At 39.4% G+C, this 72,089-nt stretch overlaps 1 protein-coding gene across 1 annotated transcript; it reads left to right on the top strand.

Moving 5' to 3' along the window:
• Positions 1-41,063: 41,063 nt before the first annotated feature.
• RCBTB2 (RCC1 and BTB domain containing protein 2) lies at positions 41,064-71,747 on the top strand. Its single transcript, XM_088051565.1, has 13 exons — positions 41,064-41,137; positions 49,300-49,357; positions 51,075-51,233; positions 51,711-51,861; positions 53,411-53,577; positions 54,210-54,368; positions 55,356-55,463; positions 57,564-57,706; positions 59,425-59,615; positions 62,352-62,478; positions 65,436-65,572; positions 66,179-66,309; positions 68,138-71,747. The coding sequence occupies exons 2-13, from the start codon at positions 49,319-49,321 to the stop codon at positions 68,276-68,278; spliced, it is 1,653 nt and encodes a 550-aa protein (XP_087907691.1). The 5' UTR covers positions 41,064-41,137; positions 49,300-49,318; the 3' UTR covers positions 68,279-71,747.
• Positions 71,748-72,089: the final 342 nt, after the last annotated feature.

Here is a 72,089-nt window from a genome sequence, read left to right as displayed (position 1 = left end):
CCTCCAGCACTGCAGTCTCACTGGGCACTTCTCAACTGATTCACACCTCAGCAGAGGTGCTGCGAGCACCTGAAACCCACGTGGCTCTTGCTGGATGCACACAGCCCAACAGAGTCCTGAAAGCTCATCAGCTCGCAGAGCACGAACACCCTTGCACAGAGGCTCCAGCGCCTGGGCTTCCTGCAGGCACAAGAAATGTGTGTGGGAGACACGGCAATCCCCAGCACCAGGAGAGCTGGGTGAGATACCAGGTCTCCCAGGCAACACAGGTGAAGGATCCTGCATATTTTTCCAGTTGCTCAGTCAATGTTTTGCTGTCTGGAGGCACAAACTTCTAGTGGCAGAGTTTCACTTTTTTTCATGCCAGAAGATGTTTGGTAAAAATGGATCTGTCAAAAAACCAGAAGGGATTACCTCCATTGAAGATTTTAGCACTGCATGACTTCAACACGGCAGCTTAGCCTACTAACACATATCTATTTCCAGAGACCAAAATTACAAGCCTACATTCATTTTCTGTGTAATCCAGAAAAAAACAGCATCCAATGTTAGTAGCTCATCTGCTGTCAGCCGTAAGGCTGGATGGATGGGAAGACGAAAGTGACAGCTGCGTGAAGAAGGGGGAAGAAGCAGGGGCAATTTTAAAAAGGAATTATGCAGAAAGGAAAAGCACAGATAGTTTTCAAGCTGTTTCTTTTCCAACATTAGTAATGACATCTTTTTTAATTGCCTGTAGTCCTTTCTTATTTGTTTGCAGTTCCTCATTAAAATACTGTTGCGAGTGGGGGAGCATTAATACACAGCTGAAATTGAAAAAGACATCTAATGCTGTCTTTAATTAAAAGAAACTGTTCTTTTTAAACTATGATGCCCTAAAACTGGTAATGTTTTTGCCAGCTCTTTCAAAGGTGGCTGTGGGCCTTGGGAAAAATTGATTGTGTGCAAAAGCTGATGGCAGCTGGGAGCATTAATGCTCTTCCCAGAGAGTAATTGATCCAACTCCTGATTCTGAAAAGACTGAACTGGGGCAGGACAAAACACCAAACACCTTCTAAGGTCTTCACCAAAACCCATTGAAATCACTGGAAAGAATTATGTCTTTTGGCTTAAAACCTAAGTAAGACAGACTAAGAAACTGTGACTGTAAAAAGAAAAAAAGAAAAAACCCAACTCTTTTTTTCTTTTTCATTCAGATAGCTAAAAACATTTCAGATCTAACATGTACAAGCTTGTCAGCATGTCAGGTATATTCTGTCTTCTCCATGTAATGTACCTCTCAAAACCTTTCTGCAGCCATCTCTCTACCCATCACCATGGTGCTGAAGTTGCTTTCTGCTTGTTTTATTATTTCTGGTTTATGTGTTAGACATTGCAGGATTGCACACTGGTGGGGAAATGAAAGTGCAGAATTTGATGGAATTGGCAATGAATCTAATTACCTCTGTCTTAAGATTTGGTCTGCCAAAGACTTGTTACTTGTATCTGTTGGCACAATTATGCATGCATGCACACAGTGCTGTATTTTGGTCTGCGTTTACCACATATTAAGTGTACTATGGAGCCTCAGCATTCTGCTGAACTCTCCTTCCTTGCAAATATAGAAACTTAAAGCAAAACAAGCTTCCTTTTTTCTATCTTTAGTGACGCTTTCACAATACCCCTGACCCAAGAGCTGGATAAAATCCAACCACAACATTCTAAAATTCAGAATGACCAGATGTAGGTGCTCTGCTTCTTATATCCAATGACTAAACACCACTGCAAGTCCTTCCACATAACCCACTACTACCAAGTCCACTTTCATATCAATGCACTCATTAATGATAGTCAGCAAAAACTTTATGAGAGACTACAATGTGCCTCTCTGCACAATGTGGGACAGACAATAAGTCCACCAGTCTTTTACTCTGAGGCTGATGGGTTCCACCAGGCAGAGGTTCCTCTCCCTGGGGCATGTGGGAAGTTCTTCTTTCAGGCATTGGCTGCTGCCAACACAAAGCAAGTTTAAATTTTTGTCCTCTGTCGGGATTTTAATGATGTTTCTTCAGATAAAACTCAGATGGGATTAGATCTCAGTAGACCCATTTTCTATTCTACTCACTTGGGGAAATGGTTTATTGTGTGCTGTTTGATGTTTTTTAAACTGTATTTTATAATGCCATATGAAGTTATCTATAGATGTGATTTTGAAAGAGATCATAACACGACCTTTTGTCCCTTTTTTTCACTCAGAATTTCAGGACAATATCCATGTGTCTGTGATGGGTCATAAATACATTGAAAAAAAAAAAGGTCATTTATAAATGAAGTTTCTAGCCTTGATAATTGCTAGGATTTCTTTTATAATTAGTTTGCAACTAATGTCCCCCCAGATAAAAATGAGAATTTATTTAAGCTCATCTTTGTCACAGGCTACGTGTTTTTGTGTTGTGATCTCTCACTCCTCATGGTAATGAGTCCACATTTTTTTTATCCTTCTTATCATCCTTTTTTTGAGACAGGGCATCTCCATCTTTCCAGGCTGTAATATCCTCTGTATCTTCTGAGTACTCCAACTTTGAAGAGACATAAATTTAAGATCCCAGATATCCAACCTTTGACTCCTTCAAGCTTTGTTTATTGAAGCTTACCAGGGTAAGTTCAGCAAGCTTCAGGTTTTGGTGATTGAATGATCAAAGTAGCAATAAGAGTCTGTGAAGAAGAAACTTAATTTGTGCTGGCTAAAAGTGGGCACTGCGTATGAATAATAAAACAACTAATTTAAAAGTAGTTGGGAAGGTTAGATAATTTCCAATATCAGCACCACTTTTTGTGGTTGGTTGTCATCAGGTGTCCTTGTTCACCAGCTCAAGTACTGTTGAGGACCAGTCTGGGCAGCTCTGAGCTGCCTGACATGGGCTGGCTACACAACTGGGTGATAGTCAGTCAATCTTGCATAGGGTTTTACAGTGATGACTAAACTACCTCATGTTTTGCTTTCAGAGTCCTCAGTGCGATGTGGAGAAGCTGGGCAGAGGCTGTCTGGACTTTTGCTAGAAGAAAACCCTAAAGAGAAATGCACAATTTTATTCAGTTTTGCTTGGCAGAGATGTTTCTTCCACTTTGTTGCTGTTGCTACAAGACCAGTGCTGTAATTCTCTGGAAAAACAGAGCATGCCACCAGAGAAGAATTAGCACAATGGTTTTAGTTTTACATAACTTTCTCAACAACCAGGGACTGATCATTTAGAAGAGAATAAACAAAATGAAGTAAGCTGATTGTTCAGCATGTTCCAACACCCGTCCATCTGCTTCCTTTTGTACTCCCAGTCCCTCAGCCACAACTTTTCTTATCAGCCACATTCAAAAATATGACTCATTTTTCACATAATAGACTGGGTGGAAAGTAGAGAAGCTTTTATATGTAATAAAGCTTTCTCTTGCTCAGGATCTCCTGCATTAGCTCATGTTCTATTTCTCATTAAAGAGGATGACACAATGTAAATGTATTCCTTTGAGCCCTAGTTAGCTGCAGCAGAACTCACTGTCCATGCCACAATTAGCTCTTCTTGGCTCTCCACAGGACCAGGTACATGAAGCTTTGGTATAGCTAATTCTAGGACGAGGAGGAGCCACAAGGGGACTAAGTGTTTGTACAGTTTATACACAGTCTTCTCCTCTCTACTGAGGCATCTTGTAAACCCAGACTTTCATGGCTGCAGAGCAGAAGCAACTCTGAAGTGTGAACATTGGCCAAAACATCTGCCCGCTCAGCTCCCTCAGGTTTTGAATCTGTGCTGTTACAGCATTAAAGCCCTATCCCCAGGCAGATGAAATGTTTTCATGGGAAAGGTCTGTGTAGTCTGCCCTGCTGGTGACACCTTCAGCTACTGTCCCTTTTCCATGGTGTCATGCTGTACTCTGCTGGCAACAAGGCTGATCCTGGATTCCCAGGTGAAGGCTGTGTTTGCCTGGCACATTTATCCCCGCTCTTGCTTTCCACGTGCTAGACTGCTTTAACAACATCTTGCCTGGCTGAGAGACAAGAGGCAAAACACACAGCAGGCTGTCAGTAGATTTCCAGTTCAGATGAAATGTCATGGCTTTTGTCACACAGATTTCCAGTGAGACCCTCATATGCTCAGACAACCACTGCTGCCGCAGGAATCTCACAAGCTCAACCAATTTCCCTAGGATCAGAGCATCATTTGCCAAGCAGAAAGGGGAGATATCCAGTAAAGCCAGGGGGCCCCTCCCAGAAGGGTGTGTGGCACTGTGCTGGGCTAAGGAAACCTCTTATAAGTGTAAATTACTTCTCTGACTGACAAACTGATGTTTTGCATTTCTCTGTGTTGGGCAATGTAATTTTTCTTGCTACAATCACAAGTACCCATCTGCAGGACAAGAGTGGAACTGAGGCCCATCACATCTGGTTGAGATGCTCAGACTTTGCTATGTTATTTTGTGACACCAAAGTTATTACAGAAAGACAAAGGCTTATGTAAAGAGGAAACAAGATGAAGTTAATATGCTTTGAAACCTAAGAAGCAACTTACCTTTTGTATCTGATAATGACTTGATATAACTACATGATGCAGGCTCTAAAAAACATCAGAGGAAAGCTCCAAAGAACAAGACCTTTACTATGTCTTTTGCACTTCATTTGCTCCTTCTACATTTTAATTTCCTAAGCATTGCCTAAGTGCATTCAGTAAGATAGTAAGTATAATTCCTATGAGCTAGCTAAATTACTTCTAGCAAATTTGTATCAGCACTTATATTGTATTAGCATCATTACATTATAATTTAAACCTTTCATTTCGCCACTAATCAAAGACAACTTTTGCAAATAAACCAAATCTTCTAATTTGCCTACAGTATCACATCTTATTTTCTTTTTTAATAATTAAGCATGGTCACTATAGCCTTTGTAGGTAATAGAGCAGTCTCTACGCATCAGCAACATTGCCTTTTGTCAAGCAAAATTCCTAGGTCTAATATCCTCTGCTTGCATCTCTGCAAAGCAGCATTATGTACAATATCCACCAGATATAACACTGGAAAATTCTGCTTCCCTTTGACAGGCAATACTGAAAACATCTGCTGGTGTAAGCAAATTGGCTGAGGAAACTGCATGCTCCCACTTTAGGAATGTTTTCTGTTCATTTTTCATCTCTCTAGTGCATAGATCCATCACTTGTATTGCTGATACATATTAGAACTGGAATTGTAACACTAAAGTGCTGGAATTATCCAAAAGACGATAGCACAATTTTGCTATGTCAAGAGTTTGCAAATGGGTGATAGAGGCTCTCTTCCATTTGAAATGGCAAACTGTAGTAAACCTAAAACAATTTAAAATATTTCAAAATGAAAAATTCCTTTGCTTCAGGACAAGAAATCTTAGCCACAGCTAGGAGTGTCATCAATAAAGATATCATCCAAATAATGTTTGGCTCTTTCTTGAGATACACTATACAATGTCTGTAGGTCATAGCCAGAGATACATAAATATTTTGCTTCCCTTTATGCAACTGTTCAATGGAAGGAAAAAAGAAATCAAATTAGTCATGAAGAGTTGGTCTATGTGTATGAACTAGCTCCTGGGTGACCATCAGGCCATGCTTGTGCTCACCAGCAGCAAGAGAGACTGTAGCAAGAAAGCAGGGACTGCCTTTGATAGTGCACAATAGTAGCCTTCTTTAAAACATTCAGAATGATGAGCTATACAATAAGAATTAGCCATTTGTGTGTGCCTGGGAAAAAGCTCTTTCTGGTGTCAGCGATGAAAATAAAAGAGAAGATATATCCAACATACTGCTGCCAGCCAGCTGTTAAAAAAACAAGCTTTATCCTGAAGACCAGGTTTTGGAAGATCAAACCTATGGATGTACACACACATTCTTCACATCATTGCAAGAGCAAGTCAAATGTCAAGAAAGACCACACAAAATCAGTCAAGATGCTCTCTTTGCCTGGCACCCTGATTGTAACAGGGACAAATCGAGGATGCCTGTGGAGCAGTTCAATAAAAAACATGTAGTGATGTTTTCCTAGAACACTCTTTCAGCTGTCTACAATTCTTGCTTAAAGATTTGCTGCAGGAGAGAAGTCTGGAGATTTAATAATCCTTGATGGGTTTTCATTCAATGAATGTCAGCCTTTGGCAACACAACATCTTGCACAGAAGAATTCCTTTGAATGAGTACATACCATGGAAAAAATTGCCACAGAATTAGATCATGTACATTAGAGCTACCTGCATGGAAATCACACTCTTTCATCTTTATTGAACCTGCTGACTGTCACCTTTCTTTGAGACTCTTTGCTTCTTCCACTGAGAAAAGAGAGGAAACAATTTTTCCTTCCTACATATGAAGAAAACCTTGTCTGGCTCAGAATGAGGATGTGTACCTAGAGCAGCGTCCAGTCTTCTGGGTGCGTGACAAAGAAGTACAGGAACAAGACAAACTTACATTATTCCCCTTAGTATTCTCCCACCTTGCAATTATTTTTAGCATCAACAATTTTGTTTGTTTATTCTGAACTATTTTTGACCCCTTGAGCCAGTACAGAAAATCATGGTGCATTTGAAAGAAAGCATGCATCTTTCTGGCATTTACATAGGTGAAAGATTTTCTTTGATTTCCAAACTTGCTGTGAGTACAGTCAATTTGTAATCACCCCTCCCAGACCTTTGATACAACTAGGGGTCATTTCTGGCAGGCTGGATGTCCCAACCTACATATTCATTCCATGTATGGAAGCCTGGTTGCTCACCTTTGTCATTTTTAACTGTAAACCTTATTGGAGTTAAAAAACACTGAGCAGGGGTCTTCAATGTTGCACAGAAAGTTAAAAAGTCTGTATTTACCCAGTGGTGCAGTAACTTGAGGTTTTTGTCTTCTCCTGAGCTCCTATGTCTTAATACAATGAGCTTTTGTGTTTGAGAGGCAGCGTGAGCTCAGAGCGCCCCATCTTCGGGATAATGGTAAAACTGACGAACACAGAGGCTCTGACGCTCTGATGCTCATTTTGCATCCGTCTCTGCTAAATTTCATGTGTCATTTAATTGCTCCGTTATTCATACTCACATGGTGCTTTTGCAGTTCTTCAAAGCCAATCCTCATCTTTGTTGTTTTACAGAATAGCAAAGTATTCTGCATATTGTCTTCAAATTTTATCTCCTCACTTTTTACTTTGTTTTCTGGATGGTTTTATTATGTGGAACAGCTAAGTCCCAGCAAAGGCTTCTGGAACACACTGGTAGCAACCTCTTTTTGCCCTAAAAAAAATATTTTCTTCTACCCTCCCTCCTGATTATTAATACAAGAACCTTCCCTTCTATGCACCAGCTGCTCAGTTGTTTGAAAGGTTTTCATTTAGATCCTTCAATATTATTTAGACATCATCAGATATGCTGAATCCAGACCTCCTTCATTTTCATAACTTTTCATTCAGAGGAACCCAATGTGATTTTTGTGACGCAATTTACCACTGTAAAATTTCTTCCTCACTAGAAAAAAGTTCTTCCTCACACTGTCTGTTTTGTGCACCTATCCACTAATTCTCTATGGTTCTTTAACAGCATTACTAGTAATTTGCCCAGTACACATGCCAGGTTTCCGAATTAGTGGCTTAGTTTTTCACATTAACTCTCTTGCATTCCTTTGGTAGTAAGACAGCTCTAAGTGCAACGTTATACATTACAGTGAGAAATGCACCACTTTCTGCCTGGAGCTTCTTGGGTGCACTTCGGACAAAAACCATCAAGTAATGGGGACTCATTAATGTTAATACTGTCTGCTTGTTCAAGACACTTTTAGTTAAAATTGAGATGTCCACTGATAGATTCTCTGTAAGAAGGGCTATCCAGACTCATTTTCAATGGATATGTCTAAAAAGTATGAATACCTTTTTTTTTTTCTGTCTTTGGCTTTTTCTTCCCTGCATGTTTCACGCTCCAATCATTGAGTTACTGAAACAAACCTTTGTCAGGCGTTCTGATGTGGTTTTAGGATTTATTAATTGATTTTAGTAAAGAATTCCCTGGATTTTTTGAATTTGGAAGGGGGATTTAGGAGGAATTTTTTGGCCTGCCTTGCTACAATTTTGCCCTTAATTACAGCAAACAGATCTTCACATTCATCCTATTTGGGCAGAACTTCAGCTGCTCAAAGGAAGTCTTCTTGTCTGTAAGAACATTCATTTCAATGGTGTCTATGTATGCTGCCTTCCTTCTGTGTTTTCTCAAATCTTTTGATCAACAGAAAGCATTTGCTTTTTTTCTCCACTGTGGAACTCTTACCTGGTACTAAAATCGTGTGCAGAGATTCAATGCCTTTGTAAACACCTAATAAGCAACCTCTCCTTCATATAGCTCCCCTTTGCAAAGTTTAAAAGCTGTAAGGCAGTTGTTGCTTCTTTGAGGTACTTGCTTCTTTTGATCCTGAAAATGCTGTAAATTCACCTGCATCAGGGTCACAAATGGCTCTTCCAAAGTAAGTCACTAAATGATTATTCCTTCATGAAGTCCCACGTAATCTACTCCAGCTGAGGCAGAGTGACTGGACTAGACAGTATCCAGAGATGCCTAAAACTGTTCTGTGATATTGTTAAGTAATATTATTTTATAAAAATAATATACCCAAAAATAATGTAATATGGTTCTATGATTTAACCATGATGTTGTTGGCTAAGAACAGCGCAATATATGAAACAAAGTTAAATATAGTACTGGTATAATAACAATTGTAATGAAAAGGGAGATTGCAAAAAATGAGAAAGTAATAAAAAATGTACAATACATTTACTTGCTGCCCAGGCAGTCCCTGTGCAGCCATCGGCCCCTACTATCTCCCCCCAGCTGGAATTGCATCTCTGCCTCTTCTTGGCCTTGCACAATGTGCCAGGAGCTTTTTGGACAGCACAGCCAGAGAGATCCTGATACTCAGCTTCCTGCTGAGCACAGGTCACAAGTACCAACACCTCTCTGGTATTTCCTAGAAGCTGGTTCAGATGCACTTTGAGGTTCACTTGGCAAGCAAGCCACTGCTATGAGCTCAGCTATTTATATGGGTGATGATCAAACTGGCCACTGCTACAGCTTTTCCTCCCTTCCATGAGTATCTCTGCCTCCAGAGGATTAACCTTATGGAAGCAGCTTAATTCTGATATATAAGACTTGGGGGAGGGAAGGGAGTGATGGCAGCTACTTGACTCTGATTAGTAAGGGAAATATAGCAATATCAGGGCACTCCTGGGAAAAATTAATCTTCTTGTGGTTTCCACTGTAAGGTAGAAATATTTCAGTATTAAGTTACTCCTGAAAGAGTTGTTTAAGGACTTAATAAAGGACTTAATTCCTCAAATTAAGGATCAGGGGATTAATTTTAGCCTGAAGAGTCTATGTCTGATGCAGGAGAATCTGTTTTTATAGAAGCCAGTAGGCCAGCTAGTAGGCTACAGTTGGGTCATACTGGAAATGAAATGCCTTCCTAGGTGACATTAAAACTCCATGGCAAAAAAAAAAAAAAAAGGAAAGGTTTTAAGATCGAAGATTTAACTGAAAGGCTGTAAGGGGGCTTCTGGAAACACAGGAAGAGCTAAAAGGAATCAAGGGGAAAGGGTGGGGTTTTGTTTTTTTGGGGTTTTCTTTTTGGGTTTTTTTTTTTTTTGGTTTTTGGGAGTTTTTTCGGTTTAGATTTTTTGTTTTGTTTTTGGGTTTTTTGGGTTTTTTGGGGTTTTTCTCATTTTAACAGCACAAGATTACTAACTCAGACATGTTTAGTACTTGTCAGACCATGACTGGAAGGTCTCGGAAGGTGGGCAGTGATATCTCCATCTCCCCCAGTGGCATCACCAATCAATTGCTAAAGACAGGCTGAAGAGCAAAGCACACAGATCAACACTATGACCTGAACTGACAGGGACAAGGAATTGCACTGTGGGAATTAGTTTGGTCTTAGCAATGGTGCCTGCTTACACTTGGAAAAGTATTAATAAAATGTGGACAGCAATAGAATGAGGTGGATTGTTGCTAACACAGCTATGAAGGAATACTGATATGGCAAATGCTTGCTTCTTTCCCAGGAAGTGGGCTGGTAAAGCTGGGTTTGATGGAATCCTGAATACTATTATTCAAAATAGTGCTGGGAGAGAATGAGGCCTTTGGTGTCCAGATTTATTCATTAGGAATGTGAGTCAGGTCCTCTGAAGATTGTCTTTGGTTTGAGCATCCGATTGCTGCATGGCTAAAATTCAGTCCCCCAGAAGGACAAGACCCAAGGTATGCATTTTGTTGAGAGTGACTTCTTAAATCAAGAAAAAAAGGAAAGAATAGTTTTGTTAACAGATTTCATCCATTTGTAGGAAGGATATCAGAGAAAGTCTGCAACAGATAGACAGGACTGGGTGCACCAGAGCAATACAGCGAGAAAAGAAATATCCTCAGTTTCTGAGGAAGGGGAAGACTGTCAACAGTGTCACCAGGGTACTGCATCCACTGAAAGCTGTCCCTGGGATCTCCTCAAATAGAGGTGAGGAGGTTCTGGCAGCAATTACCAATGACTCTGTGTATCTAAAATTTGAGACTAACAGTAAACACTGGTTGCATTTGCAGTAGAAAAAACGCTAGCCTTAGATTTATTTCTGGAAAACCCCCCACTGGGAAATCTCATAAATAGATATTCCTAAGAAGACCATGAGTCTATGAAACAGCTATTTTAAGACATGCAGGCTACAATTAGATCCGTGAAATGATACATGCCCAGAGATATTCTCAGATGTCAGAAATGTTCCCAGATAGCCTACAGTGCTAAATGGTTAAAACAATCTGGAACTGGAATGCCGGCCTGGGGTCTTCCGATTTCCATGTATGTTTTGAAAGTTACCAGGGTCATTACTATGGGTCATTTGGAAAACAGAGGTCATAAAAACTGAAGCAGTCACAGTTTTGCAATGTGCATGTAGGCCATTCAGTTCAGTGTTAGAGAATGGCTCAGCACACTTATTAGTATAGGCAGAGCCATGGGAATTGCAATAGGTCTGAGAAGTGAGCTGAAAAATAGGAATGACTAAAACCTATCCGAGCAGACTCGTCTGCTAATTCAGAGATTCGGGAAAAGAGCTGAGGCATAATCCAGTCGGGAAAGAGCAGATTTCTGAGTAAATAAAAACTGAGTTTATATGAAAACAGACAGATCTGAATTGAGGGAGAGGATCCTTGGCTGCAAAAACAATTTAGAGTGGCTCCCAAAGCAGGGAAAAGACATTGAAAAATGCACTAGCAATTGCCTACCATGCAAAGGCATCAACACTAATTGCAATGAACTGAGTGTTCCTACTTTTAATATAAATATCTTGTCCATGGAGTAGATTACAAGGAGATTTTACAAAACCACTGCCACTTGGCAGGCATGCATACTGATTCAGCAGTTACAGGGCTTGAAACATTTCCCATTAAAGGCAAAAGAGAGAAAAACCTATGTGCAGATGTCCAGGAGAAGAGAGACTTTGCCAGAGGAGCTGCTTTTTTGGGAGACATTACTAAATTGTTCCTCAAATCCATGATGATGAATGAATTAGCCAGTGAGCCCCTATTCCCCTTTACCTCAGTGCAACAAACCTGCAGAGAACACCAGGACTATGAAATGTTTTGATTCCACTGCAGCAGAGAAAACAATATTAGAATAATGATAGACAATGTTCCAGTTAATTTAAAGGGTGCCTGCTTTTACTTTGTTTCTGGTGGTGCATAAACACTTGTCTATTGGCATAGGGTGCTGCTTGAAGTCTGGGTAAAGAATTATTTGCCTGAGCCATGGCAATCCATAGAGCTGGGGTGAGCAAAGCCTTGCAGAAGTACGAGCAAAAATATGCACAAAGGAGAATGATGACTAGTCTTGCAACCCACCCATCTGTGTCTCTTCTGTCCAAAAGACCAGGTATTCTATTAATGCAACCTTCTTCAACTCCAGAGCAAGTCTCAAAGTAATGCTTTGATGTCTCATCTTTGTGACTGTACCTCTGACAGCTGATGCAGTGATACCTCACTAAGCAGGGTATGTGCACAAAATTTACTAGGTGCAGATGGCTTTCTTATATAAACTATTGTAAAACTCCCAAAATAAGCTGAAGGAGCAGCCTGAGTTATTTTAGAGTGCAGCTGACTGTGGAGCTGGACTACCTATGCTAAACTAAATCTTCGTCTACTGAAATTCACTTGGATATATTTTTGTTTTGAGACTGGTTGTTCTTGGCAACTTATTAGCAAAAGCAACAAAAAGCTTTCAGAAAATGGCTTAAGGACTTTGATCTAAGCAGTCAGCAAACTAAAGCTACACATGTCTAGTGCATGCATGGACAAATAGGAAAGGGTTTTTTTAACAGCAAAATTACTTACGTATGCAGTAAGAAAGTTTCCTTGGAGAGAATCAATATGCATTAATTTCTGATACACATTAAAATCATGGCTTCATCAGTGAGAAAATCATGACAATGAATAAAAGGCAAGGTTATTAATTTTGAAATAAGTTTGGGCTGTTGTCTCGTTATGATTGTATGCCAGAAGAAAGTCATGTTTAAGGCACTTTGTAGATCTTGCCTTTCCAGCCTACCTGTGGAAGGAACTTTTACTAAGCCACCGTCTTCATAAAGGTATAGAAAATAAGTCTAGATAATACCAAGGAACAGCTAAATTGTATCTATTTAGGGAAATATCTAGAAGAGATTTCACTTAGAGCTCTTCCTTCCCACACTCTGGTATATTGGTAACTGCACTGCCTACCCAAACTGTCCAGGAAGACGAAGATTGCAAATTACAGAAGTGTTACTTAAGGTACAGCAGCACTGATTCTCAAATACAGTATTTTCTCTTCAATTGTATGTGTTGCTGGTTACTAACTATGGGTAAATTATATGGCACCTAAAATAGGCCCTCCAGTACTGTTCTATTGCAAGTAATGGTTGTACTGTGCCCAGCACGTCAGCTCCCAAGCCAAGGCTTGAGGACAATGTCATAAAGTGCACCAAGTTCATTTTGTGCTTGATCTCTTTCCTTGCCAGCTACTAATGAAGAGTGATCGGCTTTGCTGGATTTATTCTGAGTGAGACATGATATGCCAAGAATGATCTGAGAGGCGACAAATCCCTGACTGTCAGAAGAGACAGAGTCTTAAAGGATCCCAAGGGTGCTGCAGCCCCTGAACTGAATACCCCAGCAGAGCTGCAGTGCTCCAAAGAAACTAGACAGTGGAAGTTACATTTTAAAGGGCCAAAATGTGGATGGTTTTCTCCTCAATACAGTGCTCCTTGCATTTCAGGTCTCCAGTTCAATTATATCTCCATGTAGACAGAGGAAAAAAAAATCTGAAAAACAAGCCTGAGCAAAGAAGTGGAAGCAGAGTTGCGAATTCAGAAGACATATTTTAATGTATCTGCAGTTTTATGAACCACCAAAACAAGCATAGGCAGGCACTGCATTAAGAAGTACCTCAACACCCTCTGCAGGAACCAGAAATGAAAAAGAAAGTAATTTATACCTGTAGTTATTTCTGACAAAATTTAACAAAAATACTAAAATGATTTTAGATTACTTAAACAATCTTGAAACTCTCATTTTCCTGAACAGTTAATAAGTGTGTTATATCTTAGAAGGTATTACATATCTTGGTTATATCTCAGAAAATACGTTGTCTTGAAGGATACAAACCTTCCTCACCTTGTCACTTTCTTCTTTCTTGGTTTTAGGAATGGATTGTTACCACCATGAACTTTCTGAAGAACTTCATAATGTTAATGTTTGAAAGTAAATTTAGTCCAAGCAGTCCATGCAATATCTAGAAGCCAAATGTGCCTCTTGGCCAGCATCTACTAACAACATTGTAGATAGTTTGTGTAAAATTCTAAGCCCTAACTTATTTTGGAAGTGCTGAGAAGGATTTACTTCATTCCTATTAGCTCCTATTGTACCTCAGCATATGAAAACATTGTTTTCACCAAGGTGGCTTCCTCCTGTCACAGAACAAGGGAGAACAAGATCAGGTGGCCATGAGATAACACAGACAAACAGACAAACGACCTGCGCACTGAGAGCTCCTTCTGGCATGGGCTAAAGGCCTGAAAGCCTTCTTCCACAGAAGCAGCTTACAAACCTCAGACAAAAGCAGCACGACTCGGGAGCACCGATGGACATGACAGACCACATTCCCAGGCCATGGCAGAGGGGGAGCAACTGTCCTCGGGGATTTATACTTGGGTGTGATGACAGAGCAGTGTGGGATTTGGGAGCTCTAGTGCAACAAGTCAGGATGCAAGGCACACACAGTCAAGCAATACACATTTCATTATAAATTCCCCTGCCAGCTTAACGCATTTGTTTTCCTTCCTCACTCACGGACACTGCTGGGCTCTCATGGGCAGTCTCCCGAGAAAGTCCTGCAGAAGCCACACAAGCCTGGGTCTGCAGCCTGATGCGCTGGGTGCCCAAGGGGAGCCTGCCCAGGGCACTTAGGCAGGAGACAGGCAGCATCAAGAGAGCTTTTGATGGCCACCTCTCCACAGATCTCACTCTATCCCTATTCCATGGCACGGTGAGGCTCCCCAAAGAACGATGCACATTTCCCTGTGTGCTCAAGTGGAACTTGTGGGAGGAGTCAGACACATGCCCTCAACCCACATTCCAGGGGAAACCACCAAGGCAAAATCAGGGTTTCAGTTCTGTTGTTTGGGTTTTCTACCTCCATCTGTTATTTAAATCTGGCCATGTGTTGCAATGCTCTGTGCCCTAAGGGCCTGTCTATCTGTGCTGCCTCTGTCAAAATGTTGGGACACACGTTCAAGCCAGGACAGGCTGTGGCTACAAACAGCAGCTATTCAAGCACAAAATCTCTTCAGGCACATACCTGTTGTGAGGTAAATTTGAGACCCTTAGCAGTGGAGCAGCACTGAGGCAGGAGATGCCATTGAGGGGTGGTGCAAGGTCTGAGCAAGGCCAGATGTGCTAGCTGTGTCCTACTGGGAAAGTCTGACTTTGACAGCAGAAGAGAGGATCTCAGCTATTCTGGTGTGTGACAGCACTTGGACAAGTGCTGGAATGATGCAGGATTTGGTCTGGGGTACTGCTGACAGAGTGGTACCAGTGTAAATATAGGCAGAACATGCAGCCACAGTGCCCACAAGCTTAAATACCTCACATAAAATTGGATAATTTGTTAGCCACAAGCCTCTTATCCCTTCTTGTAGCTGACTTTATTAGCTTCTCCTAACAGATTTGATGTGATTCAAGACATGGGATGGCAAAGCCTCTATTAGCCAGAGCTGTTCTCAGTGAAGCTTCAGTTCATTTTTGAAAGGTCAGACTTCTCACTTGTGTGCTTGGAAAAAGGAATAATTGTGTTATAGAAATACTAAAAATACCTAAAAACTGACTTGGAATTACTTCTCAAAGAGGTGTCAATCTGCTTGCTAAGTGAATTTGTCTGAATAGGGAGAATTGGTGTGAATAGGGTGAGCAGAATTTCAGGCATGCTGGTTCTTGCAGTCTCTTAATGGATGCCTATTTGTCATATAATTTTGCCATTTGCTATTTGATTAAGGGGTTTTTAACTTTTCCAGTAATCTGCTGAATTATGTGTGATCTGTGGGTGTGAGCATTCTTTGATCTCCATTTATATCTACAGAGTTAGCAAAAGTCCCTGCCAGTTCCTGTTAAAGGAAGAAAGCAAGTTCCTACGTGTAGAGTGGTTCATATGACACTTTGCAATCATCTGGATTAAAAACAGCACTTTTTTTTACTGAAGTGGCTTTAGGATTAAAATTCCTCAATTAAGCCTTTTTCAGTCTGAACTCAGAACTTGCTTTTATATACGCTTGTATATTCTAGCTCTTTCTTCCATGTATGTCAAAAGACAGACCAGAGGCTCTTCTTCTTCCATATGGTTGAAGCATGTGGGCCGTTCTTAGGACCACCACAGTGTCACTGCAGGATGGCAGAGGACTTTGTTCTTTGTTCTTCAAAGATGGCCATCTTTGTTCTTATGATGCACAAAGAATGTTCGGAGAGGTGCACATGCAGTTCTGTTCACGGGTTCTGCAGCTGATAGCTGACATCCACTGTAATGCTGAAAGTTTGTTTTTGGAAGAAACAAAAAACCACCACAGGAGAGAGAAGGGAGAAAGGGAAAGTTGTCTGAGTGAACAGACAGACCAGGAAGAGCAGTGATAGGGACTCCGATGAGAATCCTCCTTTGGTTGCCCCTTAGGTGCAAGCATTGCACATAAATTACTGGACAATATTCATTGAGTATTTAAATTATTTGTATCTACTACACTAAAAACTATGTTTTGGTTTTCTCTGATTCAAACTGCAAAATGAGAGATAAGGAAAAAGGGGAAATAAGGTGGCAGACTCATGCCAGTGGTAATTGTCTCCTGTGAAAATACATTATAACCATGTCTGGGTTTGCAGGTACAAAACCATGAAAAGAGCCCGAAAAACAACAAGAGGATGAGCCCAACAAGGAAAAGGCAGGACTTCTGGAGCTCTGAAATCTGCTACCACAGCAGCTGTGGTGAGAGGCTGCAGAGCTGGGAGTAAAACGCAGGCTGCAGGGCTGCAAATAGCAGGCCCTCAGCACTACCAAGGCAGGGGCATTGAGGTATTGAAGGTGCAGAGCAACACCCATCCTGGAAGCTGGGCAGAAAAGCACCAGGTCCTGGCACAAACACCTGCTACAGCAAGGCTACCTCTTCCCTGTGCCACCCAGGCAGCTGCTGGCTGCTGAAACAAATCTCAGCATCAAAGCAGTGAGTCACAGACAGATGTTTGCAGTTCAAGATTTCCAATAGGGGATGAAATACCGAAGGAAATCAAAATTATAAAAACAGCTATTAACCTTCAGGTATGCTGCAAAATCCTCCTTATTCTTTCAACATTCCTACTAGAAAACCCAGAAAATCCCAGTTCCACTGAGGGCATTTGGGGTTTTGGATGACACATACTGTAGAAAACCTTGTGACAGGTATGGATTTTGACTAGCAGAGCAATATAATGAAAAATCTGTTAGGCAGGGTGGATAGACAAAAAAAAAGTTGGCCCAGACTTTAGAAAGCAACATCACCCTTGTAACAAAATAATTACTTTAAGGAATAGCTCTTTATACCTAACAGCTCCTTTTCTTGGGTCTTTGTATGATTCATCTGAAAGTAAAAGGCATCAGCTTTACTTGAAATAAGTGAGTGCGGAAAGTCACATTTCTGTGTAACCAGAGACACGCATCCTGCAGGAAGAACCAATTTACATTAGGTGGCAAAGCATTTAAAACTACAGTGACATAGAGAATACAAACTGAACTGCACTAGATGCATGTGAAAGGATACCACAAACACCCTAATTTCTTCCTTATACATGAACTGCGATGCCTCAGCACAAACAGGCTCCATTCTGCTCTTAGAGAATGTCTGTTCCTATGGGGCCGCTCTCCTGAGAGCCCAGGAGCATGGAAAAATTGGGATCATACCATTAATCTTCTTTCATCCTTCATGTTAGCTGGCATGTTCCATTTAACAACAATAATGCATAAAACAGGTGTAAAAGAAATACTAAAAACTTGAACACCTGTAGAAAATATTCCGTACCATACAGTCAAGACTGTAAGAAACAATAACAGCCACTGGCAAAAGTCAGCAGAACAGGATGCAAACCTGGATCTTGGCAACTACCTGTTTCAGTCCTTTACATAAGCAGTCATTAAAATAAAAACATAAAAGCGAGATACATGGAGAGCGAGGAGCCATCTCAGTAATGAGACACTGGCGCCATCTAGGAGAGGAACAAAACACACACCCAAAAAAAAGAGGCACATAAAAGGCAGCTCAGCCTGGTTTACAGAGGATAAAAGGCATTTTGCATCCACAGTATTTTTATGAATTACAAGGACACATTCAATGAAAAGTGTTCTCTGCTTTTCAACCCTCAGTGATTCTAAAAATACTTAAAAGTGTCTTAATCCTGTTTTTATACATATTTTGCATATTATTTAAACCCTGGTTTCTGCCCCATGAAGCAGGGATTTTCAGGGAAGACTTAGGCATCTCCTGCTCCCACTTTTCCTGTCACTGGAAGGCCACAGCAAGGCTGACAAAAGCCACTGAATTGCGGTGGTCTGTGTGACTCTGGCTTGCTGCTGGGGAAGCTTAGGGAGGAGTGAGGGGAGGAATGATGGCTTTTTTTCTTTCTTTGCCACAGAAGACAACTTTGGACAGATGAGGAACCATTTCCAGATGGGAGAGCAAAGGTGGGAAACAGAATTGGTTTTTCTGGCATGTTGAAAATTAACTCTTCATGCTGTCCTTATTGCACTCTGGTATTCACAAACATTTTGGACATTATTGAACCTTGTGACACAGCAGTCACCACTCATATATAATAAGGATACGTGGAATCTCTCCTCTCCTTTTATGGGGGAGATGTTGCACAATGGAGATATAGCAGATGCAGCTTGTCCTCTCTGCTAATAGAGCGATACAGGAGAAAGACCAGATCAGATGAGCCATAGCACAGCTCAAACTAGCCTGATCACCAGGAACCAGATCAGCTATCCAAGATACCTCATTAACTGGGAATTCCTATCTGCAGCTGCTGTGTCTTGAAAGCATTTACCTGATCTGTGTTTTTATGCACACATCTTTAATTGTGCAATCATGTCTTCTTCTTCTTCATGTGTTGTTGTACTAAAGACAAGAACTGGCTGCTCTTCTTAACCCCACTTTCCATTGAGAAACTGTTCTGTCCTTTCACTAATAAAGGACAAATCAAGGGCTTTAGCAGATGACCTCTTCCAGGTTTAAATTTCATCTGGCATCCTCCTGGGTTCAAAGGACTTCCAGATTGGTTCTGCTTCTTTTATGTGCTTGAGTCAACAAATTTCATAACTGTGGTAGAAAGTCTCCAGCATGTTTCCACAAGACTAGACTCATAATTTCTGAGTTCAAGACCTGCCCACACATCCATGTTGCTCAGAGAGGGGAGAAAGAAAACACAGAAGTATCATAATCTGTGGTTCCAGTACAGACCATTTAGACAAGATGGTACTAAACAAGGAGCTCTTTAAATGCCTATTTACCAGAAGGTTTATGTGTGATTTATGTGCCTCATTCATTCACTCAGCAAAACCCAGCATAAGCCTTTAATGAGGGTCATACTACTGGGTCATGTAGGTTCACTGCTAGTAACACCAGGAGTAGCTGAATGAAAGTATGTGAGTATGATGCATCTGCTTCTGTGGCTGCCAAACAACTGGCTTGACAGGGCTGTGGTTTTGAGCTGCACACTGCTGATCATGTCAGCTGGTCACTGCTGCAGGGCTGCTCTTGATTTGAAAAGACAGGTGTCTGCTAAGGAGGGCAGCAATCTCCCTTGAAATGGAAAAGTGTAAACCACCCCACCCTCCGAATTATTACAATCTTGAAATCAAGGGGCTCTCAGACAAGATATGGCAATAGGAATAGCAGTTCTAAAAAACGAAAACAAAACCAAACCACTGGCAGAGCACCCTGTTAGTCAGGGTGTTGGTAGCAGTCCAATTAAATGGTGGCTGCAGTCCTCTTGCAGTGACAGATGTGGTTCTGTTAAAGCAGTGATCCCATAGAAGGCTGTAGTTTTCCTCTGGAGGTCCACTGGTGGTGTAGATGGGTCTGGCCTTCCTCTGGGAATCCCCTGGAGAAAGGCTGCCTGTGGTGTTCCAAGTCTCAGATTCTATCCAGGTAGGAATGCTTGGCTCCTCCCCCTGGGTGGAGCATCTCACACTGGGATGATGTAATTTTATCAGTCCTGCAGTGGACTCACTGGCCCATGAACAGAAGATATCCCCCTGGAGTTCTGAGGGATGGGTGGTGGAAGAGATAAAGAACACTGCCCCACCTGTTTTTAACAGATGGTAATAGAACACATACTCCTGGTTACATCTTGCTTTGCAACCCAAGATGTTGTAAGGGAAGTACCTTACCATCTGCCTTTGAAACAACTGCTCTCAGGAGATGTGTATAAGGTCACTGAGAGCTTTCCAGATTCTAATATAGCCATAATGACATAGACATAAATTAACAGATGCTTGACTTGTGAGGAACAGACACAAAATACCCAGAAAATTAGATGATTTGGGCAATGGCTGAGGAATGCTTTTAGAAATGACCCCCAAGCTCATTGCCCCTACATCTGCTCTTTCTCTTCTTCTGGCCTGAAAAGCAGCTTGTGAGCATGAAAAACATAATAAGCCAACATAAAATTATTCTTTGTGGTTTTATTTTCATATATTGTAGCATTTATAAACGTTAACTCTACCTCCTGATTTTTGTTTAACTAAGCTTCTAACTTCAGTGTTACAGTCTTGGAATGAGTTATCCAAATCATTCCCATCTAAAATAAGTGTTTTGTTGGCACTATGTCCAAAGTCAGTCTAATTACATAGAATTCAGTGTGTTTAATTCCAAGAAACCTGAGATTAAATTAAAATCCAAAAGTGGACTCCAGACTTTCTGGTCTCTGAATTTTCAAAACACTCAGACTTGGTTCATGATGTCAATATGGAAAACCTAAAATGTTGGAAAGTTGTCAGTCTTGTTTGATTCTGCCTCTGAACTTTGAAGGCTGGCACACTCTTTTCCCCTGTGGTAAGCATAAAGTAATAGCAGTCATGACATGACACAAAGTCCAAAGGGCCAATATTTTAATGAGGTCAGGCTTTTCTTCAATGAGAAACCTACAAGCAAAGCCAAAATTTGACAAGAAAAACTACTGCAAGTGGAAGATAATTTATCTGAACCAGAGTCTCAACTCTGTGCTGGAGCTGACCTATGCACTGCTGGATATTCTGTATTTCAGATGTAGCTTCAAACCAGAGCCAAGATGGTTCCTTAATGCCAAGACAACTTTTTAAAGCAGATACCTTTAAACAACTATTCCTGGGAGACCCTTCCACTGTGCTGAGGTAGCTGAGGAGGTTTTCTGATGTGGCTCAGGGGAATGAAAGCCCAGACTGAGGAAGCTGGGGAAGTAAAAGGGGCCAAGAGGAAGGCAGACCTGGAGCAGGAAGACCTGAACTAACAGAAATTATAAGACAACTGATGGATGAAGCAAGGGAAGGAGAAGAAAGCCATGCAGTTCAGCCAACAGAAAAAAAGCTGTGGAGAGGAAAACTCTGCCCTTTCCAGGAGACAGTATCCTGAATGAGGCTGAGCAGATTGTCTATTCAAGACCACTCACAGCAGCTCACAAAGGGCATTTTTCTAGGCTTGCCCTGAATCTTGCAAGGTGATCTGGACCTCATGTATCAACACAGAGCCACAGCCAAAGGCAATGAAAACGCCCTCTTCATTTATATATAATGCAGAGTACATAGAAGCCAAAATTAACAGGGATTTTTCATTGTTTTTCAGGATATCAGCTCTCAGCAGACAAATGGGAGCTGTCTCATCTCATTTTAGAGGACCTTGAAAAAATGTTATAATTTTGAAAGCACTGAGATACTGAACCAATGTGTATCATGACAAATCACATAGGGAAATTTACCATTGTTTGGAGAAAAGGAACAGAACATTTTCTGTAAACAAGGCTTATGGAACAGCTTTCATTCACCTAAACAAATGCTGATTTAAAGTGCATTATACAAGCACTTATTCACCTTATGCTCCCTGCTGCAGAAAGATGAGAAAGAAATGCCTCCAGAATGTAACTCAAAAGCTACACTGTACTGCAAAACTCTGAGGAAGAACTAATGTCTCTCCACTGACTCCAGAGGGAGCTTTGGACAACTGTCCTCTAATTCCATCACCAGTAAACCAGGCCAAAGGCTGAAGGCTAAAGCAGGATAAAACAAACTGAGGAGCAGCTCTTGAACAATCAACACTCTTCCTCTTTGAGCAGTTCAAGGCATAAATTCTTTGGAAGAAAAGTAACAGCTAAAGCCCACATTATAACATGTCTGTACAAAGGGGAAAAATTAAGGTTGCCGGTGCATTGTTTTTTTCTGGCATTTCCTAACTTTTTAGAGAGTGGGTCCAAAGCATTCATGCTCTTTTAGCACAGCTTGGTGTGTCAGATGTGCAGATAGCTCTCATGTATTCAGGCTGTCTCTCTTGCCAGCTCTAAATACGTCAGTCTCAACTTATTGGCCAAAATAGTAACCAAAGACCAGTCATAATACTTGGCCTTTTTTCTTTTCGTTACCTTTCAATTTTCAGCTGGACAGAGGATTTCTTTCAACTTCAGAATTGCTCTGTGAATGTGTGATCCGGGTTTTAGATCATGCAATCTCTTATTTTAAATACAATATGCCAAGGTATATTATTATATACAGTATATTTAGGAGTAGCATTAGATAATAAAAACATGTCTGAGTGAAGAGAAATTCTAACAGGAAATAACAATATCTCAATGATACTCTGGATTCTGGTTTTCCTTAGTTTTTGTGAGAGGAAGAAATGTGGCTTTGACAGCTCTCTCTTCTCTACCTGTGTTGAAGGCAACTGAGATACTCCCTTTGTGAGGCTGAAAAAGAGGTTACAAACAAGTGCCCTAATTCAAGTACAGATGTTTCCAGAGAGGATGTAAAGTTGGTTTCTAAAAATCGGTGTTGAGCAGCTTCAAAGGGAGTTTTCCCAAGAGCCACAGAAAATTTCAGCCTGCAGCAGGACCTCCAGCAAAATGCCTTTGGCCAGAACTGCTGGTGAGGCATCACTTCTCATCTTCCCCTTTTCCTGCAGCTCTGAGAGGAAAAGCCACATGACTGCATATCTGGAACATATGCAATGGTATATGGAAACATTATTTATAGAGTATAATTATGTAAGTATCACTGTCTTTGGGCTGAGTTTAATACAGTATCATTCTTCCTGTAGTTGTCCTTACTAAGGGAATTAGCTGCTGCAATGATTTACACACTTGAGTAGGGATATTTGAGTTAAACCTTTGGTTACTAATATTATGTTAGGAAAACCAGCCATGTTATAGCAAGATATTTTGGTGAAGTTTCACTGGAATAAAAGCCATTTTAGGGAAGAGGCCTTTGCTTCTATTTCCAACATCTCCCATCAGATATAAGCAAACAGAGTGACAAGTTATAGCTATTGACTCATGGCAGCACCCACAGACAGGTACAGCAAACAGTGCTGTGCTTCTCAGAGCAAACACAGCTGCACAGTGTCATGCAGTCTACCTGTCCTGCTCTTTCCTGTGCTCTTCCAGGAACACAATGGGAATTACCAAATTACAGACAATCTAGAATAAAATCTAGAACCAATTATAGACTCTGTAAAATTAAGGCTGACCTCTTTCTTTATTTATTTTTTGAATCTACATCCATTTGTCAGAATTTTACCTCCATGGTCTAATTACTGGCTGATTTGTGGCCAGGAATCAAACTTTGAAACCATTTTGCTTCAGCTCAGTAATTTCTCCCTCTGCAGTAGCTCTAAGTGTTGGCACTGCTTTCTTGTTTTCAGTTATTTCAGACTAAATATCTTATTACATCCATGATCTGATTCAATTCATACAGCACAGGCTAGGGCCACAGGAAATGTTCAATGTGTCTTTTAATTCTGAGTGGCAGTTCCAATCTAAACACTGTCTTACTGTAAATTCCAAGCAAGCTGGAAGACACTATTATAGTAATATGAAAAATTAAAATTTGGTTTTAAGGGGGCACTGTTTCTGAAGTAGAATTCATATTAGTGCCAAATTGTACACAAGTTACAATCTGTGTAGTTTTACTTATATTCCATGCTTTCTTTACAGTAAAAGGAAGTAAGCAGGCATTGTCTGAGGCAGTGCATCTGACCTAATTCAGACATATAAAAAGTAATCAGGCCCCAACATCACTGCCTCTCTCTAATGACTCACAGCCAGCAAGTGTTGACAAAATACTGCCCAATTCAAAAATCCAATTTGTAGGATCCTACACAAAAGCTATAGTTTAAAAAGTCAGTATATCAAGAGCTTATACCTACATGAAAATAAGAGCTTGATTGTGCTAATACAAGCTGCTGAGAACAAAGGTAGAATGTGGGTGCAGAACCCAAGGAACAGGAACTGGTTGCTCTTGGCAGAAGTCTCCTGACTGCAAGGACATGACACTATTTTGCTTAGATACCATGAGTTGTGCTTTTCCATCCCTCCCTGCCTGTTTGTTTAGAAGCACAGGTGCTGGGCCTAGCATCTTGGGCATAAATGCCATCAAACCCAACGTCTGTAATTATTTTTCACTGGCATGTGGCCTGTGAGACCAGAGATGATGAAATACCATGTGTCTGGTGTACTTTGCTATGAACAAATGCTTACATATCATGTGATTCGCCCTAAGAGAGAACTGGCTCACAACAAAATTGAAAGCAACAACTTCCTGATTCTTTGGTTCGCTTCCAATGCATCTAAAATTAGTCTGCAGATTGTCTTAATTTGCAGTAATCAGCCAATGTCAGCTGTATATTGCAGGAGTGGGACATAATTCTGCCACTCCTTGAAATAAAACTGCCAGCACAAAGAGGACTTGAATTAGGAAGTTTTCTCCATAATCTCCCCTCTATTTTAAACAGGCTAATCCACACTAGCTCTTGCTCCAAATTTTGCCTTAGACTTTCTTTTCCAATCCAGATGAAAATTTTGAGGTCAGAAACTCATTAATCACACTGTCTCTCTTGGTTCACTGCAAGTCTGTGTGTCCATCAGTCCAAACAGAATGCTCTGCCTTACAATTTGTGGATCAAAAGATAAAATTCTGTGATGGGTGAAGTAAATACAATCTATGAAAATGTCAGAAAAAAAATAGCTTATTTACATTTTGGGGAAAAAAGGCAAGTTTTTAAGTTTAAGAATATTGTAAGTACTCCTAGAAAAAAAAACCAAAAAACAATAGGGAAAAGGTTGTTTAGGTTTCAAAATCCAGCAACACCTTACTGGGAGATTGTGTTGATCCCACCAACTCCAGTCACCATCCCTGGAAGTATTTAGAAGATGTGTAGGTGTGGCACACAGGGACATGGTTTAGTGATGGACTAGGCAGTGCTGGGTTAATGGCTGGACTCACTGTTCTCAGAGGACTTTTCCAACCTAAACAATTCTATGGTTCTTTGATTCTGTGCTGCTCAACAAATTACCCAATCCACCCTCATACCAGATTATGAATTTTCAAGAGATAAGTTTCAGGGCCTATATGTGATATGGAGTAAAAAAACATATTCATTATTAATATTATTTTCCTCTTTCAATTGCCTCAAGATGTAACAAAGTATTTCAAAGAATTTCAAAACATCTAATTTTCACAGCCAAGGTGGGGTAAAGTCTGTTCTGTGGTAGAGTGTTAAAAACTTTACAGAGTTAAGGGTTTTACCCAATCAGTACAAAATCAAATGTGTGCCAGATGCATCATGACCTCCTCCTTAGAAAGTGATAATTCCCTCTTACAGTGAGATCCCTTTTGAGTTAGAGCCCAAGCCCCAGAGTGGAGGTGTCAATTTGTCCATTTTAGGGTTGTGTGTAGCTCACCCCACGCTTTGCCAAGGAGAAGCTCCCACGACCAGGGGCATGGAGACATCTGGGCAGGGGGTCGTGATAAGTGTTGCAGGGCTGAGCTTCATCACCCAGCATGTGAACTTCTTTTTTCTCTTCAGACAGCAACAGGTTTCTGCATAGGGCAGACCAAGCCTGGGAGTTCTTCCTATCATATGCAAATAAAAAAATTGAAACAAATGCGTTTGTACAAAAAGGAGCTTTCTTTTCAGATAACTGGCATTTTGTGCTGACAGTCGCCTTGGTGAAAAGCTCTTGGCCATGTCTAATCTACTAGAAAACTTTATTGAATGTTCTCTGCTTCTGGTGTGTGTCTCATTCTGCCTCTTGCACACATGCACTTATAAAACATCAAGCTCAGAGGCCACAATCCCATTTGAGGCTTCTACAAGTAGTGAGTAAATGTAACGTTAATTGCCATGTACCCACAGTGTGTGTCATTCTCTGGCACAGAAATAGCATCCCTCCTTCTGAGTTCAAGGAGTTCAGGTTAAAACTTTGAGAGTACAGATCACTTTTCCTGGAATTTTACATTCTTTTCTTAAAAACACCCTGAAAAGCTTATTCTGAGGCAGTGAACCAAGGTCAAACAGACTCTGTTTTCAGTCTGTTTGCATATTTGCACAAGTTTAGAAAGCTTTTATCAGTTCATTTAAACAGGGTACAGTAAAGAAAAACAAACCAGGGGGCAAAAAGAGGCAGAGAAAGTACGACACAATGAAAGACACAATAGGCAAGTCAGACTTCTTGATTTGGGTCCTCTCCCCATATCTTTTACGTGCAGTTAAGTGCTCATCCTACAGTAGCCTAAATTCCCCCCCGAGTCCTCTTGGAATCCTCCAAGTACCACAAAAATAATTGCATACTGGGGCCAAAGCAGTGTCATGACCTAGGTCTGCTTGTTTTTCCATCAGCAGAGCCCTTTGTCCAGCTCTTTCTTCTTCCTAGCTGTCAGTCTTCACAGACTGGTAGGAATGTCATTATTCTGAAAACCTCTCTCCCTCTGTTTTATTTGGTTGAAACAGGACAAGAAATGTAAAAGTCATTTGCTGAGGGGATGGGATGGGGACAGGTCAGCAAATTAAGTGATCATATGGGTTTTATTTTTTTTAGAAAGGCTGGTTTAAAACTCCAGGAAAAATTTAGACAGTGAGGAACATCCACAAAATAGGAAGAGAGAGAAGTAGTACTAGGATTATTATTAGCATCACCAAAAAAGAGAGAGCTAGTCAGTGTAAAGAATAGATATCAGTAATTAAACCTTCAGGGGTTTAGGAATTTTCAGAAAGTAATTTGCATTTTAAGTAACTCAGTACATCATGAAACCAATAATAGCCAATGTTTTTTTTATTTTTGATGTCAATGTTCTAAGGCAATATCAAGATTTTTTGTAATTACATTGTTTAATATCTTAATTGCAATTTAAATGCCCAGAGGAGTTATCAATTTAAAATGAAACCTGTTTCATTTAAAGATTATGTTCAGTTTTTCCTGATGGAGTGAGAGAACAGATGTTTTTAATTCTTTGTGCAGATCACCTAAAGTTATTTATCCTGCTGAAAATCAACTGAAACCATCAGATACCATTTGTCGTTCTCTGCAGTCTTGCACACACCACCAAAGAGACAATCTCAAGTTCTAGTTATCAAAAGATTTTCCAAAATCTCAGTGCATTTCAGCAGGCTGTCATGCTGTTACCTTGTAAACAGCCATGTTCCTATGAAGCCTAGTAGCCAGTGATGGATTTATCCCATCAAACAAGGACTTCTGTGCAAGTCACCAACCCAAATTCCAGCTATATTAGCAGAGAAGAGGAGCCACTGTCAGGTTTTCATTCACCTTGTCCTACAGGAGACATCTAAAATAAAGTAAATCACCCCTATGATGATTTATCCTAATGAGGACTGTTCTTCACTGATTAGAAAGGATTCATGGGTGATTGTATAGGTCTACCCTGTGGACATCTAAAGGCAGAGAAGATGCTGCTGCCCATGTTGTCTGCTTGTGCAAGGACTGGATTTGGCCTCACTGAGGAATACAAACATTGCTCTCAGCTTGTGCCACCATGAACTCCAGTCCCTGCTTAAGAGCTCATGGCATTTCACAGCATGAAGGAAGGAATACTTTAGATTCATTAATAAGGGAAGTCATCTACACTTCTGTGAGGCCTCTTATTTTTGGAGAATTGAGCCAGATTCCTCTTGATAGCCCTCATTATAAAAAGACTCAGTTTTAGTCTGGCATTCTTCACATAGATTAACTTCTACCCATATTTATTTGTGTATGTATTTTCTGCCTGTCTAGGAAACATTTTCTCATAGAGTAGATGGTAAAGCCTGCATATGCTGGGAAGATTAAGGTGCAATTTGAATATCACTTTTTGGTTCATATTTTAATTCCTAATTACCTTGCTTCATAGAACTCCATCCTATCCAGATTCTTGTTGCTCAAGCAGAGCAATGAACAAACTGAATCTTCAAATATAATTTAAAGTTTCCTTTGTTTAGGCTGTGATGCTGAAGTAAAGTTTCATCCCTAATTTAGTACTTACAAAGGCAAACCAGTATTATTTTAGTTTTTTTCTTCACTGTAACTGATTTTTCTCAGTTAAATTTCAGGTTTGATTAACTATTTGGATTCAAAGGAACAGGTAGAAGAAATTAATGTTTTCCTTTAGAAGATTGGGTAGAGAATAGAAGAGAACTGGTTTAGATAGGATTGTAATCATAGCTCTTCCTTAGAAAGAAATTCCACTAATAGGGAATAAAAGCCAAAGAAAGAGATACTGAAGAGCAATTCCCTATACATGAAGCCCCTAGGAGGCATGGCCCTCCCCCTCTTTGGGGAATGAAATTACACTGAGGGAATACTTTTGGCAAACTAGAGCTGGGAGAAACTTCTCTTGAAATTTGGAATAGTTCCATCACAGGATTCTCTATATGAAGCTTGCACCCAGTGAAAAAATACCTATTTTGACCAAACCCCATTTATCCCCATTTTGCTTCTTTTTCTGTCCACTGAACAGTTCTAATCTGTCCCCTTATCCTCACTGCATGTTCTGTCACTTGTCAGGCAATACACTTAGAAGTCTCCAGCCTTGCTTCAGTCCCCTGGCAGCAAGTCAAGCAGTCAGCTGGCAAAGCTGGATAATTACTGCTTAACCCTAAAGAGCTTAAAGTTTGTTTGCATGGACCTTTGTCCTGGCAACACCAAAGCATTGAACCAGAGGGCAAATTTTCGTTCCCCTGAACGATTTCTATAAGGGAAGGAACACAGGGGACTTTTAAACAGACACTAAATAGTGGTTACCAGGAAGGACTACCAGGGACTGAGATATGTGGACTATCTTCTGTGGTTGATTTGCTGTCATTATAGGGTAAAAGAGACCACTGGGCTTCATTCTTCCTTCCTTCCTTCCTTTATGCTTTTATAGAAAACTGCACATGGCTTCGCTGGCCTAAAGGGTTTTTTGGGAATTGCCTTTGTGGAAGTACTCAGAAGATCTGAAAAGTAGGCTGTGGTAGAGACAAGACAAACACAGACATCAGGTTACACATTCTAAGAAAAGCTGATGTTTTCTTTGTTTATTCAGTGCAATTTGCTCATGATAACTTCTGTCTTTTGAGTATCTCCTGATTGCTATTGTTTTTCATGGCTGAAGCAGCTTGACTGGCTCCATCTGGAAGAAATACACAGGTCATAGGTCAGGATGATAAGGAATGTAATTAAGACTGATCCACATTCATCACTGTTCCTCTTGGCTGGCTGCTCCGTGACGTCCATGCACAGTGTGTAGGAGGCTACACTGGAGCACCACCAGCAGCTGCAGAACCTCTGTCCTTCATGTCACAGTCATGCCTGAAGTTAGGTGATCCTACAACCACAGAATAGAAGCCCTAAAGTGCTTTCTTGCTCACTAAATCATCTTGGAAATGTTGGCAATCAGGTTATACAATCCTGTTCATGGTCTGAATGCAAAGCATTGAAATAATCTTCAGTGCCTGACCTAAGTACCCTCATGTTTCAGTTGTGCTGCTTGTAGCCACGTAACTCCAGTAGCACTCGTGCAATTGCGTTTGTATTGCAAACTGATAAGCACTGGGTGATTCAAAGCTGTGTTAAACATGATGGGTGCAGGTAGAGAAGCAGCAAGACACTCTGGATTCCAACGTGAGCATCACCAAAATAATGAGGGGAGTTGCATCCCACCTCATTATTCAGCACTGCTCTGCAAAAGCGAACTTGAACTACCTTGGGACCAGATTTGCTGCTTGTTCACAAAAAAACCTGTGGAAGTCTTCTGAGGCAGCCTAAACTGTATGTCCAGAGAAAAACATACCACTTAGCCAGGGGGTTCTCAGTCCTGTAGACCAGCCCTGCTGTGCCTGACGTCTCCAAACCACTTCAGATCACACAACTGGGTGACAAACCCCTCCATGGTCTTTCCTGGAGAAACACTGGCCCTGCTGTCAGCCAGGACAGATGGGAAGTATAAGCTGCCCTAAATTGGGATGAGAGAAGTGTAGATGTTCAGGGAGAGGTTTAAGAAATTTTTAAGCTTTGGGTTTGCAGCAGAAACATAAAAAGATCTTTGAAGGATTTTTTAAGACGGAAAGGCTGTGGTTTGGTGTGCATCCCTGAACCCTGAGCATTAGGTACTAGAAATACATTGTACCTAAGCCTCTTAATCCAAATTTATTCTTGAACTATATTCTACCTATGTCCTCTAAAATGTTGGACGGGCCACAAATCTGAGGAGATCAGAACTTATTATCTGGCAACAAATGGCACCCAGCATCTTAGGGATCTGATTCATGATTTAGAGATGCTTTTTACTTGAAATTTTTATGTAGTTGTAACAATAGTTAATATGTGATATTCCAGTGCAAACTTCTCTTGCAGCAACAATACCAATCACAGCTTGCAATGTTACAGTGTTTGTCCACTAACAGCACATTCCTTTTTTCTAATTCAGGTGGGGGTGTTTTTGAAAGATGTATAGGGCAGTTGTTGAATTTTTATGGATAAGCAGTTCCAAAACAAACCAAAAAAATATTTTGAAAATGTGCTAAGGGCAAGTCTGTTCTCTAGTAACAGCCTTGCTCGCTTAAATCTGTCTAGCAAAATAGATGGCATCTTAATATTTTTTTGTTTACTTAACAAATCCTGCAATGCTGAGGTAATCTTGTTTTATCCTCTTGGCTGGTTAAACTGTCGTGGCAGAAAGAAAAAACTGTAGTGCTTCCATTAATGATGCATGGGAAGGAGGGATAAGCACTTCCCTTGGAGAACCTCAGAGGACCTATGTACTGAAGCTGGGACATGGATGGAATGTTGGTTCCTGATTCCACATTGCTGTGAAACCTGCCAAAAAGCCATTTCCCAGCCACAGACATGAGTGTCCTGGGGAAGTGAGTCCAGCTGGATACTGGCCCTGTTGAAAGGCCTGAGTTCTCGTTTGTTTTTTCATCCTAACCAGAACTCACAGGGACAAGGAGAGACTGGTGTGCTGGGTACAGTTCCAGATGGTCATTTCAGCGATTCTTTGGGTTTGCTTGGTCCATCTTCCCCCAAAAGGGAAGTAGCAATGGACATGAATGATGAATGAAATCTGGCTCCCTGACATCAGGAGAGAGGTCTCCAGCCTGTACCGCCCTACAGTGCTCACAGCCAGACCTCCTTCTTTAAGTGCAATCACACAGGTCAGGTCTGGAATCTGCATTGGCCCAGATGTCAGTTGAGAGCAAGCCACTGGATGCCCAGGCATACAGATCTGGAAATGGCATTTGGACTCCAGCTGGGAAATGCAGTCGAGTCCTTGAGAAATTGGGCCTTTGTGCACTTTCAGAAGTTATTGAAATTCAAATATTCATTCTTCTCCTCACCTGGGGAAAGAGGAGGCTCCACAGGGAGGAAACTGGTCTCATTAGAGAGTTTCTCTACCTGAAAACACAAAGTGCCAGCCTCTCCTGGCTGCTTGTCATTGTCCAAGAAAGCCTTTCTCCTCACATCCTTTCCATCTGCTACAAGGATGGTGCCCAGAAAAGCCTGGTGGCAGTGACTAGAGCAAGTAGATAAAGGGGGGCCCAGCTCTGCTGCTTATCCCCCTTCCTCCAAATGAAAACTTTACACTTCTTTTACACTCCATCTTGCTGCAGCTCATCCACCCATACCATGGGACTTGATAGGAAAGAGCAAATCAAGATGTGATCCAGCTGTATCCCAATGTTCCAGGAGGGAACTGCTCCTGTCTGATGGGGTTAAGTAACTTCAGGGCGAACATAAACCATTATGTTGTACCCAGTTACCTGGCAGCTGAAGTCCTACCATCCAGTCACACATTAGCTTTTGTACACATACTTTTAAAATTCAATTTAGTTTTACTTCTTCGTTTGCTTTTTTAATATGCCACATTAAATTATTTCATGAGCTGTGGGCTAAAAGTTTGTTTTGTCATTAAAGTCCTCCTTCACATGAATAGAGTACCTTGAGTGATAGTAGACCTGATTTACAAATAGGAAAGGTGTGGGCATGGAGCAGTGGCACAAGTCTGCCCTTTGGAAATGGAGTCAGTGGAATTCAGATCTATAAGGTGAATTTCTGAAAGTGATACACACAGGAGTTCTTCAGGATTTCAGTGCTAAGGTGGTTCAACCCATTATCCAAGTCCTAGCCTTTTTAGAAATAAATACGTAGAAGCAACATCTACATAACAAAGCAGTGCACCAAATGTTAATAACTCTTTTCTGAAGTTAGAAAACAAAGGAAAGACTGAACAGGCTGTACTTAAGGCATTGAAATTTTCCCCAGGAGGTATTATTACATTCCTGGCTGCACCTGAAATCCTCTGTGATTTTGATCAATGGATTTTCTAGTTTAGTCCCTGTATTAGATTTGAAAAGGAAGAGAAATAGTTCACGGCAAGGATGTTTAACGTTGTGGGATCTTAATGTTTTGGGTAACAAGAAATACTAATCCACTGATGGAAGATAAGTTACTTAACTTAGGGTGATTAGACTTCTTCCAGAGAATCCCTAATCAGACACATTTCTTGGATAGTCGGGACCAGTTGAGACCCTTACATCTTTCTGAAAACAACATAAGAGAGAACACCACTAACCACAAGCAAAGTTGTGGTGAACACAAAACTCTGTGACCTCCAATACTGAAAGAAGTGGAATTGACCATCACTTGTACCCCTTGAACATTGGCCTAGGAGAGTTGTGTGCCCCAAGCTTGACCCCAAGACTTATTTATACAGCAGCAGTGCTTATGCATGATGCCCAGACCAGAAGGAAGTGAAAAGAGAAGTGACATCTCAAATGGTAATTCTGTTTTGGTGCTTAATTACAGGTCTAGGCTAAGCACTCTACTGAAGAATGGGATTTACATATCAAAAGTTCTTCCTGAAGTTCTATTGTTATAACAAGTGGGTTTTGAATTATAGTAATTAAATAATTGGAATTAAGTCAGAGCCCTGATTTGGCCATTTTAATGAACAGGCCAGAAGCAAGACTCAATTGAAGAAATTTCACCCCATTTGTGAAATTTTCAAGAAGATTACAGTACAGGAAAGGTAGGGGGTTGAAGAAAGAGAAGGGAAGGAATACTGTTGAACATGGTGTATAAATGTGCAGTAGTAATAAAAGAGAAAAAACAAGACAAACAAGTTAATTGGAACAAAAAAGATATGTAATTAACTTTCAATGCAAATCAAGAATTTGAGATTAATTTTCTGTTCCATTGCTAAACTGTAAAGCATGATTTGTATCTATGACTCTAAGAAATTGATTTTACTTAGATTAAATGTTTTTGACATTAGAATTAGGACAAAATTATTATTTTGGCAAGGCTCCTTTATTCTTCCAGTTTCTCTCACAAAAGCAGAAGCTGCCCTGAATGGCAGTTTCCATCACATTTTTTAGAGCCACCTTCTTTTTCCATTTGGAAGAGAAACTGACAGGGTGACTGATGAATTGTCACACGTCATGACTTGCACTTAGAGAAACATATGAAAAAGCTGTGAAGCGCAGTGTGAGCGATTTCCTAAGTGACAAAAAAGAACATTGAAACCTTGTGGTGATCCAAAGACTCCTGTCACTGGGAAAGATTAAGGGTTTCAGGAATATTTCAAATGAAACTGAGAACTCAAATTGTCCATGTCCAGTTTATAACTCCAGCTTTTTTCCCCTGAGGAACTCGTTTATTTTCCTTTCCCCATGTATTTCAAGAATTAATGGTTACACATCACTTTGGGGAAAACAAAACATGATCAATTCCTCAAGCAGACCCAGATTTGTTGCTTAATTGATTCATCTTCATTTCAGATTCTCAGTTTATTTTTTGATGTTGCTGTTTAATAAACATGACCATCTATTTCCCTTTTGTGTGGTGCTCTGTAAATCATCTTTAGAGCTGCTATATACAGATTAGTGTAGCATTTTAAGTGTATCAAGATCTAGATATGGAATAGACTTCATAATGAGCATATGGTATAATACTGCTGCTAATACAATGCTGCTAACGGCAATAAAATACATTTATACAGAACATATAGTATGCTTTATTTTTAAAGCTATTAATTTCTGTATGGTTTAGTACAGTAGTATATAAGACACCTTCAGTGTTAGATTCAGTGTGGGTTTGGGCATGCCTGTCTGCTCAGCTGGTCTTACATGGAATTTCTTAGACTTGTCCAAAGTCTTCAGCCCCCATGACCTTAACAGAGAATAATACTTACATCAACAAACAGCAACAATGTTCCCTTTAAAAACAAAGTCAAAAAAAAATACTCCATTCCCAGTAAGCACTGAGCATTTCCTCACAGGAAGTAAAAAGTGCATATCATTGTTATGCAGTGTCAAAAACTAGACACATAATTAAACATCCTCTACATAAGGACACAGAATGGGAAAAGTGCCATTAAGGGTCAGGGAACAAAATCTGTTCTCTGGCAGTGAGTTAGAAAAGAACAGGGTAAGTAAATACAAAACTTCCTTTAAATATTATCCTAGGCTTTGAACATTCATAGCTCAGAGATTTCTCAGCAGGAGACCCTCATGAGCAATCTCAGTCGTGTGCTCTCCCTTGACTTGTTCATGCAAAGTTTTAGCACTTCCAGAACTTAAAATAGTAAGTCCTGAAAGTTGAATTGCAGGAGGAAAACTACTTTTTTTTTGAACTCTTAGGATTAATTGTGTACATTGAAAAGAAAAAAAAAAAAAGTCTTCTTCTGACGATTAATTTTGTAAATTCACATTTTGATAGCAATCATAAATAATATAACACTGCTCTTGGCTTCTGATAAAATGGGATGCTTCTATCATCTGTAACATTCTTTCTAATACATATCCAAAAAGCAATTTCTTGATTTTATTTAACTTTTCAACAGCCCATAGAGTGACTCACAAATTATTTCCAATGTTTTTAAATTGTTTGCACCAAGTTATATAAATCCCACAAAACCTGACATATAAGTCATTATCTCTTATAAGGTTACTGTATATAGTCCTTGCCAGAAAGATATCTGAGAGCAATGCTAAAGCATTTGCTTAAAATTAGCAATTACCTTGTCTTTCAATAACACAGTCACACAACTAAAGGCAATTTAGTGAAAAATGCTACACCTCATCAAATACATGCTAGCATAAATTTTACATTTTTAGTACAGGAAACTGATTTATTCATGAGGGTCAAAGGCAATGTCTGCTAAGATGTTTGCTCCACAGAAAGTAGATGATGATAATGGATATGATACACTATCCTTAAATAGCATTCACTTTGCCTTACTTATTATTTATTGCTAGAGTCCAATAATAAAAAAATCAATCTACTTTAGCCTCACCATTACTGGATTCAGTGCAACAAATTTTGTTTCCTTTTGGAATTATAAATCAAGGTTGTGAGTTCATTTTCCTGCTCCACACACACTTCATATTTTTACACTCATCCTCAGTGAGTGACAAGTATGATTACATCAATGTCACCTTCTTTCAGATGCCTGAATAGATTGTGCAGTCAGCACTGGGTTGCATGACTGGGATCAACTCTTTGTAAGAACACTTTATTTACTCTTTTCTAGTCTAATTAAAAGTAAATAAGCAAATCCCCAAAAGATTCCTTCAAGATTCTGTTTTCTTGGATATTTTTCCAAAAATACATTCAGGATGTGCATGCAAAATACAGTTATCCACAACACACCAATATATGTTGTTGTTGGTTTTTTTGCAAATTCAACCCTATGCATGTAGGCTTTTCCCAAATCCTTGAACTCTAGATTTTTCTTTCCTCAGGCATTTACAACAGAAATAGGCATTTCCAACAGCCTAAGGCAAAGTGTTATTTAGACTCCATAAACTCCTTGTGCCTGACCACTTGACCTCTGATCACCCAGGCTGCTGGTTAGCTGGCTTCCCACCAGACTTGGCCTGTGCCAACTAGAACAATTCAAGGGTAGTGCACGTTAAACATCATTTCCAGTGGGCTCTATGGATAACCCTGCTCCAAGTCTGCTCTCCATAGACTCCCTCAATGCTGTCTCAGCAGGTGTTGCACCCTCAAATAATACATGCTTTCATTAAAGTGGCCTAATTTTGTTTGTTTTGTTTTTGTTTGTTTGTTCATTTTTAAACTGTGGAGGTGAAACTTTTGAACAAAAGGTAATAAACAGCCACTTTCAAATACAATGAGCTGGACCAAAAACCCACCAAACATAAACAAGTTTGAAGGCCACAGGATGACAAACAGCACAGGGGAGATGTAGTGTTGATTGGCCAATCTGATCTTGAGGGGAATACAGCCCTAAATAATATGGACATGAGCTAGGCTATGCCTCCAGGCAGGGAGAGAGGCTGTGTCCTGGCCATCTACAGTTTAGCAGAGGCATAGCTAAATATGCCTCTGGTCTTCGTGTGAATGAGAACCAGACTGAGCTGGATGCAAGCGATACTCTTACCACTTACAAAGTAAGTAGGTAGGTACAAAAATGGCAAAAGTGGTTCTGCTGACTGAAAAGATATTTGGATAGCTAAAAAATGTGATTAATTTCACAATTCTTGAATGAGGTCTCCTTTTAATATTAGTTTGCAAGGACAATGCTTCAAAGCTGCTTAGAAAGTGACAAATTTCTTCTGTTATTCTTCAGGTCAATTCAAGTTCAAGTCTGTATTAAACAACAAGATCTTATGTGAAGTCCCACCTTGTCATCTAAAGTTATTTTGGAAGCTTACTGAAACCACTGAGCTCACAGCAGACAATGCTCTGTTCGGAATATTGAGGAACCTCCACCCTTCTGGGAATTCCCCGGTCCCAGAATGCTGTGCCTGTATTGCTCCTTCATTTATTGCTCCAGGCGAAGTTGAAATGAAGGGAAATGGACAATATAAAATCTTGCATGACATTATAATTAAATGTGTGACTTGTCAAAACCTTTGTTTAACAGGATAAGCACACTTAGCCAGATCCCATATGTGTGTTAATTATAGCAAGAAAGCAAACAAAATGTCAATAGTTAAAACAAATCCTACCAACAGGAAATGGTTATCAAGCTGTGATAAAATGTTTATCAGGAAATGTTTTTACACTATCCAAAACATTTCCTGTCTGTAACATTTTTTGTGGGAAAAAAGAATATCTCTGGTGCTAGAAATAGCATCTTTGCAAGGAATTAAATGACAGTGCTTGTAGAAAATGGCTATAGTCATATACCTAGCTTCTCTCCTGTTTTCTTCTTTGTACATAGTATGATGTAACTCTGGAAGAAAACCATTTTCAGAAGTTAGATGGACATCACTAAAGTTTGCACTTCACAGATTAAAAAATAATTCAAAGCAAATTTTTCATAGGTAATATCTAAGCAATGTTATCACGGAGGTAGTGGAACCTTGATTCTTTGATCATTGATAGTGAAACAATATTTCTATTAAAATATCTGGAAAAGATCAAAAGAGATTAACTAGGTTGAAAAACAGTAGTGTTGAAGGCATCAAAAGATGATACTCAAGGTGAAGAAGAGTCAGAGATTATCTGTTGAAATGCTTACTCAAAATAAAAATCATGAAAAATTATATTTCCACAATCTTGACTTTTCAAAATTAGGAAAATTGATTTGTTGCAAACATTATGGGTAGTATCACAAAATCACAACAGAGCTGGCATCTGAATATAAGCAAATACTTGTCAGGATCAATCTATAAGACATTACTGAATATAGAAGCATAATAGATGATTCTTCCTAGATTTGTTCTATCAGCCACATGACATCTAATTTCTAGTCTGTTATTCCATTCTTAAAATATTCCATCCTCCCAAAAAAGCACAGTGAACTTCAATGGCTTTTTAAAGGGAATTCAGACACTAAAACTGCTTGAATATTTGAAAAAGTTAGATTTTTGTGAAATATTTTTTTTATTAATCAACACATATAAAAGACATTTTGCTTTGATTAAAAACTGTTATTTGTTCCTATTTTAACTGCAGGTTCTATACCTCTTGATGTATACGTATTTTTTCTTCCCATACATGGAAACAACAGTGGAACTAATTTCTTGTACAATGGAACTAATGATAGAATCCTAAAAGTGGGAAGGACTTCAACAGGTCATCCGATCAATTTTCATTACCTGAATTAGGATCAACAAAAGTTACTTTAATTTTGATCTACAATCTCAAATCATGGAAACTACAACTTCACTGGGCAATTAGTTCCCAGCTTCCATATTACTACTGCGAGAGCAGTGTTTTCCCTGTTGCCAAAGATGAATCTCCTTTGCTTCAATATTTTTTCCCTGATCATGCAGTGATTAAAAATTCTCCTTGTTCTTTGCAGTAGCATTTTCTCACAACCTGGCAATGTTTCTCTTCTGTCTAAAGATACTATTTTTGGACATCCCAGTATGAGGTTTACCTGTTTTGCAATGATGTGATGCTACTGTACAAGCTAAAATTAGACTGCCTTACAGTGCACCATCAGTCCTTCCTGGCTTCATGTCAAACAGAAATGGAATGAGCATCATCCTAATCATTAAATGAAATATTTGAAGGAACTAGAAACTGCTTGTAAGATGAGACAGGCACATATCAGAGTTATACAATCATGAATAATTTTGGGTTGGAAGGGACCTTTAAAGGTCATCTAGACTAACCTCCCCGCAATGAGCATTCCTTTCCATTCCAATTCCCTTCCGTTTATTGCTGCTGTGTTCTAAATTTGGCATTACAGTTAGGAAAGAAGAAAAACAACCCAAGGACAATTCAAATGAAAGGAAGAAAACGAGACAGGAGTTCAACAAATGGCATGTAAGGAAAGGCAGAAATAACTGTATCAGGTTTTTACTTGAAAGCATAAAAAATGGAGGCCACTTTCCACTTTCACTGTCAGAAAATTGCATACCATTTCTAGTTTGAACTCCTGAGGCTTTAATATATCTCCACTACTTCTTATTATGGTTTTTCTTTTCCATTAAATTAAAATACCACTCAGTACCTAATATTTTCTCATTGTAAGGAAGGTATAAACTGAAATTACCTTTAAACTCTTTCCAATAAGCTAAACAAATAATCCCTTTAGCTATGTCTTATTTTCAAACCATTGATCATCTTCATGCAGCCTATCCTATTTTCAACATCCCTATCAAATGTATAGTAGCAGTATATGCAGCATCCTAATAGCTGGTCTAAAATACTAATTAGAGGATGCAAATTACCTTTCAATTACTGTTGATTCCTGTCTTGGCACATTAATGAATGAGATTAGCCTTTTTCACCTCTACATCCTCTGGCATTGAGCTGTTGTTCATTGAACTCAATCCTTTAGCTAAATGTTTCAGAATGCAGTTTCTCTGCTTGTAGATCCACATCAATTGCTTCTAGATGTAGTGACTTCACTGTATCAGACTGGATTTTGTTTCAGAGGATCAAATACACCACCTGTTCAACTGCTTCTAAGTGCAACCTTCAGCCTAACTCAGCCTACCCAGCACTTCCATGAGTCAAATCGAGCATAACTTCTAGAAAAATATCCAATATTGTTTTAAAATATGAACTGGATAATCAATACACACAATTGTTTTAGGGGACAATTACTCTTTGCTTTACTGCCAGTTTGAATATTAATAGCATCCATTTCCACTGGGTTTTGCTACCACTGCCTGCTTGGCTGAGATCACCAGGTATTTTATTATACCTATACACCCACCTGAGATCCAGCAAGGCCAGGCTGGATGGAGCTCTGAGCCACTTGGTTTAGTGGAAGACAGGCCTGCCCATGGTAGGGGGGTGGGAATTAGATGATCTTCAAGGTTCCTTCCAACCCAAACCATTCTGTGATTCTTTGATTCTGTGCACGACAGGGAAGAGCACTGGCTGTTGGCAGAGTGCTACAGGCACTTTGTGTATGATATAGGTGAAGAATGGGATGAAAGGCACGTGTAACCCATAGACTGAGACTGCCATGCAACACAGCAAGTATGGAGAGCATACACGTACGGAACCTCTCCTCCTTTGGTAACTCTAAGGACAGGGGTTTTGCAACTTTAGGTACTTACACAAAACTCATTTTTGGAGAGACAAAGGCTTACATCTGAGTACATCAATCTTTAAAATGTCAAAACATCCTTATGAAGCTGTCATTCTCACAAGAAAAACTGAGACCTTCCCTCGGTCATAAAGGAATTTAATTTTTGATAGGAAGTCAATTCCTCAGCTCCAGAGCAAATTTCCTCCTTCCAAAGCAATAAGGTTTCCACAGCAATAATGTAACTATACCATTGGGTATTATAGCAAGGGTCCCTGATTATTTACCACAGCAAAATAGCAGGCAATTGTCACACTCAAGGCGAGACACAACCAGGCAAAATAGCCAGGTTTTTGCATTTAGGAAAACTTACCAAGTTTATCCTCTTTGAGGTCGCTTAATTTTAAACATAAGCTATAGGAGAGGTAGAATACTTAATGTCCCCTAGCTTCCTTTCGGAAAAAAAAAATAAATGATTGCAGATTGGAACAGCATAGGAATATTTGACATTCCCCTTTGACCATGTGTCTCTCGGTGTGTGGCTGACACGTGTATTTTGGCCCAGGCAACAGCCTGGAACGGGCTGCCCAGAGATGTGGTGGAGACACAGTCCCTGGAGGTGTTTAAGGAAAGCCTGGATGTGGCACTCAGTGCCCGGGTCCAGCTGTCACGGTGCTGCTGGGTCACAGGCTGGGCTCAGGACGCCAGAGGTCTTCTCCAAGCTAATGGATTCTGCGATTCGGGAAGGGTGGTGTCTCCCCCGGCGCCGTGCTCGCTCTGGGCACGGCTCTTCCCAAAGCAGCCATGTCACACCCGGGCCCAGGCCCCGTGAGGGCTCGGCCTCTCCCGCGGCTCTCCCCGGCACCGCGCGGGCCCTGCCCCGCCGGGCTCGGAGCACAGCGGCCCCTGCTCCGCATCCCGGCTCCCGCTGCAGTGGGTGGATCCCTGGGAGGTGCCAGCCGCTTCCCTCCCCTTCCCCTCGCCCTCCCGCCTCGGCGGTGAGGAGGCGCCCGAGCGCGGCAGCATCTTCCCTTGGCTCGGCGGAGCGGGGGAGGAGCCGCCGCCGCCTGCCGAGAAGGAAGGGGAGCTGCGGAGCACGGGGGTGGGAAGGGGAGGGAAGGGGGTTGGCTCCCCCCCTTCCCGGTGCTTCCCTGCCCGGGGCGGCCGGCGCTGGGGAGCGGGAATGGGGCTGGGCGCGGCCGTCCGTGCTGCGTGTGCTGGGCCGGGCAGGGGCTGCGCTCCCCGGGGCCTCGTTTCTCAGGCACGCGGTCTGTAAATGGCCGATAGCGGGGATGGCGGCGTGTCTGTCTGTCTGTCTGTGAGTCTGTCTGTGTGTGTATGTGCTCCGCTTCCGTCAGGAGCCTGTGTGGTGCGGGTGCGCGCTGCCCGCAGGTGCGCAGAGGTGTGATGGTGGTGGCGGCACTACGGGCGAGCTGAGCTGGGCGGCCGCTTCTGGTTTTAAGGAAAAGAAGGGATACTTTGGAAACCAAGCACCGTTTATTTATTGTGTGGGAGATGGGAGGATTTCATGGCGTTTCCTTGGGCAAGTGAGATTTCTAATATCAGGCACGGTCAGCAAAGAGTTTTTACTCAGGTTAGAATGGGGTAGGGTCTGTAGGGAGTGATACTTGTGCACAATCAGAAATCATTTGGGCTGATGAACCGATCAGTACGTGAAGGGAACTTACAGGAAAGATGGGGCAAGACTATTTGCAAGAGAATATAGTGGCAGGACAAGGGGGAGCAGTGTCAAATTGAAAGGGAGTACATTTAGATTAGATGTTAGGAAAAAAATCTTCACTGTGGTTGGTGAGGTACTGGAACAGGTTGTCCAGAGAACTGTGGATGCCCCATCCCATGAGGTGTTCAAGGCTGGGTTGGATGGTGCTCTGAGCAACCTGGTCTAGTGGAAGGTGCCCCTGCCCATGGCAAGGGTTGGAACAAAATTACTACGATTTATGGTCCCTTCCAACCCAAAACATCCCATGATTCCAATTCCAACCCAAATCATTCTATGATTCCATGTTGGAGGATGTGAAAGCAAACACAAAGTAAAGGAAAAATTTAGAAGCAGTCATGCTGCTCAGTGTTGATAGAAGAGATAATACTGTCCAGATATAGGAAATAAATGTGACAGAATTATGCAGGATGTGAATGATGTGATGGACTGTAAAGTAGCAGGAAGAGACTGTGTGGATAAAGAAAAAGAGTCAGTCATTGCTTATCATTGCTTTGAGACAAGAAAATTATAAGAACTTTTGATGGTGTGTGCTGTAGACCACAGGAGTTGGATTTGTGTAAGAATATCCCTTACTGAGAGATAGTCAGGAATTGTGTCACAGATGGATTTCTTTCTTAGACTGTAGAATCCCAGGATGGTTTAGATGGGTTAGAAGGGACCTTAAAGATATCTAGCTCCAGCCCTCCCATCATGGACAGGAATGCCATTCACTAGACCACATTGCCCCTGGCCCCATCCAGTGGCCTTGAACACTCCCAGGGACGAGGCATCCAGAACTTTTCTCAGCAAACTGTTTATGCCCTCACCACCATCTGTGAAAAGAATTTCTTCCTAGGATCTGATCTGATTCTGCCCTCTTGCCATTTAAAGCCATTCCCTCTTGTCCAATCAATATCTGCCTGTGTAAAAAGTTACTCTCCCTCTTTCTTAAAAGTCTCCTTTAAGGTCTCCCTGGAGCCTCTTCTCCAGGCTGAACAACCAAGAGGTACAGATGATGGTATTATTTAGACATACAGTGATCCAGATAATCTTACATACAACTGCTGTCAGCTTGCCCAATAAACACAGTTGCCTTCGACTTGCTCTCATGGAAAGGTAGTTCATTAGTCAGCTCGTGATCTTGGATCATATTTTTAATTAGATTAAATAAATAGAGATAAAATGGGTGAGTAAACAGGTTTGAAATTCTTATTTTAGAAGGTCAAACTTGGAAAAATCAAGAGGATTAATTAGTGATGTTGTTTGTACAGCGGGCCCTAGAAAGTAAAGAAGGTAGAAAGCTGGTTTATGCCAAAGATAGAATCCATTTGGAATTTATTTTTAAACTGGGACAATATCCAAGAAAAATTTTATAAAGCTCTATGAAAAACAACTTCTAACCACCAAAAAGGATTTTAGAAATATAGACCAGAAAAAGGATAGTTAAGCAAAGTGAAAATGAAGAGGTAAAATGCCAATTTGACAGTAAGAACTGGCAAAAGTAATTCTGAGTTAGTTACAGATAATTTTTTAAGCTTCTTTAATCATGTAAGTGAAAACAATAATAGAAATGAGACCACTGAGTGATAAAGTTCAGGTAAAATGGCCTTGGCATCATGACGCACATCATCTGTTGCAGTTTGGAGAATGCAGTGGGTAGACTTAATGTTAGATGCTCAACTTTGACCTCAAAAGAATAATATTTTGTCTCTTAATTATTTTTTGAGGCTTGAGAAACCTCTGTGTGTCGTGTCTGAATCCAATGCTCTTGCCACTTAATGTCCAGTAGTTCCAGTATCAGAAGACTGAAATAGTACATTTGGGTATTTACCAATATCATTTATTGGTAGAGGTCTCATGCACATTCTGTTTACAGTTTTATCTCTCTCCTATAACATGCAGTATCTTCATAGGCAGACACTGTGTAGAGTATTAACAACCAAAATTCTTAGTTCCAGGTATATACTACCTGTTTGATGTATATACCTAGGTAAAGTCTGGCTATGTCAGACTCCCACACTCAGGTACAATGCCACCATGTACATCTGAAGCTGGTACGTAATTTGTCCTGACCTGTTGGTGCTTAAGTTCTTAAAGCTCTAATATTTTATATATTACAATTCCTTAACCTTATTAAAAAAAAAAAAAAAAAAAAAAACTGTTTCTTTTGTATATTTACTGCATTATTCTGAATGGTTCTGTTCTGTTACATGGTCAATATTTTTTTTTAAAGAAAGTTTTTATTCTTTTTCTTAAACTGGATCTTTGGATTAATTTTGTTTCCCTAAAGCTGGTTTCTTGACCTCTCACGTTGGAAGATCAAAATGAAGATAAGTTATCAATTCTGCCAAATCTGTTGTATGGTAAATGAAGTTTTATGTAGAATATAAAATAGGCAAGAGCCAACAATTGCATCATTTGTATTTTATTGTGCTTCTGTATGGATTACAGGAACTGAAGTGTATTTAGAGTTTGGGTAACAATTAAGCAAAAAGAAAGAGCTTTTCAAGTTAATTTTCTGAAAATCTTGGATTAGCCATATCAAAATTGTGAACAGATGTTTTTCTTTAGCACCTCAGGTTAGATTTAGGTTACATTAGATTACATTAGGTTCGATTTTGATGCAGGAATGACATCTTGTTCCCAAGAGACTGTCTGACAAAATGTTTGATTATCTTAACACATCTCAAGGTCTAGAGATAATGCTCGTTATGTTTTTTTTTCTTTTACTGGAGAAGTAAACCAGTAATTATGTGAAAGTGACTCCAGCATCTTCCTATAATACTTTTCACCACTTAAAGTAGTTCTTGCATTGTTTCCATGACCTGAAATACTCGTTTGCCTTCAAAAGGTATTTTTGCATGCATAGAAGGAATTGTAAATACTTAAAATGAAAATATGTTTTGATTGACATTTTCTTATCAGGGCTTTTCAGCTGCTGACTTTGACATTTCAGTAAGTCTACTGGAGGCTTAATTTTTTAATAAACACTACTATTTTCTTGTCTTTGTGTTTCTGTCTTTCATTTGCTTGTTATATAGCTTCTTTCTTTGTAGTTGCCAGCCACTTTCTTCAAATCTTCTGCTTTTTGAAGTCAAGTAGATAGATAGCCAAAGGTGTGGTATTATTTTTTCAGATTGTCTCTAGAGTTTGTAGAATGAGCAAATAATTTGGGATTTTTTTTTTGTTTTGTTTTGTTTCTGCTTTAAATATTTTCCTTCTGGTGGGTGATGATGATTTTTTCCAGTTGCTTCCTCTCTTGTTGCTGGCTGGTCAACAATCTACCATTCTACATCAATGATGGTGGTAGACATTTCTAAAGGGGAAGAAATAACTGGAATAGGAATGAGGAAAATGAAGAAACTTAATATGAACACTTGCTTACCATCACTTAGGATATGCATTGTGCATGTGAACCTCTGGAATCTTCAGTGGGGTCGTGCTAGAGGTCCACCCCTGGAGCCAGCAGGTGGAACTGGATGTCATGGCAAAAGAGAGGTGGTGTCTGACAAGAAGCTTTTGGCTCAAGTTTTGCCTCTGGAGATGGAGCCAATAAAGAGTTTCTTGGATCTAGCCTCTAAAGTCTGTGTTGATTTGCTTGTGTAATGAATAGGAACACAGTGGAACTTGTGTCAGGAGCAAAGAATTCACTGTCTGGTGCCATGAAGCAAGAAAGGAAGGAGAGAAGATTGTACTTTAGTTGGAGTTAGAAGTTTTTCAAAGAACTCACTGTTTGTCAAGGTCTGCAGTTTCTTAGTAATGGAAAATGCCACATGAGTGGAAGAATGAATGACAAACTGAGTTCTGACAATTTATTGTCCGCACTGGATGTAGTACTGGCATTTCACTGTACATGAAGAAGGAAGGTAATTTTGAAAATAATCTTCCTAGAAAGGAATGTGACCTGTTCAATAGGAGTACATGTTGGCAATATTGCAGATCTGATCATTCCTGCAAAATTCCTTGGACAAGTTAGCATCATGTAATGACTACTCTGGTAGGAAACTGCTGAGAAATCAGGACTATCAGAGAAGGTTAAGTTCCTTTTCTAAAAGTCTCATCAAGTCCCTTTTCTCTGTGACTTTTTCTTTGTAATCTTTCCTAATCCTGTGGCTAGAATCCTTGGGGAAGAAGCTGCGGACAGACCTTTGAATCAGCAGATGAGATTCATAAATGCTCAAGTTAAGTGGGAGGAAATACTAAGTGGAGTTCTGAAAATTTTTGTTTGCTTGCCAAGTTCCTAGAGAGAGAATCTACGAGAATGTTTACATTCAGATGAGTCAGTGAAACTGTTTAAATATTTAGGGTTAAATGGTCTTGGACTGCTAATGAAGCTTGGCTACTAGAATTAGTATTTATGTTCCTTAACTCAATCTTACGTGTACTGCAGAAACATGTGTGTCTTACCCAAAGACCTATCATGGCTGGACCAAAACGAGGGTCAAAACTTCCAGTTTCCAAGACCTAAATTCAGACTGCCGGAGTATGCTGTCCAGATTCTTAATTGAACTTGGATTCCAGATAAGAGATTTGTGGAAGTTTAATATAAATATTTTTGGATCAATAGGCGGTACATGTCCTCAAGAAATGGATGTTTACAGTAATGATGTTTTTTCATTTAGATTTGCACTTCAGAATTTTTGTTGGGAAATACAGCTAGTGAAAATTATAAAAGGTTTTAATTAATGAGAAATACTTTTTGTCTACCTTTTTACTTTCTAAAGTAAGTATTGCATTCTTTTTAAATGTAGTGGCTAGCTATTTTAAAGTAATATTTTAGCAGCTGTGCACATATTACAAGATTTAGTAGACAAACAAACCTGGTGACTTGTCTGAAATAGCTTGGATATGTTTTTCTCCTGTGCCTCATTTACTCAAATATACAGGTTTTTGTCCTTTCATTTTTGATGGAAATATTATTTTTTCTTTTCGTGACTGCATTCACAATTCTTATTTTCCTGGAGGAAAAGTCGTGCAAGTAGGCAAATATGAATCATTGCTAATATTTTAAAGGTATATGGATAAGAATGGTTCTTAAGCAGGCTTAATTTTTTTTCTGTCTTTATTTTCTGGGATCCCCAGGTGAATATATACTCTTAAATCAATTACAGGTTTTAAGAAAGAACAACTTTGCAGATACAGATATGTGGCACTTAGTATGTACTTTTATTAGGAGACATGAATTTGAATAAAAGAATAAACTAGCATAGTTTGAGTCATCCCATGTACTCCTATGGGGTTGCTCAAAAATGATGTGTCTGTTTGCAGAGCAAGCTGAAAATGGAGTTGCAGGGTAATTTTCTCATGTATAAGATAGAGCATGTTCTCACTTTTGAGTTGGGAGGGCATGTAACTGATCTTTGTTGTTGAAAAGTCAAGGCAGAATCGCTGGGAGTCTGAAAAGTAATGAAGTGGAGCACTTTTTATTCTTTAACTGAGTTGGTTATATCCTAATGTATTTTTATACTAACAAATCAACTGTTTCTAAGTGAAACTATGCTTTTGTCTGAACAGCTGCAGTTGAAGTGAAATGCTGGAACCTGAAGAATTATGGGCATCAGTTTTGTATCAAATGGCTTGAGGAAGGAAATACGTAATTCTACATTTGCTTAAGCTAGAAAATTCAGTTAATAATTATTCCCTTGGGGTCTGAGTATAGGCCAAGGATGGTCAAGAAGTGGGTAACATATGTCAGCATTGCTAGGGAGTGCTGGAAACTGATGCTGCTAAATATTGGATAGCCTTCATAATCAGTTTCACAGTAGGACTACTGGCATACTTGAAATTAAATGTTTCAGAACAATTCAGTAGTACAGGAAAAGACCTTAATTTGGGGGTTTGTTTCTACTTTAAATAGAGATAATATAGACAAAATCAACTGGCTGCATTCTTGTTGTTTGAATGAGTATGTTGAGGAAAATAAAAATTGCTTAACCACAAGAGCTCAGCGAGTTCCCACATTTCCATTAGGATGTAAAGCTTGGTAAATGGCTGTGTGTGCTTATTCAGGGCTCTGCCCAGCTGCACAGGCAGAACTGTCTGGTGCCATTTAGTTCTTAGCTGCTGCTCCAGCTTGGCATGGATATGTGGGTCCTGTATCATATCTGCCAGCACCCTTTTGGTGTCAGGGATCCCCAAGGTCATCTCAAAAACCAGTATGTGCTGATGTGGAGGCAACTGAGTCAGTCCTTTAGTCTGTTCTAGTTGAAGAGGAATATAGCTTAGCTTCCAGTTTCAGTTTGGTTGTGTGTTTGAGCCCTTAAGCTCAATGTGGACTTTCACACATGAGCTGAATTCTTCATTTAGTGTCTCAAAATAGGTATAAAAAATACACTGTGTGTGTGTAGATTTGTGGGTTTTGTTGAAGTTGTGCATATTCAGTGGACAAGCTGCAGCAGTTGTTCAGGTTTTTATTTATTTCAAGAAAATAATTTTATTTTGTTTATTCAGTAGATTACATGATGAATCATTAACATTTATAATACTTAAGTCATACTAATTTCATGTATTTTATGTAATTGGATTAGATCTTACAGCATGAAGTCTTACATAAGAGACATTTTTAGAAGTTAGTTAGGTAGTTTTATGCCTAACTTTATGCCTAAGTTTAAGTAGTTAGTTACATTTGATACTTGTTTTAATGTGGTATTATTCTAAAAATTAACTTAGTAAAATGGTAACTTGTTTTGTTGGATGTTATTCTGCCTGATGTCAGAATTTTACAGACATGTAATTTTATGTGAGAAGTAGACAGATTTTTAACTATGTCTGAACCAATGTACCTCAAAGAAAATTATGTGTACAACTTTCATCATTATTCAGCTTCAGAACTGCTTCTCACTTTTGTAGTTTTACTGAAAACAGAGTTGCATGGCTTTATGTTAGGAAATAATTTTGGGGTAGTAGAGTTGTGCATATTTGTGGAGAAACATCTGGTCTGAAAATCTGTTTCTGTTGATAATCTGTCACAGAAATGATATAGGTAATTTACAGGGCTGACAATATTTTCTGAAGCAGGATGAATTTTTTAGCAGCTCTCAGTAAACCTGAAAAGACACAAATGTTTTTTTTTACTTTGGTTTCAGAATGGAACTGGAATAATTACATTTGAAGGCTTAAGCCAGAAATTGAATTCTCTGAGCAGTGTGCTTTTTCTTTGCTGAAAGAAATGTCTTAAAGCGTTCTGTCAGAAAGGTTCTCTATTTTTACTGCCATGAAAAGACATTGGAGTATGGTGCTCATAAAACATCTTTCTTTCCAATCACAATCTGATTAATTTTCCTATTTGTTTTTAAAAACTGTTTTGTCCAAGAGTTATTATTTTAGGTAAGAATACAGAAGAGCAGAGTCTGCCTAACTGATCATTGTACAGTTGTGTATAAAAGCAAAACTGAGAGACCTTTTTGTTTCTTGTTTTCTCACCCCACAGAAGATAGTTCTGGCTTAATATTAAGTGCATAGGTTCAGAAAGTATTGTTGCAGCAATATGATATGATGATTTTAACCACAGTTCTCTCTCTGCAGGGGGACGCAAGCACAAATCCCTATGGAGGATGAACCTCCTCCTCAAGGAGTCAGTGCCAAGGTCAGAGTGTCAGTTTGTATTGGGAATTCTGTACTGCTCTGCTCAAAGGTTCCATTTAGCAGTAGCTTAGTACATGCAAGTACTTTTCAAGGTAGACAGAAAACAAAATTTATAAGTAGAAGAAATGATACCAGCTGAAGAAATCTTGCTTAAGTCATCCACCAAATATTAGAAGAACAATATATTCATATAACATCTGAGATTTATGTCTAAGTCTGTTTTTCATGACTTCATGATGTGCAATGTAATGAGGGAACTGATCACTTACAGGATATAAATATAGGTAGGCTAAGGGTTGAAGGTGGTTTTCATATTTTTGAAACAAAATATAATGGGGAACTGTGTGAGGGGAGAAAGTCTTGGAAAGTGGAAGAATATCTCTTACTGATTTGATTGTAACTAATAATTCCAGAGACAGGATTTAGATTATCAGTTTTGTCTGATAAAGTTTAGGTTCTTTCTTTTTTTTTTTTTTTGTTTTTTAAAGATCAGTATCATAGGTATTTCCTTGGGTGCTCTTTATAAGAGTAGTTGAGGAATTTTTTCTTTGTTTTAATTTTCGTGTTAAGAAATGCTACATTTGGGGTTTTTTTTAAAGCTGCTAATTATGAGGGTAGGACATGAGTGCTTTGTAGAATGAGGTTACAGAAAAAACAACTTTTCTCTGTAAGATGAATTGGTTCTGACCCACTGAGCACTTGGAATTTAGAGCCCACATTATAAAGGAACTGATACATTATTCCAAATAAAGGAATCTGTAAAATTGAAGGACACCCTGACTCTCCTTTTGAGTTTCAGGCTTCTTCAGTCTTGAGCAAAAGTGGGATGAAGTTTTGTTGATGCAATTGGAAGAATAGTCTGTGATGCTTTCAGTATTTATTATCATATCTTAAGAGGGCCTAAAATTCTCTGTAGAATAAATGATAACCTCTTGACATAAAAGAAATTTTTTCTGCAAACAGCAGATGAACCAGAACTGGTTCCATATGGATTCTGGTCCTCTGTCCCTGATAACCCTGCTACTTGTCACAGGGAACAGTGTTTGCTAGGATTAGCTTGGACCTACTTGCTCCCTGACTTATTTCATAACATAATGTCTGTTTGTCCAGCTGCCTGCTGCCAAGCTGATTGTGTCAGCAGAATCTTACTTCCCTTTCACTTGCAAATTTGGCTGAAGTTGGTCAGTTATTTGCTGCAAGGAGACAGGGAAAGAACTGGTGTGATCAAAACTGCAACTTTTTTTTCTGTGAAGATGGCCAATCCTCCTTTCCCCTCCTCAGAAGTATATAATAAAGAAGTGTGTCATTTGCTGGTATTTGTCTAAAGAATTTAATTTAGGATTAATTTAGGGTTTTGGTTTTGATTTTCTAATGTTATGTATGTTTCTGTTTATATATTTTTCATAATCAGTGATACTAATTGAAAAAGCAATATTCTTATGGCTGATATAACATGTTTCAGATTCATACAGTGAAAATATGACCTCACCATTTAACCTCTTACATGGTACTTTTCTCCATGAATATAGATCCTTTATTTCTAGATCATGATGTATTTTATATGTTTATTTAATGTCTACCTTTCAAATATTGTTGTAGAATAAAATACTGGTTTGCAGCTGAAAAAGGAGATGGAGGTGTTTATCTAGTTTTTTACTATGCAAAGGCATATATTTCTCTCTGTGAAGGTATTTGATAGCATTTTTTAATAATACCAGGCCTTGGAGGCAACACTGTTGTCAGCCCTGAAGATGCTGGATGTTGGGAAATGGCCGATTTTTTCTCTCTGTTCCCCAGAAGAGATCAAGTTAATTCGTCAAGCCTGTGTATTTGGCAGTGCTGGTAATGAAGTGTTGTATGCAACGGAAAATGATGAGGTAATTGTCCAAGAATGTGTATGATGTGTTTAATCAGTTTTGTATCAAGTTATTCTGAAGGCCAGTAGTATAATAATACACCTAGAGAAAGTTGCATGCAAAAATGTCTGATTGATTTGTTTGCTACTGAAACAATTTCAGTTTAAGTTAAAGGCTTCCTTCCACAATCAGAGAACAAAGAGAAGGTGGAGTTAGACATTTGTTGCAAGTGCATAGTGACAGGATGAGAGGCAGTGGACACAAACTGCAAGATGGGATGTTCTGATTCAGTACTAAGAAGAAATTGCCATAAGAGGGGTTAAATGCTGAAGCAGTTGTGGGATTTGTTTTCCTTGGACATGTTTAAGAATCTTTTGGACATGGACTTGGTCAACTGATCTGTTCAGGTCTTTGTTGAGCATGAGGGTGGACTAGCTGACCTTTGGGGGAGGTTCTCCATTGCAACCTAGTTATGAGGCTGTGATTCTTTTATAACAGGTTTTTGTGCTTGGCATGAACTGCAGCGGCTGTCTGGGAACAGGAGACATGCAGAGCACTATAGAACCAAGGAGGTTAGATTCCCTGTGTGGCAAAAAGATAGCCTGCCTGAGTTATGGAAGTGGCCCTCATGTTGTTCTTGCTACGGAAGGTAAAGTATGGTCTGAATATTACTTTTGCAGAGAGTAAAATTCATCCAGCAGGTGTGAAAGGTCTGGGCTGGTAACATAAAAGAGAGAGCTGAGTATTCTGGGCTGTTAAGTCAAATGTATTTTAATTGGTAAATATGGCATGTCAGCTAGCTTGTTAATTTCAGAAGTTTTTCAAGTCCTACTTTGATCTTATTACTGCTTTTGGAAGGGTTTTTTCTTTCACTTCTCAATAAAGTTTGAGGCTTCTGATTGCTCTTGAAATGCATTAGTGGCTACATTATGCCCCTATGTTCTTGTGCCAACACTGTCCTTCAGCTAAAATGCATCTTTTCCCTCCAGTACCTACTTTTGGATGTGCTTTAAAGACCTATTATGTTGCCTCCCAGCCTTCATGATTCCTGCACTGACACTCTATTATCCACATTGTGGTAGTGGCTTTTATGTTCATAATTAAGTACATTACTCTTGAGTAAAAATTACTAATATTGTGTTCCCAGTGAGGTTCTGTTAGAGCCTAATTGATGATATTCACACTTACCTGTCTCTGTTAATGAGAGGATATGTTTTTCAGTATTCCAGGTTATGACTAAAAGTAGGTGAGGGGAATTGTGTTGTAAATGTGTTCTTTTTCATTCAGTTGTGTTCCATCATTTTCTCTAGTCTTCATGCCAGACCATTCTGCATGCCTTTTTTATGTATGCATCTGTATTCCTCTGAGCTTTGTTACTGGCAGATCCCACTGATGCATTCGTACTCCTTAACCTGATGATGGTGAAGTACTGCCAAAGAGCAGGGTCCAGAACTGATCCTTGATGGATTTTTACTCATGACTCCCTTTGCATTAATAGCTTTTCTTCAGCACAGCCTTTTTTAGCTTACCTTTTAGAGGGCTGCTCTATGTTACACAATTCCTGTGTTAATTATTGTCATTTCCACTTTGCTGTATGTTTCTGTGCTGTGTGTTTCACATGCTTACTGAAATTTTTATTCACATGTTGGTGAACTGAGGAAGAGGTTGTTCATATTTGATAGGATAAAGTAATTAGGTTTGACCAGTTATTATAGAGAAGTATTGGTTTAGTGCAGCAGGTATTGTCTTTTAATTCAGAGAGAACCCTTCTTAGGGAATATGCATATTGTAAGGGAATGAAAGCTTATTATTTGAATTTTCCAAAGTGGGGAACAATGCAAGGGCATAGACAAGGGATTCTGATTGATTGTCAGTAACAAAGAAATTGAAATGGGGACTCTGACTGTCATTTAATTCTTTTATTTTCTGTATTACACCATCCCTTTTCTTGCAGCAGTTTGTTTTCCTTTACTATGATTATGGTGATACTATCCTTTTGGCTTTGTGGTCAACACTATATGAGCCAAATAGCATTGGTACATCCATGGGCTGAACAGCCCCATTGGTCATATATGTATTTATACACTTAAGTATGCATATCTGTTACTGTATTTGACTTTATAGTTTGTAATTTTATGTTGTGTACTCATTGGAAAAGTAGAGGTTTTTTCAACCAGCTTTTTACATTTTTCTTGTAGAAGGAGAAGTGTATACATGGGGTCATAACGCTTATAGTCAGCTGGGCAATGGTACAACAAATCATGGTTTTGTTCCCTGTCAAGTCTCTACTAACTTGGTGAACAAGAAAGTCATTGAGGTTGCCTGTGGCTCTCACCATTCTATGGTGTTAACATCTGATGGAGAGGTGAGTGCAGTGAAAACCAGTATCTGTTTTCTTTTAGTGAAACTCACATATGTGAGAAACAGGAAAACACTCTGCACCTATAGCATTAGACCTTGCTTCTTGCAATCCTCACAGGGCTTATGTAACACAAATGTTTTAAAAAAATTGAAACTTGTGAGGGTGTAGCTGTTTTGAAGTGTGTGCAGAACACTGATGTTGTGCCACATCTGCTTGTAATAACAAGTTTTGCAGCCAGCTCCTTCCTATGCTATATTCTACTTCAAATGCTTAATGGCATTAAAGCTGATATTAATGTAAATAACATTCACTGTAAGGAATTTTACCTGCCAAAGTAAAAAGTTTCCTGGAAAGTAGCAATAGATTCTTCCAGCATTAACTGCAGTCATCGTGTTTCCTCTTACCTTCGAGTGCAGGAACATAAAAGAATGGAATATATAAATATTAAGATAGGCATATTTTTGTTAGAAACAGTTCATTTGTAAACCTATGTGTCTTCCTAGGTCTGTAAAGCAATACATCCACTTTCATATAAAACATTAAATTTTTTATTTATATGGCTTTTTCATCTCTTGAATATGTACTTTGAACTGTATATAATAAAGCCATCTTTGGTGACAATTCTTTTGGAACAGGTATACACATGGGGTTATAATAACTCGGGCCAGGTTGGATCTGGTTCAACAGCAAATCAGCCAATTCCTCGAAGAGTTACCAGCTGCCTACAAAATAAAATAGTTGTTAATATAGCTTGTGGACAGATGTGCTCTATGGCTGTGGTAGAAAATGGAGAGGTAAGAAATTTCAAGTGAATATTTGGACTGGATTTTACTTCATGTAATAACTTGGCATGTAGATAATTTCAAAGCTGGTAGTAATGAGCTATTATTCAGAAAGGAAGTTTACCTTTCCAGACTCCCTCAAGTCTATCTGCTTGTAATGCTCATAAAAACCTTTGCTATTAAACAACTGCTGTCTTTAGCATTCATAGACAAGTAAATTATTATCTGTACTAGAATCTGAAGTATTGTGTGTGAAGATGATCAGAGAATGTGAGAATAATCACTGAATGTTATTTTAATTTTTAGTGCTCATATTCACACCTCTTAAGAGAAAATAAAAGTACATTGCATATATTTGTTGTACTGGAGTACCTCTTGAATCTGTCTTATACTTTTTTATCCTTTTTGCAAGGATACAAGGAGGTTGTAGAGTTATTGATTTCGTTCATATGAGCTGATAATATTGGGCAGTATACATCTTGCTAGCTCTATTTCTCCAAACACTTGAGTTTGGAACTAAGTAGCTATTGACTGCAGTAAAACATACGTCACTGAAATTATCAGAGTTCAGTATTTTCTCTTTTTCTTATGTTTGGCATAAAGCTGCCTACTCAAACTGTTGTGCACAGCTTCCATTATATACTTGTTCTAGTGTGTTTCCTGTTGGAAGATTTTGGAATGAGAAATCAGCTCTTTGAAACAGGGAAGTATGCTGGATTTACACTGTGCTGGCAAGCAGCCATATGAATCACTGATTTTCTGTTCTTCATATTAAAAATATTGTAGTCCTACATAATCTAACTCCTAAAGAGAATGACTATGGAAGTTAAGAATGCTACATGAGCACATAACTGGCATTTTAAAGAAAAACGTGCGTGTGTGTATATGTGTTTATATAGGTAGGTATATGTGTGAATATGTTTGTTTTTACCTAAAACAAAAAATAAAAGAAGTGAGAAGAAGCAGCAAAGAGCTAAAAGTCCCTGTCTCTGTTTCAAGGTCTATGTCTGGGGGTACAATGGGAATGGCCAGCTGGGGCTGGGCAGCAGCGGCAACCAGCCCACGCCGTGCCGGATCGCAGCCCTGCAGGGCATTCGTGTGCAGCGGGTACGTCTGTGCTGCTCCACCCCGAACCCTCCAGGAACCTCTGCAAGAGTCCTATAGGCAGCAACTGAAGGAGACAGTCCTTTGTTTAAAGGGACATCAGAATAAAAAAGCATGTGTCCTGAAATGGACCTCTGTCAACAGGGGAGAAACTGTGGAGTTCAGTGGGAATTTTGCCATTGAATTCAGTGAGGTCAGGATTTTACTTAAAGAGGACTAGGCTGTTAGAAATGTTTGTTTTGTTTTGTTCTTTTTTTCCTGTGAAAGTTCATTTAAAAAATACCGCTGTAATTTTAGTAAAAAGCAGAATCTTTCTAGGCTATTCCATTCTTCGTTAACTTCTGCCTTTTTTTTCTGGAAAAATGCTGCAGTTTAGCATTTTGTCTGTCTTGCAGACTGAATTTCATTTTAGAACTGCACTCCAGCCACAGTGGCTTACTGGTGTTTGGAGTCTGAATAAATTGCCTCCCACTGCATTTGGCTAACATGTGGTATGATTCCACAGTTAATCTTGACCTTTGGAGATTATTGGACTTCACCAAATAGTGGGGCTGCCACTGGTGTAACTAGCAAATTGATAACTTCTTTTGGCTAATAAAAAATACTTAAAGTAACTGCAGGACTGATACTGAAAGTTTTTTATTGATTCATGCAAAATAGAGGATACTGTCAGGAAAATGAACAAGCTGTTAGAAAACATTGGTTTTATAACCTAGTGAAAATTTGCAAGAGCATTTTGAACTTTGGATCTTATTTACTGCATTTACTCAGGAAAGCTATGGATTTTTGAAGTCTTTTAAAAGAAACTCACATAATTTTACACTCAGTACCTAGGATGTAGACAGTAGCTTTGCTGGTAGCAACTACTCCTGGATAGTAACATAATAAAGTAAGTATTGTGTTCCCTGTATTTATTCTTCTATTTAGAGAGTAAATGCTCCAGCAAGTTTGGCTTAGATTCTATTTCCCTCCACTTCATTTACTCGATATTGATTAATACAATGTTGTAGGTCTCCATTCAGTAAGTAACTTGATAGTTTATTTCATTTAAAGTACATCACATGCTTCATGGATGTCAGTGGAATATATGTGTTTATGGTGTATCTTTGCACATCATATGAAGATAGGTGAGCTAGTTATGAACAATGTAGATTGGGTTTTGGTAGCCTTCTGTACTAAGTTACAGTAACTCCTGCAGAGCAAGACTGTTGCTGGTAGTGTTGCCACTGTGTATCTATCTGTATGTGGGGCAGGTGCTGCCTATCTGAAGTGGGTTTTTTGAACAATCTGATGTGAGGAGGCAGCTCAGCAGGACTGAGGGGTTTCCACAAGAGGTTATGAGTTGACAAAGTTGTGTATCAACTGCCATCAATGTGGAGAGCTTTGTCTCTTCCCTCTCTTTCCTGGCGGATTGCTCTTGTTGCTTATCTTGTGTGGTTCTCAGACTGTACTGTGAGAATTTTCTTCCAGAGTTGCAAGTTTAGAGAATCACAGAATAGACTGGGTTGAAAGGGACCCTAAAAACCATCCAGTTCCACCTCCTGCCATGGACAGAGATGCCTTTCACTAGGCTGGGTTGTTCAGGGCCCCAGTGAACCTGGCCTTGAACACTTGCAGGGATGGGGAGTTATCTCAGCAGAGGGTACTCTGGGCACTAGAGCTGGCACAGGGAGGGGGCAGTTTTGTGTGACTGTCAGTCAGGGCTGAGAGGATCAGACAGGGAGACCTTAGCTGTTTTTCCAGTGGTAAAGCTGTTTATAATGGAGCAGTTGTCCATGGAGCAAGGTTCAATGCAAGACAGACAAACTTCATGTTTCTGCATATTGTTCAAATTTGTCATATAGCTTTCCTTCTTTCTTAGTTTCCAGCTGTTTTTTTCGCTCTGCTCTTGAGATTATCTGTCAGGGTTTCTCATTGGTAAATTTTTTTCCTCAAAGTCACCTCATCTACTTTCCTTCCATTTTTAATAAACTTACCTGTATTTGTAATTTTTACAATAGTCTAGAATTAATGGCTTTAACCTATAGCCTAAGATGCATCTATCTGTATTAACTTGCAATTACATAAAAATGAGATTTTTCTTCTTTTTATTATTCCTTATAGGTTGCCTGTGGCTATGCACATACATTAGTGCTAACAGATGAAGGTCAGATATTTGCCTGGGGAGCCAATTCATACGGCCAGTTAGGTACTGGGAATAAAAGTAACCAGTCTTACCCTACAACAGTTATTGTGGATAAGGACAGGTAATACTTACAGTCTTGCAATCAGACATTGGTTGACATACTCACAGAAGAACTACATAAAATGATGGTATTTTTAATCTATTTTTTGGGGGGAAGGAGCCTATAATTTTTTTGCAATGGTTCATCTGATAAATCTGAAGAGAATTTTCACTGAAAGTGCTTGAATCTGCCTCATAACCATCCCTGTGAAAGAGAAACTGAATATTTTGAGCCTGAATATGCTATTTTCTGCTTTGGCTCACACTGTACTTCACAGGCCTTACCCTTCAGTGGTGTAGTTTCATTGCTTGAAATCAGCAACAAAAGCTTTATTATCTGTGAATATAAATTGTATTTTAATGTGCTACTTTTGGCAAGAAGTGTACTCAGAAAAAGTGAAGGGTGGACATCTGCAATTTGTGTCATTTCTGCTATTAAATCTGGCTCATAACCCAGGAGACAGGGAAAGGGAGGAGTTCTTTCTTGGTATTGCTGCCTAAAAATTAAGCTTTGATTTTTGCAAGTTAAATATTTTCCTCTAGCTCCTTGAAGGATATTTCTGTTGCTGTTGTAAAGCCATGTATGTGTATGGTAAGAAATCTTGATTTTGGGCTCCTGTTGTGAATAGGAAGGAATGTGAGATGTCCCTCTTAACTCTGTGTCTGAGTACATCAGTGTGAGGAAGTGGCATCGCTGCTCTGGTGATGAGACATGGCCTGATCTTGAACATTGCTATTTCTTTGTGTGTATTTTTTGTACTTTGTGTATTTTTTGCTTCAGATGTTACTGATTTTCTTTTTTCCAAACACTTTAGCCACGGTTAAAATGTTACAATAATAATTTAATACAAGTTTTAATGTTGCATGCTGCCTTTGCCTTTTGTTGGTCAGAATATGAATTCTTGGTGTCACTGAAAATATTACTTCACTAAAGCCTGCAAGATTTGTGCATATAGCTTTAAACAAGTTGTTTCCCTGCCATTATCCCCAGGCAGCTGAGAACACAAGTAAACAAGCAGACTGCAAAACAGTGGATTGTGTAATGCTGTACACAGTGGGAGTTTTGAAGTCCTAAATCAACCTTAGGATTAGAGACATAGCCTAGCTAAAAGACACTTAGAAACAGCTTTAAGTGCTGTTTGGTTCTAAATTTTAATTTTCAAAATACAAATCCTTTAAACATAAGTAATAATAATTCTATGAGTAGGAAGAAGTATGTTTAGGTTTATAATTGTTACCAATAAGCAAACAGAAAAAAGACTTTCATTTTCTTCCTGTTATAAGCCAAAATGCAATTTTAATTTTTTTTTAGTGCCTCCTCATTTCCTTCTTCATCTTCTCCAAGTATTTGTTCTCTATGGCTTAATACAGCCACTCACCTCACTGCCCAGCACCACCAAGGACACTCAGAGATTTGAAACTCATCACAGCTTTGCTTGGGAGAGCTGAGGGGCCAGCAGAACATGTACTGCAGCAGATACAGGGCTCTGCTGCATCCCTGGCTGCTCGCTCCCAAGATGCTTTTCCAAAGAGAAACTTGGAGTGCATGCTGTTTGCAGAAACACTGCCAGCCCCTTTGGTTTTGCTGTGTGTGACCAGAAAGCATTCTTGCTTACATGCATGCTTAAAAGTACATCTTGCACTAGAGAAAGACAGGAGGCAGTGGGCTTACTCACTGCATTTTGTTCTTAATGGGTGTGCCTTGCTTTTTTTCCCCTTTTTGTTTGCTTGTAAATTCAGAGTTATCGAGATTGCCGCCTGCCACTCTGCGCACACGTCGGCGGCCAAGACCCAGAGTGGCCAGGTGTACATGTGGGGCCAGTGCCGGGGGCAGTCTGTGACCTTCCCCCACCTTACCCACTTTGCCTGCACTGACGATGTGTTCGCCTGCTTCGCCACCCCTGCTGTCATGTGGCGCCTGCTCTCCGTAGGTGAGCTGAAATATTTTTTTATTCTGACACCTTCCAGGTAAAATCATCAGGTCATAAAACTGTTTGTTGCATCTCTTTGAAGCCTAAACGTTGTTTCCCACAAAAATTTACACTGGGAAGTGTAGTCATAATGGCGTGTTACATATGTGAATGGTAATATGGAATAAAGAATTGCTAAAGCCTGATGGCAGTGCTAAATAATAATAATAATAATAATAATAATAATAATAATAATAATAATAATAATAATAAAATCTGTTTTATTGATGTGACTTATCTCTATCAGGCAATGCCTGAGGTTTGGGGAGTATTTTTTCTGTAGCCTCTGTATGTGACTGTCCAGTGGCTCTGGGTAGAAGAGCTGAGTTTGAATTTGGAGATTTGAGGAAGCCATGCAGAACATTTAGGAGCTCTGAAGCTTTCTTTGATGCCTTTAAGTAGAGTACTAAGAATTGAGGATCCAAATTGCCATGTTCTGAGTTTGCCACAAGCACTCAGTCTCATCACAAATGATCATGACCTGATCTTCTGAAGAGATGAGTTGCTGGATCTCAGATGTTTGATTAGCATTAAGATCTGTCTTGATGGCCTTGATGAGAAAGAGTTAAGAATAAGAGATAAGAAAGAGCTCACTGGTACGAGAGAGCATGCTTCAGCTACAATTTAATCCAATAATGGTTTCTAATGAAATTACTGGGGTGTTGTTGGAGGTTTTTTTCTTGGTTTGTTTGGGTTCTTTTTGTTGTTGGGTTCTTTTGTTTGTTTGTTTTGGCTTCTTGTGAGTTTTGGGTTTTTGTTTGTTGTTGCCCTTCTTGGGGGGTTTGTGTATTTGTTTATTGTGTGGTTTTGGCGGGGCAGGGCTTGGGGTTTTTTGACCTTGACTTCTTGGTCCCTTTGGAAATAGCACCACAACACTGTAGCAACATTGTACCAAAGCATAAGGTGAAGCCTCATAGGAGGAAAAGGTTACTTTACTTTTAAACAAAACAAGTTTCATAGGCACTTTCAAAGCCACTTCTTCATATGTGCCAAGTATTATCTCCAGCATCCTGGCACTATTCGGGAGGCCTGAACAGGGCTCCTTGTGATGACACAGGATAAAGGATGCTGGCTGTCAGGCCCTTGTCTTGTCTCCTGGGTCGTTTTTAGTTGTGTGACTCTGCTGGTTTCAGTTGTGCCTTTTTGCACACTCCAGGAGCTGAGGGTGACTGGCCTCCTCATCCTGTCCCACCCTGGCAAGCTGTCAGGACTGACTCACTGTTATTTGTCATCTGATGTATGCATGGTGAGAATCCTCAGGCAGCTGTGTGCTGGGATCTTACATCTGCTGACCTACATGCCATGGACATCTGCCATGCTTACAGTCCTTCTTCGTGTTTTTTATTCTGGTGTTTCCACACCCAGGTATTCCCATTCTCTCCATATTTGTGGCAGTTCTAACATTTCTAATACAATTCTTAGAACTGCCTGCTAAGGAGTTTGCTTGGCTTTGTTCCTCATCAGTGGGAACTGCCTCTTCATTTCCTTCCTCAGGTTCCTTCTTCACTGCTGTAACAAATAAAAGCATCTGGTTTCCCTCTAAGAGTTTCAAAGCTGAACCCCACTATATTCAGTTTTCCTCTAATGGCTGTAGAAGTCAACTGCAGATGCATCTTGGTGGACATCTGGATTGCCAGTTGACTTTGAAGAAGTATTTCAGCTTTGCATTTGCTCAAATGCTTACTTGTTTAGCTAGCAGAGGTCTGAATAAATAAACCACACACTGTACAAAATAAGAACTAATAAAGTATTTTACAGTATCATTGTTTCAGAAATATTTATTTTTCCCTATCCATTTTACCAGTACCTACCCAAATTGTGTATACCTGACATTCTCTAAATGAAATTCAAAATTACTGTGCTAAACAAAGTGTAACAGTATCAAAGTGTATATGTGTGTTAAGCTTTTTCTAGAGCTTGTGGAGAAAGTCTTTCCATTTCCAGCAGAATACTATTCTAATTTCTAGCTTGATAGGTTACAGGACCTAGCATTTATGTAATTTTCTGTAGAGAACAACTAATTACTGACCCACAAAAACTCTGTAAACCCATAATGTGTATTTATATGGTAAGAAGACAAAATGTTGTCACAGTTAAGAATGAGATTTGGGGATGGAGTGGGTTGTTGATTTTTTTAGTAGTATTAAAGAAAACAGTTCCCTGAGGCTTATGTGATGGAGATTTGGATCAGTTGAGGAGGTAAAAATTTTGTATGCAGATAATGGATGACTTTTCAAAGATTCAAATAGATTACATTTGCTGTAATGTCTTCTCATGATAGCATTTCAGAAAATTTTATTATTTTTTTTATTGATCTTTTGAAGATCTTATAGTAACTAACAGTTTTAATTTGATATACTCAGTAGTGGTTGGTAGCATTTTCTATCATATGGAGCAGTAAATTTCTGAGACTGTTAATGTTTTTTTTTCTGGCCTTGTATAGATGAGTTAGAGTGAAATTCACTGATTTCTTAATAGAGATATTTGCTTGGAGCAGGAAACTAGAAAGGACTGAAGAAAACTGTCCTTTCTTTTCTTTTCTGGCCCATACAGAACACATAGGCTTCTGGGGGGGTTTTACTAGCCTTAAGGAGATGTATTTATTCAGAGTGTTAATTGCTGACAGATACCCAGAATATTGTAGTGGGAGATATTTGTATTGCTTACTACTTTATATAAGTCCTCTATTTATTCTAGAGCCTGATGACCATCTAACAGTAGCCCAGTCACTAAAGAAGGAATTTGACAACCCTGAAACAGCAGACCTGAAGTTCCTAGTGGATGGAAAATACATTCATGTTCATAAAGTTCTTCTCAAAATTAGGTAAGGAACAAACGTATAAATTGTATAAACTAAACAGTGTAGTGTAGTAGTACACTGTGCTGAGTCATCACTGCAAAAAAAATCTTGACTTATTCTTAAAAATTCCCTTTTCCCTGAGCCAGGGATTCATCTGCTGTTCATCACTGTTACTCTCTTTGTAATTATCAGACATATTGCTCTACTACCTGCTTTTCCATCACTTCCCTCCATCTAACATTTATCCTCCTTTGTGCTCCTAAATGGCCTTGACCTTGATTTCCGATAACCCTTTTCTGCCAAGGAAAAGGCTGTCTTCCTTCTGCTATCTTCTCAGTAGTTAGAATCAGTTTTTTCCTTCTTTGTATGTTTGGTTTCCTCCACCAGAATGATTTGAGAGGATTGTGTTTATTCTTGACACTCTTTCCTTCCACAGGACCCTTCAGTTGTTTCAGCAACTTCTGTAGGTGCTATCCCAATGATCTTTTTTCCCCTTTTATGACAGATTTCTTGTTCCATGTGTTTTAAACTCTCTTATCAGTGAGTTTGACTTTTAAGCTGGCATTTTTTTTCTGTTTCTACAACTTTTTGCAAGTTAAGACCACTTTATGGTGAGATTTGACATAAGCAGATCTACAGAATGATCTCATTGTTATTAACATGCACAGAGATTAATTTGTTACTGCTGATGTGATTTCTCCTGTGATATTCTAGAGGCAATGCTTTAGATCTCTTCTGCCTTGCCAACTGCTTCTGCTTCATCCTCCTCATTGTTATAATATGGTTCTCTCTTTGCTATTTTTTTCCTCAAAATGCTCAGCTATCTCACTCAGCTTATCACCACTTCTTCCTACTTTTGCTTCTGAGTCCTGTAGGTGATTTCTTGTATATTATTGCATAAAATTGAAATTCCCTATTCTTTCTTGCCTGCCCTTGTTTTTTGGGTTTTTTTTCTGTTCTCCTCTTACTACTCTGATTGCCTGTATTAGTTTTGTCTTCCCTTTACTGGTTTCATTGCTTGTACATTACACTCGTGCCTATGGTCCACCCATTCATTTGGAATGCCATGTATTCTCCATCAGATACCACACCAAATCTTATGTATGCCGAAAATGTTCCTGAGGTTCCTTGTTCTGATAATCAGACTATATGTAGTGTTCCCTTATTTACCTTTTCTTGCTCTACTTTTCTCAGATTATATGGCATTCTGTGAAGGAAATATGTCTAATTCTAAAATGGGTTTACATATTTGGTACCAAACACTATGGAGGAATAATGAAGCATCAGGCAGAGTTTGTAAAATTACTGTTTTCTTTACTGTCATGGTGCAACTGGATCAAAGTATTTAAAAAAGGTGTTTTGAAGCATTTGGCCTCTTCTGGAGCCATTGTCATGAAAGCAGTGCTGGTAAAAGTTCCTTTTCATTGTTTAGTCACTTTTTTGCTGCTCATGAGGACTTTTTTCCATCTTGTTCTATTCTTGAACTGGATCCCATTGTTGGTGGTTATTGGCTGGCAGTGGTGGAGAAATGTCAGGGAGCAGCCCAAGGCCAGCACTGCCTGCAGGAACGGAGATATCTCAGTGCTGGGATTTACCAGCACTGCATTCAGCCAGCCAGAACTGGGTGTCTGGGCTGTGTCTGCTGAGGGATACTGACAGGGAGAGACACTCCAAAGGATGAGTCACTCCAACATACTTTACAGACTGGAGGATGTGTTCTAACCAATTTTTATTGCCATTTACTTATTAATTTTTCAGGGATCAGTGTTTACCACCTTCTCTCTGACTTTTGTGTGGTGCCATTGGGGCATAGACCATTCTCAAGGTCTGATCCATGCTGGATGGATCATGGGCCTCTGGGAGGCAAAACAGTTTTGTCTGCCTCTCCCAATGTCAGAATGTGGTAAAAGATGTGGCAGAAGCTAGATAATGACTTTTATCTCTTTATGAATTTGACAAAAGGTTACATTATTTTATTAAAATAACCAAAATACTAAGATAAAAATTTCTTTCAGTAACCAGTAAAATGTGAAGAACTTAGTCATTAATTGATTATTTTTTATTTGGATTTAAGTGATACTGTCTTTATGTTGTAGTTTTGTCTCAGAGACAATAAAAAGAAACCATCCTACTTTTTACAGGAAAGTTTGAGTAAAAGAAGAGAAAATTCAGATGTGGGTGAGTTACAAATTAGTGTAGAACAAAGAAGTATGATTAAACTGGGGTTATGAGAAGTTATCAGAAGTGGAGATATTAATTTTATCAACAAAAATTTTGAAAACAATGTGCATGTTAGGATGGTTTTTAGGGAACAGTAAGTTACAGTGCATTGTAACTGTAACAACTCTAACAATTCACCTACTGTGAACTGGAAGTTGCAGATTACAGCTGCCAAAGGCAGTGATATGTCCTTGTTTGTATTTGTCACAAAATATTCAGACTTGTAAGAAAAAGATGAAAGATCTGAGAGTGTCTTCACTTTCAATAATTTAATCCTTGAATGTAATGATTAATGCTAAATTGTGCATGGACTCTGACACTGGAATAAATTATATCTAAAATTATTAATAATTTCCCTCTTCATTAGGAAATGCTGGAGAAATCAGGGTCAAATCTCAGAAATGCCTAAGTTAATTGTAAACTTTATCTGCTACAAGACAGGTAATAAAATTGATTGCTAATGTATAATATATTGTAAAAAATGGCATCAAAACCAGATGGATAATCCTTGTAGATATTGTAAGTAGAAATGAAGCCTGCCATAAAATATTAACAACAGAAATAAAATTCTGAATTATATATATCAGGCTTATAAGGCTTAAAGAAATGAACATGTTCAAAGCAAGAAATCATGTAGCTAGAGGTTCTGCTTCTGTATTTAGTATGTTAGGACTGATGTATTTTTTTTACCAACTTCTTGCTGCAGCTCGTCTTTCAAGCTTAACTCTTTACAGTGTACAATCTTTGTTCATGTTTTGTAGGTGTGAACATTTTCGCTCCATACTCAATAATGATGATGAAATTATAGAAATGAGTGAATTTTCTTATCCTGTTTACCGAGCCTTCCTGGAGTATCTGTATACAGACAACATTAGGCTCCCTCCTGAAGATGCAATAGGTATTTGCCATAAATGGAATTACTCCAGATCATTGTTCTTGAAAAGTTCAAACTATGTGTCGTTATAGGGTAAGGAAAGTGGGGCTTGTTGAGTTTAGTTTCACTAGCACTTAAATCTCGAGTTTGGCAGGTGTCAGGAAGAAAGGATGCAGTAGCAGGAAATGTGCCCAAGGAGAATGCATGGTGAGCATGCAATGAGATCAAAGGTGAAAAGTTTTCAGAGAGAACTCATGTTACTCTTATTAAGAACTTCCTTTTATTTAGAAGGGCACTAATGCCATCCTGAAACTTTACCTGCTTGAGCAGCTGTAGTGATTTTTGATCCTGAATGAAAAGGGAGCTCTTCCCTGCATGAATATAAGAGGATGAAAGTCAGTAATTGGTGTCCAGAATGAGAATAAGAGAATAAAACACTTGCACAGTAATAAAATTATTCCTTTTTTAAAAGGTCTGTAGGGGACCTTAAAAAATGCTCACATCATCTAGGGAAAAAAACAGAGCAAGTCTTTGCCTAATTCAGCCTAAAACAAAAGGGTGATTGATTAATTTGAAAAGACACTAATATATTTTGCACCAGAATAGTTAAAGCTGTATAAATTTTCACAGGGCTGCTAGATTTGGCAACACTGTATAGAGAAAACAGACTGAAAAAACTTTGCCAGCAAACGATCAAACAAGGGATTTGTGAAGAGAATGCTATTGCTCTTCTTTCTGCCGCAGTCAAGTATGAAGCTCAGGTAAGAACTTCTCTTCAGGTAAGCAATTGTTTTCTGAGAAATGAAGCTGCCTAATGTAAACATGACTGTATTTAACTGATGAGGCATGATTACTGTAATTTCCCTTTCTGGCTTAACAAATGTTTGTTTTCCCCTTTTTAGGCTGTAAAAACCCCTCAATTTAGTGTTTTCTTCCTGCCCTTTTGGCTTGCCTCTGGGAGTCAAATCTTAATCTGCTTCCTTCCTTGTCACATGGCATAGCAGGGGATGGCATGCAAATTTCTCATTGCCATTTACATCTCTGCCTTCGGATTTTGCCCTTTCACTCCCTGAGTTCTCCACCTGTTCATTTTGTCTGTTGGTGTCTGGTACAGTCATTCTGGTGCTTTTACAGGCAGTGGGAGAATTTACCGGTAAAATCCCTGCGTATTTGCACTTGTGCTTTTATTTAAAAAAAACACTTTTGCAGTACTGTTTACAATGAATTATGCTGACATACAACAAATTACCTATTGTTAATAGTCCCCCCATATCCTGTCATCTGGTCTGCCCTTGGTTCTTGAATGAGTCACTAGCACTCAACCTGTTATCCATGCTTTTTTTGGTAAACACTTTCAAAGATATTTTCTCATCTTCTTAGTGCTGTCATGATTGTGGAAATAACTGTGTGGTGGGTTTTATTATTCAAAAAGTCTGCTTATGTATTTTAGATGCAGGGGACATTGCTCTAGATACCTTTCAAGTATGGGAGGCAAGTAGAAGAGAGTGAAACTAACACTGAGTTAAAAAATTTGCGTTAGTCAGTGCTGAATGGAGACAGGAAGCTACACGAGATTAATTTGTGTAGGAACTGCAAAGAGGAGGCTGGAAGTCAGTGAGTTCTGTTCACTGAAAGGGGATAACAGGAGGTTAGTAGATAGTAAGATCACAAGCTGCCAGGCATTTGTAACCCAGATATGAGGAACAGAGGGCATGGATGGCTGGGGCAAAGAGGAGTTGTGCTTTCACTGTACTGGGCTGATACAAGCTCAGCATAGCAGGGAAAACTCTACATAACCCTTGAAGAGTTTATGGATCAATTCTGACTTCCTTGCTGCTGGCTCCAGCTCTGGCTACAGAAGGTAATTAATTTTTCTTCACAGCAAGTTGTTGCATAGGTCCCAAATAAAGGAGACTGAGCCAGTGCATGGAGAGCATTGCCACTGTTGTGAGGAGTTTAAGAATTTGCTATGTGCAGTCCTGGTTGATGGCTTGTACCCATCTAGTGCTGGAGAGCTGAGCATCCTCTTACAGTGAGACCAGGACAAGACAGAACCTTTTGTGTGATCTGGGAATCCCATTATACAATTCCTAGGTTTGCCATGAAAGACACATGTATCCTAACATGCAGTTTGCAATCAGCAAGCATCATCACACTTTGCATTGTATTTTGCTTTTATTTCCAGCATGACTAGCATATCTGCTGTTTTTCACAGGACCACTCACAAATGCAGTGCAGGGAGGACAAGAAAGGAGTTATTGATGCTCTAGTAGTTCTGTGTGGGGCAATTTGATGGCTTCACCTGTTGGTAATGTGTAGTAAATTCTAGTAAATGTGATGGGAGTTCTAGAGTTGGTCTAGGTGGCTACTCCTGTTTTCTCAAAGGGGGTTTATTGAATAGGTTGTACAAAGAAATTTCATCCTATCATTTGTGATCTCATCAAAAGGATCAGAAAAGGGATTGATAATGGGAACAATCTGGTATGTGCTCTGCTAATTAAATTAGATTGAAACAGATTTGAACCAAAATGATAATGTTAATAATTTTATCAGTCATTCATATTACAAATTAATCAAATTTTTTCCTAGGACTTGGAAGAATTTTGCTTCAGATTTTGCATAAACCATTTGACTGTTGTTACACAAACTCAAGGCTTTGCAGACATGGACCATGACCTTCTGAAAAACTTCATTAGCAAAGCCAGCAGAGTGGGAGCATTCCGAAATTGAGGCCTGACTACTACCAAGCTGAAGAGCACGTCCTTTTCCCTTTGGGAAATAATTTTCCTTCGGAGAGCTTCTCTGTGAACACAAACAGTAGTTTGGAAGGAAAGTCTCGGTGTCCATCAGCTATGGGAGTGTGTAGAAGTCCACTAACATGTAGGCTTTTTTGTAAGGATGGCTACAGTGTAGATGTGTGGTGATTGTTCATTGCCAACAGCCAGAATTTAACACAAAAATCTAATGTAGTAACTAACCTTTCCCACTCAAAGTCAAGCAAACTAAGCTTGTAATTATCTAGTCTGTCTTTGTTGTTTTTTTTTAACAGTCTGTGTTTGGATTTTATGGGACAGTGACCTGTTTGCTGCTAAAACTTTCATAGTGTACTTTTGTTTCAAAACTCAGTTAATATGGCTTTGCGGGCTTCTTTTTATAATCCAGTGAAGATACTTGTTTTTCTGGACATATGGTAAAATAATGTAAGTCCTTTATGATGAGAGGCTTTCTGATTTGTAGGAGGATATGTCTCACTTGGTGTTTATTTGGAGTTAATTTATGAGGTGCTTGAGCAGGGTATTACGGTTTTGAGTTCCCAGCACTTGTCTCGTTGTTTAGCCAGAATGAAAAGGATCTCCCTTTCCATTACACCGGGCATAGTCCCTGGCACCCCAATGGGAGCACTCACCAAGTTTGTCTGGATGTGAATTGTCAGACTGTGAGTTTTACTGCTAAGAAAATCACCTAGTTACAAATCCAAACAAGATTTCAAGGAAAGGAAGTTCTGCTTGAGGCTTATTTATTCCTGTCTTACTATATCTCCTCAGACAGATGAACTTCAGAAAAATTGAGAAAAAGGTGATTTTGAAGTGATAACTTCAAATTAATTAAATTGTAAGAGTGAACTGACACTATATTCCAGATGGTGATAAAGGTATCTTGCCCAAATATGGCGTTTCAGATTCTCCTGTGGTCAGAGCTGTGAGGTGCCCACACCACTTACAGGGCTGTTCAGGAGAGAGGAGCTGCCCTTTGGACACACCTCTCTCCCAGCACTGATCATTGGTGGCTAAGGTAGAGTAGATGCTTCATTCCTAACTGGCTGAAGTGAATTAAGGTGAAAACCCTACCTCTGCTGCACAGTGGGAAGTTTGCCCCATTACAGAAGAGGTGGAGCTCATGGAGCATTTACTTGAGTTTTCTAACAGGTAACTGTGAATTAACCCTGAGAATTTAAGTTTCTGACTGAATGAAGTGACTTCAAGTGCCTTTTGCAGTATTTTACAAATGAGGAAGACAAAAAGCTGGATGACCAGGGTCAGTACACTAATTATATAAGTAGTCATGCAATGTTCCTGCAGGTCCCTGCTGTGCCACGGCATCCTTCAATGACCTTTTCTAATCCTCAAATGTGGTTCTAAGAACTTAGTTCCCTTATATTATCACATCTTCGTGTCTAAGCTGGAAATAGCTGTTCATATTGGAGGCTCATTTCTCAAACAATCCTGTTCTTTAAGGAAAAGTAGGAGGAAAAAGAGCAGCAAATACTCAGAAAAGGAGAAGCGAGTTTCCCTTCACCCCAGGCCTTGTGGGTGTGAGTGGAAAGTGAAGCAGGCAGGTAGTAGAATTTACTTAGGAAGATGGTGATGAGAAAATATTTTAGAAACTGCTGTGGTAAATATTTACACATCTTTGAGACATTTGCCTCAACCTCTCACTAGGAATATGCTGGATCATCTACTGCTACCACGTACAGTCTGCCACCTCCTCAGCGATGACTACAACTTCCTTCAGCAGTGTTGAGTCCATTCTTAGCAGCTGTGTCAGTATTTTGTAGTCAAACAGAAGTGGTCAAAACCTTTCCAATACATAATGCAGATTCATCAAAAACATGACTTTGCTGGAGGAGATCAGTTTTGGTTTGTGTTGAGAAGCACTTGACACCAGCACAGACAGAGAACTAGTGTTATAGTAGGGCTCAGCTTTACTGCCAACCTTGTGTGCTCTAGCCCAGCACTGATCATACCAAAGTGTGGACAAGGGATTCCATGTAAGCCAAGGCTGCATATCCCTGGTTAATATCCCTAAGATGCCAGATTCAGCTGCCAGCATTCCTTGAGGGTATCAGTGCACGGAACGAGGGCGTAGGACCACATCCCAGCCTTGGGGCAGCAGCTGGCACCAGCCCCTGTCCCACCCACCCCGATGGCATCACACTGGCACACATCCAATCTCTCTGGGAAATGGAACCAGCAGAGCACCTCCACCCCTGGTACTGGCTTGTCAGCCCCACCTTTCCTCAGGTGGGTACTATGAAAGGTCTCTCCACACATTTGTGTTGTTTTACTCAGAAGAATCAAACAGAAAATTATAAATGTGAAATGATGGGGGGTTTTTGACTCAATATCTCATCAGAAACCTTCTCTGGTTCTCTGGGGATGCTACTGCATGGAATGATAGCACTGGAGAGGGACACCACTCTCCCCCATTAGCTCAAATTCATAACAAAGTAGTTGAACAGAGATGGCAGCTGAAATGGCATGCTGCTTGCAGCAAGACATTTTTGGCTTAATAGAACCAAGCATCATTTTTTTTTTCCAATTTACTTCTGCCCTGCTCCTTACTTCCAATCAACCATACACATTAAAGCCTACTTCCAATTTCAGAATAAGTGACAAAGCCTGTAATTTTGAGAAAAAGCATCTCTGGACTGAATGAGGGTGATTCTAAAGGTCTGATGTGTCAGTGTTGGCTTTTATTCTGTATCATCTGACCTGGATGTGATAGTGTTACATTCATAGAAACATTTATTTTTTTAATTTTTTAATTTTTGTTGCATGTGTTAAAAAAAAATCTTCGCTGGCTTAGGTCATTAAATGTGGGTGCATGGATGTAAATGTATGCTTGAAAATCAACCATGGGACATTTCAGAAAAAATTAGGGATGCATTTTACTGTTGTGAGATAGTCTGCAACAACCTTGTGTTTGTGGATGTTGCAGGTTAAATACTTAATAAAATACTATCCTGTTTAAGGATACCACAGACAAAAGGTATTTATTAAAAAGTAAAAATTTGATCAAGCAGAAACTTTGTCTGGGGTTTAAATAAAGAGCAATGTTCCACTTTCCAGAAAGGAATCTGGAAAGAAAAACAAATTACATGGGTAGGGTCATTTTATGGTTCTCCTAAGTTACTGAAGCTACAAGCCAGCACAGCATTGTCGTCTAGTACCCACCACTAGAGTTTTGTTACAATGCTTGGTAACTATGTAAACTGCTGTTTTAATATGACTTAAACACTTTCCATGGGCTTTCCTTGTAAAACAAAGCATTTATTTGCCCCATAGAGGCAGGATTCAGTGGCCACCACCTAATGCTGTAGAAAGTTTACAGCCTGAATATAAATGATTTTTTTTTGTTTCTATACCAACTTACCTGGTTTAATAGACCATTAATAAAAATACCATAATATTTAAAACAATTTGAGTGGGATTTTTTTCCTTTCTTTTCAGTAACAATGAAGGAAGTTTGGTGCTTGTAGACTGAAGAGACTGGGGAGGGGCAGGGAGTAAACCAGATAGTCCACAGACTGCCATGAAGGCTATTTATGTAAGTTCTTCAGGAAATCACTGTCACCAGGTAACACACTTGTAAGCTGGAGAATTTCTTGAAGGATATTTCCACCTTTCAAAGAAATCAGTACCCTGGTGGCTTAATAAACTGTGATTAATAAAATAATCCTCAGAACACCAATCATTGTTTCTTAAGCAAATGTATATTATGGCCAGCTTGTTACATTTTAAAATATTTCAGCTTGTACTGT

The sequence above is a fragment of the Pseudopodoces humilis genome, chromosome 2 (genome assembly GCF_049639895.1).
Source record: "Pseudopodoces humilis isolate 2021_Gansu_Grassland_sample_001 chromosome 2, ASM4963989v1, whole genome shotgun sequence".
NCBI classification, from domain to species: domain Eukaryota; kingdom Metazoa; phylum Chordata; class Aves; order Passeriformes; family Paridae; genus Pseudopodoces; species Pseudopodoces humilis.
The sequence above is the reverse complement of the archived record's forward strand: the minus strand, read 5'-3'. Positions and strand labels throughout refer to the sequence as shown.

Excerpts from the sequence above, each read along its gene's own strand:
- RCBTB2 (XM_088051565.1), top strand. The coding sequence starts at position 49,319 with ATGGAGGATGAACCTCCTCCTCAAGGAGTCAGTGCCAAG. Across the intron at positions 51,234-51,710 it reads ATGCAACGGAAAATGATGAG|GTTTTTGTGCTTGGCATGAA; the intron begins GTAATTGTCCAA and ends CTTTTATAACAG. Across the intron at positions 59,616-62,351 it reads GTGGCGCCTGCTCTCCGTAG|AGCCTGATGACCATCTAACA; the intron begins GTGAGCTGAAAT and ends TATTTATTCTAG.